Below are 60,948 nucleotides of genomic sequence, written 5' to 3'. Positions count from 1 at the left end.
TGACCTATTGATGGAGAATCTGTGAAGGGGGTGTGGACGAAGAATGGTGCCTGCCATAGGAGTAAACAAAGGATGTTTTGGCTATCAAGCCATCAGCCACTGTAGCTGACCTGATTTCAATGAGCCCAGATTCTTGCATCTTCCCATATATAAAAAAGCGCTAAATTCATTAACTTGAGATGTCTGGTTTTCTTTAATTAACAGGGATCATTTGGGACTTCCCTGGTGGTCCAGTGTGTAAGATTCCATGCTCCCAGTGCAGGGGGCCCGGGTTTGATCCCTGGTCAGGGAACCAGATCCTGCATGCATGCCGCAACTAAGTGTTCACATGACGCAACTTAAGAGTCCGTATGCCACAACTATGAAGGTCAGTCTCAGGCCGCAACTAAAGGTGCCGCATGCCGCAACTAAGACCTGGCACAGCCAAAATAAATAATAAGTAAATAAATGTTTTAAAAAAGACAACGATCATTTGATGTTCCAACTACCTGCTTTTGTTGTTGTTGCTGATCTGTCTGTTTTTCCAATATCTCCTATGCATCCTGGCTCCTTCCTTACCTCTTTGGAGCAGTCCCTCCCAACTATCTGACAGGCTGCCTCCTGGGCTGAAGTCCCCAACGAGTCCACCACATAAAACATAATTCTCAACTTTTAAGTCGTGCATTGTTTTTTCAGTCCACAGTGGGACTCAGAAATCTGTGTCCCATCCAGCTCCCAGGTGACTCTCAGGCACGCTAAATTTGAGGGGTTGTAGCCACAGAAACATAGAGAGAGGAGGCCGGAGAAAGCAGGACTGCACCCCAACTCCTCTATCTCTGAGTGGTGTATAGGTGGCATATTCTCTTTCGTAACCATTGCCAAGGTCTCCGTGAGGGGCTGGTAATGTAGTTCGGTGGGACTAACTTTTTCAAAGACGCTTCCCCTCCTATGTAAGAGCCTGAACTCTCTCCCCAAGCAGCCTAGCGAGCGGATCTCGGGCAGCCTCAATTTCCCAAGGCTGGAAAGCGACTCCCCCGCCAGGCCCAGCTCCACCGCGAGCAAGCGCGCTCCCAGGCCATCTGCCGCCCCTCCTCCCTCACCCTGCGCCGCCCTGCGCCGCCCTGCCCCGCCTCACGCATGCGCAACGGCGTCTTTCCCGTGACCCTCCGCGGCGCAGGCAATTTGTCGCTAATGGCGGGTTCTTGGTCTCAGGCTTATTGCAAAAGATGCTCCTCTACTAGCTGTGCGTGTGGCGAGAAGGGCAAGTGGAGCAACTCCTCGCTCTTAGGCAAGCGGCTCTCAGAAGACTCGAGCCGCCACCAGCTGCTGCAGAAGTGGGCGAGCATGTGGAGCTGCGTGAGCGGGGACGCGTCGGTGGCCTGCACGGAAGGGACGCGGCGCGAGGAGGCTGCAGAGCCGGCGGAGGAGGAGGACAGGCCGCTGGTGTTTCTGTGCTCTGGTTGCCGGCGGCCGCTGGGCGACTCGCTGAGCTGGGTGACGAGCCAGGAAGACACCAACTGCATCCTGCTGCGCTGTCAGTTCGGGCGGGGGGCTTAGGACTTAAGACCGCCTTCTTCCTGGGTGTGCCGCACCTGGGCGGCCCCGGAGGAGGCGGAGGTGTTTTGGGGCCTCCCGGGGTCTTTATTTTTATTTATTTGTTTATTTATTTTTAATAAATTTATTTATTTATATATTTATTTTATTTTTGGCTGCGTTGGGTTTTTCGTTGCTGCACGTGGGCTTTCTCTAGTTGCGACGAGCGGGGGCTACTCTTTGTTGCGGTGCGCGGGCTTCTCATTGCGGTGGCTTTTCTTGTTGCGGAGCACGGGCTCTAGGCGCGCGGGCTTCAGTAGTTGTGGCATATGGGTTCAGTAGTTGTGGCTCGCGGGCTCCAGAGCGCAGGCTCAGTAGTTGTGGCACACAGGCTTAGTTGCTCCGCGGCAAGTGGGATCTTCCCGGACAAGGGCTCGAACCCGAGTCCCCTGCATTGGTAGGCAGGTTCTTAACCACTGTGCCACCAGGGAAAACCCTCCCAGGGTCTTTAAAAGCAGAAAAATCTGAGACGGTGAGCTGTCCCAGAAAAAGGGGAGGAGGAGAGTCATCCCGGCACCTTGGACTCACGAGTGACAGGTTCTTTTCTGAGATTCCCCCATCCCAGAAGAGCAGTGGACGAATCAGTGTCGTCGTGAGCATTACTTAGAAAAAAATGACCAACTAGGTTGTAAGCATTTAGGGTGTAGCTATTCTGTGTTACTCCTCATAGAAATTAGCGGGCTGTTCCTAGGTAGATAGTATTGTTAATGGTTTAGGACATTAAGCTTTTCAGCTGCCTGCTTCCTTCGGGGGATGTCAGGGTTGATTTCTCAAGTCTTCGTAGTTGTATCAGCGGACACCTTTACCGTCTGAAGTGGTAACAACCGTAGAGTTGACAGAACATAATGGTATCAAAAAAATTAAAGGAAACTTGCAATAAAAGCACCAACAGCCCTATCAAAATTGGAGAGGAAGGAGGATGTAGTAAACGTACAGGTAACTGGTAGCGCCAGTATCTTTTGAAACTGTATGTTTCCCCAACGTTTCCTGGTTTTGTTGTTTTCATAGTATTTGTATAGGGGAGTGGTTCACATATTTTTTCTGAGTTGGTGTAAAAATGGCTTTTCTTTTTGGACTTGTGGTTTTCAAGATGAAATTTATGCTCTGTTTGAATTCTGTAAATATTTTATGGCAGAAATTCACCACCGATTCGTTGACATTTGTGGAATGTTTTCCTTCCTGGGATATATTGGGAAGAAAGCAGGACAGCAGTGTCCACCTGTTAACCTGAAACTTTCTGGAACTTCTTTTCCTTAAGGATGCAATTAACAATAATTGCTGAGTCCCTTTCAGTTGTTAAACAAAAGCCTAAGAACATACATTTCCCATACAACTCATTGAGATTAACCCTTTGCAGCTATTAAAATCAATGCAAAAGGACTTATCCCCCAAAGCTGACACTCTCATGTCCCCAGAGTTCAACATGCTTTATTCTCATTTATACTTCCAGATACTCTCCGTGCATGTATGAGCATGTTTAAATATGTAAATTTTTTGGAATTCCCTAAACATGTAAATTTTTCAAAAGATACTTGAGATGATATTGTTTATACTGTCAAGCATCCTTACTTTTTTATTCTGCACATATATTCTGAGTATTTTTCCATATTAGTGCATATAGATATACTTCACGTTTTTAATAGCTGCTTGTTATACCCCCGCTGAGAGTCCGTATAGATGACGGCCCTCAACTGCATGGGTTTGAATCCTGGCCTGCCACTTACTAGCTGTGTCTTTTGGGGCAAGCTACTTAGTCTCTCTGTGCCTCAGTTTTCTCCTCTGTAAAAATGGGGATAATACTTAATGGGGTGATTAGGAGGATTAAGTGAGTTAATGTGTGCCATGTGCTCAGAAGACATAAGAAGTGCCAAGTAAGTGATATCTTTAATGGAGATGCCGTTCCTCCTCCCAGTCTGCCCCTGTTGGCAGAGGTCTGGGTTTTTTCCCAGTGTTGCCACCATTAAAACAACATGTATGTATTTGGGTTGATTTTGATACAGTAGGAGAAGCTCTTCCTTTTAGTAGGTGAGTTTATGTCATTTACATAAATGTCATTGACATTTGTGTCATTTATGTTATTTTTAAGAAATAATATATGTTTGGTGTTAAATCTTTACCATCCTTTCTGTTTTTACGTCTTTTCTCTCCTTTATCATGTGGGCGCTTTTGTTTTATCTATGAAAACACTATTCTGTTATTTAGTTTGTACCAGTAGTTTTTAAAATTTAAAAAGTGTATATAAATATCCTTTTTTATCAGCTTTAGACAAATTGATTAAACCCCCTCCCCACCTTCCTCCCAGTGAAAGATTAGAAAATGAACATTGGATTAATTTCCATTCCCCTCCCCGCTCCAATTGGAGTTAGTTTAATTATTTTTACTTTGTCAAGGTTTATAACGTTTACATACTGTTCCGTAGCCATAGCATCGTCATTTAGCTTTAATGTAATGTTTCTATGAACTTATTTCTCTAGTCCAGGACTCTTATTAATAATGAGAAAGCTTATTAATAGCTTTCTCATTCCTGAGTTGTTTATTTGATTAATCTTCACCATGGTTTCCCCATCCCCAAGAAAACTTCAAGTTTGAGTGCTTGAAAATGTCTTTCTGTTGTCTTTATACAGGCCTGTCAACTTGGCTGCATGTTCAGTTCTGGTGTCATGCTCTTTGCTTTTTCCAGGCACAGGGAGCAGCTAGTGCAAAGGCCTTGAGGCTAGCAAGGCTAGCGAGGAATAGTAGATTAAAGATAAGATTTAGGGAGGAAGGAAGGGGCCAGAAAATTTAGGGCCTTGTAGGCTGTTCTATGGAATGAGAATCTATTCTAGTGAGTGAGTTGTTGTTTAAGCAGGATATGACCCAGTTTTTTCTTTGGAGGATGCACTGAAGAGAAGAATAAGCACGGAAGTGGGCAGGAGCTAGTGCAGCCGTCCAGGCAGAGGAGGTGGTGGTGGTGGTTTGGGGGCTGGAGTGAGGGTTGTGAGGTAGAATTGACAGGACTTATCTGTGGAGTGTCTGTGCGGGGAGAAGGGTAGGGAGACAATGAATTGGGTGATACCGGTTTCTGATTTGAGCGATGGGTAGATGGAAGTGGAATTTACTGAGTTAAGGTAGACTATAGAGGAGGTGAAATCAAGAGTCTGTTCTGGCCATTGTAGGTCTGATGTCCTTTCTTCATGTCTCTCTGCTCCGGATTCCCCGCCTTTAGTGTGTTCTGAACTTGGGAAACGGGAATGTTTCCTGCTGCTTCTAGGGTTCAGCTGTGATCCCTGTCCAGCTTGTGGTCTAAAAGGTTTTTGGCTGAGCTCCTGAGGACCCTCTCAATTACTTCTAGAGAAACGAGCTCTGTGTGTGAGATCTGGAGATGTACGCACAGGCTTTTATCCTCTTCCTTGGGTTGATCCTAGTTTTACTGTGTCTGGCAGGTATTCTTTTTTTTTTTTTTTTTTTTTTTTTTTTGTGGTACGCGGGCCTCTCACTGTTGCGGCCTCTCCTGTTGCGGAGCACAGGCTCCAGACGCGCAGGCTCAGCGGCCATGGCTCACGGGCCCAGCTGCTCCGCGGCATGTGGGATCTTCCCGGACCAGGGCACGAACCCGTGTCCCCTGCATCGGCAGGCGGACTCTCAACCACTGCGCCACCAGGGAAGCCCCTATGGCGGGTATTCTTGATAATCTGTGATTTGAGGTTCTAATTGTCCCAAATTTTACTGTCAGTTGAATTTTTTCTTCCTAATTTTATTCACTTTGTTAATTTCAGTGTTTTCTGGGAATGGAAGGAAATAACTCTTATTCTGCTATCTTCTTCCAGAAGACCCTGTACATTTAGTTTTAAACTACCCTGTGTGTGTGACTTTTGAGCCTTTATTTTTTTTCTGGCCTTCTGGGTTCTAAAATAAAAGTTGAATTAGAAGTTCTCTCAATGTCTGCGTGTGTATTGTAACAAGCTGCATTAATAAATTATTGTTACTTTCTTCTTTCTAGGTGTTTCCTGTAATGTTTCTGTGGATAAGGAACAGATACTATCCAAACGTAAAAATGAAAATGGTTGGTGAGTAAGGCTATATCTATGTGAATATGTCCATTAGAGAAAATGTTTATTTTTCAAATAAAAGTCTTTAAGGAGATCATCAGCAGTAAGATTTGGGATAAAACTTTTTTCATGGTAATCAGTATAAAATCAGTCATTCTAATATACCAATTCTTGAGTGCTGGTGGTCTCCTTTAGATATGAGATGGAAGAGTTTCTAAACCTCTCAGGGCACATTCTGACACTCCCTTTTTGGGTGTTTGTGCTTGTTGTGAAGAAAATCGAAAATAAAAATAGGAAAGGAAAATATCTGTATCATGGAATCTCCAAGCCAAAGGATGCTTTAGATTAATACTCCCTACCTTTTTCATGTCATGGCAGCCATAGAAAATGCTAAGGTCATGCATACACACATATACAGTCTATTGAGGTAAACAGACAGGGCTGCAGAAACAACAGCATGGGGCCTCCACTCACAGGCCCTGTGCTGCCACTCCAATGGTTGAAGTGGTCAATATCTTGCTAAACCTGCCACGCATCTGCTGCAAGTGGCATACTCAGCAAACTGAAGGGGAAGTTCTGCCTCCTAGTATTGTTGCCCAAAACATGTCATACTGATGTATATGAATAAGTGGTACACAAGCAGTTAAACAGAAATTAATAATAATGTATTTTTTATTTTAAAATGTTGGTTTTTAATTTTAGTAACATTAGATTGTCCCATTCAAATAAAGTATTTTAATTTAAAAAATTACTCTATTTAAGGAGAATTAAATTCATAATAGGACCGGTAGTATGTGGATATAACAAAAATTGTACTGTTGGCATGCTGGTGATTAAAATTTGGAAAACCCAGCCTTAGATCATTTCTCATTTTGTAGATAAAGAAAGCAAGGCCTGAGGAGGTTACAACTTCACTAAGGACACAGGACTAATTAGTAAGAGCTAGGATGATGCTTTGTTATTTCTCTTTGTTTCCTGCAGAGTGTTCTCTACTTCCCAACTCTAGTCATTTTGATGTCAGCTTTACCATTTTTGCCATATCCATGTAACAGCTGTGCTATCATGTACTTAATATTTTTCATTAAATTGACTCCTCATTTTTATTTAAATTTATTTAAAAAGGAATCTTTATATTACTGCCATGAATGTGTCATTTGCTGTAACTGGAAAGTCACTGTGAAGATAATTACACTGAAAACACATGTTATTAAATTCTAGCTGAGATCGTATTGCCTGGCTGGTTCTGAGCCTGAGGTCTGTTCTCTTACTGTTAAAAGATTTGCAACTGTGAGATACAGGTTAAAGACATTCTAGCACCAGACTGAGACTTTCTTCTCTTTATATATAATCAGGATTGTTAGAGAATTGAAAAGGGAATTGACTCTCACTCTGAACCAGTGTTGCTAAGTCCTGTTCACTTGTATCACCTGAACCCATCCATTATGCCAAACTATGGCCCATGGGCCAAGCACCGGTTTGTTTGTTTTTTTCTTTAAGATTTTTTTTTTTTGATGTGGACCATTTTTAAAGTCTTTATTGAATTTGTTACAATATTGCTTCTGTTTTATGTTTTGGTTTTCTGGCCCCGAGGCATGTGGGATCTTAGTTCCCCCACCAGGGATCAAACCCGCACCCCCTGCACTGGAAGGCGAAGTCTCAACCGCTGGACCGCCAGGGAAGTCCCAAGCATCTGTTTTTGTAAATACATTGTTATTGGAACACAGATCAGTTATGTATTATCTGTGACAGCGTCTGTGCTGACAGTGGTAGAGGCAAGGAGTTGCAACAGACACCATATGGCCTGAGAGCCTAAAATATTTGTTCTCTGGATCATTACAGAAAAAAATTCGCCTCTCCCTTCCTCAGAATGTTAATGATCCTTGGTGGACAATATAACATTAAAAGGACACGTAGAATCTTTTTGTCTTATTTCAAAATTTTAGTTAATTTTTCTTAATACTGAATTGAGGCATTTGCATTCTAGGAAAACACCACCTTAGTACACTCTCTTCTTGTCACTTTTGTACATGCCCTTTGTCACTGGATACTTAAGGCAGTGCCGCCTGGAGGTGACTGTCTACATTTCTGATGTGAGCATCTTACTATCACTTTATTCCTTTTTTTGCATATGACTTAGTAGGGTCAGAATAACGTACTTTAGCAACTTAATCGTTTAGGTTTTTATGGATCTCAACAATGGGATTTTTGTTATAACCAGTTGCTAAAGCAGTGGCATTTCTTGTTGCAGCATCCTGGAGACTTTGTACTGCACAGGATGTTCACTCAACCTCGGCTACGTATACAGATGCACACCCAAGAATCTAGACTACAAGAGGGACTTGTTCTGCCTCAGTGTTGAAGCCATTGAAAGGTAAGTTTGATGTATAAATGAATAGCTCATAACTGAATTCTCAGAAACTTGCTTGCAGAGAAATTGGTATGAAAACATTGAAACTAAATCAACACTGGTTAAAATATATTTTTAAATAACTTCTGACAATAAAGCTAGTGATTTTTTGTTTGGACCCGATTTATTTGGTATTGGAAAAGTCTGTCTTTCTAAATTGTAGGAGAAAACACTGAGAACATTTTTCAGAGTAAAAATACGTTGTTTTTCTTAACAATCGAATTTAGTTTAATAGGATTTTTTTTAAAAGCCATTGTGTGGATCAATATATTTTGTCCATTTTATTTTTCCCTCTAGTTTTTAGTCTCCTAGAATATCATAAAGAAATAGGAATTTCAGAAATGGTCAGGAAAGAAGTCTCTCTGGTGTTCTGGAAAAGTAGAAATACAAAGTCCAACTATTTCCTTGAGGGTGGTGAATAATTGTCTGCTTTTTTTTGAGAGATGCAAGGAAGTACCTTTATTTTTCAAGACTTCTAAAAAGCATTAGGAGACAAGGTGAATTAGGGTCTGATGACAGATATCTTAATGGCCCTCTAATTCACTAGCCTTTTTAAAATAGGAAACAATTAATCAGTTGACCCCAGTGTATTTTCACTTATCCTGGAAAAGATGTAACCCTCAAGATTTTTAAAGATGCCTAGGAAACCTTAAGTATCAGGAAAGAAGAACAATTTAAGAAATAAAAAAATAAATGCTTACACTTTCATTACTCAAGGTATTTCGTCACTCCAGTTGAATTTCTTAGAGTTTCTCTTTAAAGAATTTAAAATAGTATTCTTCTTATTATAATTTTTCATTTAATTATTCTTTGATAACTGCAGTTTTGCCACCTTCTTTGAAACTAGACAGGTTTAGGTCAAAATTATAAAATCTGTAAACTTGTTATATTCCTTACACAAGAGAATAATATAGCAAGCACTGCTCATTGATGTAAAACATGCAGGCCTGCCTAGAGAGAGAGCAGATCTGTTTTGGTTTTAATAGAAGACCCAGGCCCAAACAACTGCTCCCTTAATCTCCATGAGAATTTTACTAAGATTTGTGAAAATTATGTGGGGGAGAATACATGTATAAACGACGTGAACTCTTCAGTACGGTTGGTACAAAACTTTAAAAGTGATGCATATCTGTATAAAAGAAAATGTGTGGAAGATTTCTCCATAGAGGGTCATAGTATTGAAGCTATTTTTTCCTGAACAGTTGAATACCTCTTGGGACAGAATTTTAATGACAAGGAGCCTGGTTTGTTTTAGAAATGGATGCCCTCTGTAATGTTTATTTACAGTGTTATAAATTACTCAATACCGTTTAATTTCCCCCCCATCTCATTTTTCTTTTCTAAACAGGATATTAATTGCCTTCTGCAATTTTGCCTCCCATGACATTTTTCAGAAATTTAATCAATTTAATCTTGGGTTTCCAAGAGAAGACTGTTCTTATTTGACGAAAGAAGCGACATATTGAAGTTGTTAACATGTAATGAAAGACTTCTACTAAAGAAATGCAAAAGAATCAAGTTTCTTTTTTGAGAAATACCAGCACCTTCTTCCCTACTGTTTAGATTTATTTGGTTACCAAAGCTGGGCCTCTTTTCCTTCCATTACCAGGCCAATTTTTCTGTTCTTTGTATTTTCTAAACCACAGCATCTTATCGCCCCAGAGAGTGGAGCAAAACATAAGTTATAGGATAACTGTTGAAGTTGCCCAAACCTAGGTAATCAAGAGTTGACTACACAAATTATATACTAAAAGTCAAACTTGAAAATGCACACGTTCCTGAGAAGTTACATTTAAAAAAAATAAAGTGATATAAAGCAGTGGCTTCTTGAGGATCTTCTAAAACTTTAAAATAGAATTTTGAACCATGAGTGGTAATGTTTTGCCACCCAACTTACTACAGAGCAAGTTTATTTCCAATAACAAAATACTTATAATATTGGGAAATATGTAGGGCTCTCGGACAAAGCTGTTATGAAGAAAAACATGATTTCATGTAGTTCAGCTTCCTATGTAGGTTGCTATTAGCAAAAGTAGTTGTTTTATGTGTTTACTTGGTACTAATTTATAGTTTGATATACATATTCAAGTTTTAGTATCATTATTTTTTGTATTTATTTATTTATTTATTTATGGCTGTGCTGCGCTGCATGTGGGATCATAGTTACCCGACCAGGGATCGAACCTGTGTCCCCTACAGTGGATGCGCAGAGCCCTAACCACTGGACCACCAGGGAATTCCCTTAATATTATTCATGTAAATTTTATATTTACTCCCTCTTCATGTTTTAACTTTGTACTGTTATTATACTTCAGTTATGTTTTAGGGTCCTCTGAAAAGCAAATTGTGTCAGAAGATAAAGAGCTTTTTAATCTTGAAAGCCGAGTTGAAATAGAAAAATCTCTAAAGCAGGTAATCTTGTTCTGCACTTTTTGTATCTTTGTATGAACAACTTCCAGTCAGTGAACAAGTGCTCCTCCACGAATAATCCTTTATGTGTTTTCTGTTTTGACCTTAGCACTTTCATGGTAAGAGAGTGCGTGCTTATTTTATTCTTATTTATTTATTTCAGTTGTTAGTAAAGTTGAGTTTTTGGGGAGCCAAACTACAAATTAAGCTAAAGCTTTATCAAAAAAATAATAAAGAAGACATTTCATACTAAAATCAAAGTACTATATATTCTAAAACTATTAAAATAGAAATATATCTTCTTAATCAAATCAATATTTCACAGTAAAAATAGCCTTGTTTTTGAATGTTAACATCCTCTCACAGATAGGCAAGATGGTGATGAATGTATAAAAAAGCTACAGATTAGAGGTTGAGAACTACTGTTAATAAACTTATGTCTTATTTAAATGGAATTCTGTTAAATACTTAATATCTATGTGTAATGCATAACGTTCAGAAATTGTATTAATGATGAATATTTTAATCATATTTAACCATGTATGATTTTAATCATGTATTTTTTTTAATATTCTTAATTCAATAGATGGAAGATGTTTTGAAAGCATTGCAAACAAAGCTTTGGGAGGTTGAATCAAAGTTGCCCTTTACCAGCTGCAAAAGCTGAAATCTGTTCCAAGTCTCCCATTCTGGAGTTCTTCGCTGATGGACACTTGTTTCATATGTAGCAATTCTTGTTATAATTTACTTCACTTAGAACTGAAAGAATTCAAAATGATCATGTACTTTACATTCTCTTGAACTGATCAAATGAGAAGAATTGTAGAATTACTTTTCCAGCTGTATTTGATGGTAAAAAGATGATTGTTTCCTAAATTCCAATTTTAAAGTCATGATACTTCCTAGAAGTGAAATTTCGTAGTTTTTATTTTGATAAACTGCCATAATTTTCTGAACGGTTTTCTCCTCAGTACCAAATTCGTTATTCTATATTTTTTTTTAACTTTTTTCACCTTTAATACTTTGAACAATATTGAATATTGAGCGGTAAGAAAATCTTAGAAGTTTTCCCACCCACTGTGTGGTTGAACCTCCTCTGAAGACTATTGCGTACAACTCTGTGGAGAAACTGGTCAGTTATCTGTCAGAACTATTCAAAATCTTGCACAAGAGCAGAATAGCATGTATTCTAGTGGCGGTAGAATTCCACTTGATCCTGTTTATTTACTACCATGTGCCAAAAAAACCTGGCAGAATATTTACCAAAAAGAGTAGTAATCATTTCTGAGGGTGGGATTCTGGGGAAGTTTTCAGTTTTCCAGTTTTCTATAATGTAAGACTTAGAGTAAGCACATGTTATTTTTATAATGAGGGAGAAAATAAAGATTAAAACAAAGTGCTTTACAGTTGATTTTTCCAAAACAGTTATTTACCTGAGCTCAGAAATCCTGGTGTCATGAATTCTACACATTTACTGGGCATGGCAGTGTGAGGGTCCACCTTAGGACCGTCAAGGTAACCCCACGTTTCTCCAGGCCATCTCTGCTTTTGAGTGGACATGAGGCCACGTAATGTTGGTACTCAGCATGTTTGAGAACTTCCCTCATTATGTCTGAGGAGACTTAAAGTTGTCGTATAAAAGTTCCCAAGTCAAATTGACTTGATCATTGATCATTCACAATTATTGAGTTCTTTTTTGATGTATCTGTCAGCAGCCTCTAATAATTTGAAATTAGGGAAGCCGTCCAGGTCTCTTCTCAACACCTGCTGGCAGCAAAACAGTCATCCTGCCTCAGGATGCTTGAGGAAGTCCCAAGGGTCTGCCCTTTTAGATGCTTCAGTGGTACTTGCATGAAAGTTCATTTAGAACAGATGGGAGAGTATTTTAACAGCAAGATTCAGCTAAGTTTCTGGTTGCACGGGTAACAGAATTCTCCAACAGTCACTTTCAGGGCCATTTCAGGTAGGCAGTTTGGCTCCCTGATTCCTTTTACCCTGTTCATTCTGGGGCAGAATTTCTAGCTAACCCATACATCTTGAAAACTACTCATTTCACCAATGAAGAGTAATTTCTAATATCCACAGTGCTAACCAAGCCTCTGTTGTGGTTTGGGTAATAAACAACCCAAGTGCCTTTGTGGCTTCTCCAAGTGTGGGCCTTTGATCAGTGTTGCCCTGCAAATTCGCCCCCCCTGGAATTTTATCTCCAGTTAGGGTCCTTCAGATGAAGTTAACTAACCGCCCCTGGGGTGTAGGTGGAGAGCTCACACACATTTGTATCACATGGTCTTTGCTGAAGCATCTAAAAGCAAATCCCAGGAAATATATATATTTATATATAATATATATATTTATAAAATAGATATCTCTGTGTAAGGCACAGTCCGTATCTTTGGCTTCTGCCTGTGATGTCACTGAAGGGATGCCCTTGGCATCCCCATGGGGGAGAGGGCTCTGAGGCTCCCACACTGCTTACTCGAGGGGTCCACGTGGGACTGCTTCCTCCTCCCTGTGTGCTTCTCTGTGGCGGTTAGGAGGAGGGGGGCCTTGCTCACACTCCGGGCCAGCCTCTCCTGAGGCCACCTGTTCCCTGAAGGCTGGTGGCCTGGCTTTTCTGGCTTTGCATGATGTCTCATCAGAATGTTATTTTTTTTTTTTTAAACTTGCCTTATGTAGCCACGTACTAAAACCTATGACTTGAGGAATGAGTTCTTGTTCCTATTCCTTATCGCTGAATAATGCTGTGCGCTGTTGTTTCTGGTTCCTAAGCCCTGGCAAAGCACTGCCCATGAGCAGGAGTAAGGGTCCTGAAGCAAGAAATGGACATTCCAGTGCACATTGCACAGGACTCAACAAAGAGGCTTCAGATAGGATCTAACCAGAATATGTTTCTTCAGCCATCTCTGTGAAGGGAGAGTCCTTTAGGGCGAAGCTGTGGAGGCTAGTATCAGGATCTGTTACATGACATTTACAGATCATTGTAAATGCATGTGTGTAGACCATTGTACATGGTTTTCATCCCAGAGTGTGGGTTCTGCTGTTCTCAGCAAGCTATCCTGTTATGTTCATAAACTTCCAAGCTGAAGCGCTTGCTCTGGGGGTTGCTTGTGTAGGATTGATGCCTGGATGGAGCGCGTCCTCCCTGGTGATTCTAGCCAGGCTTCTGGCATTTAAAATGGGCAAAACCAGGAGAGTGCCTCCTTGCAGAGGTGGGTCTGGGTGTTCAGTAGGAACTTCTTGAGAGAAGGGCCCCTGATGAGCAACATGATGAGATTTTGAGGGAAATCTCAGGGGTAGCAGAAATCCTGGGCTAGAGTCCCCCCTTTAATTGCTTTATTAGCCATGTGACCTTGGGCAAATCATTTAGTCATTTTGAGCCTGTTTCCTCTTCTGTAAAATGAAGTATAATAACCTGCTTCCCTTGCATCAGATAAATTAGACAGTGCTTATGATGGTACTTTGAAAGCTGTAAAGCATCAAAAAACAAGTGACAAAGATTTAACCTTGTTTAAATAGGGTTGACCTGGTTTAGTCTTCTAGCCAGTCTACCCATAAGATTGTATGGATGTAAAAGAAAAAAATATGAAACACCATATTAAAAAAATATATACACTGGATTTAGTTGTTTCTCTAATTACAAATACATGAACATTGTAGAAAATTTGAAAAGTAGATCAATAGTACAAAGAACAAAATAAAACCCACACACAATCTCACAACTAGAATAATTATTCACTTTTTGGAGTATATCCTTGTTTTATATGCAAATTTGGAATTGTTCTTGTCATATTGTTTTTAATAAAAATATTTTATAAACATTTGTGCATCATTAAACATTCCTTTATCACCTGATTTTAATGACTACCTAGGATGAAATATCTACTTTAAAACCTGTTTAAAAGTGATGCTATGGTATGAAATTCACACTGTTTAGTGGCTTAACAATTTTTACTTGTCAAATAAGACAGGAGGCATGAAAGAAATCTTCATCCAGTCACCTCTTTGTCTAATGCCAGGGTGTGCAAGAGCTGAGAGCCAATGGTTAAAATTTCAGGAATTTGTGAGCCAGTTGTTCAATCCTTGGTAGCTTCAAATTGGCCATGATGAGGAATATTTACACCAGAGAACTTTGCAAGTCCTAAAAAACTCAGGATTTCTTCCCCCCAAAGAGCTGGTTTCCCAGCACATTACTGTGTGTTTTGAACCTCCCTCTGTACTGTTTGACTTGACGTTTGAGAAGAGAAAATGACTTCTCTATTCAACACCCAGAAGACCAAGTCCTAAGATCTTTTCATTAAATAAATCTAAAATGAAATGCTGTATCTTTAGACCTTAGTGATACAGTAGTCACAGTCTTCACCTCTTCTGAGGAAAAAATAAAATACCTGAAAGCAAATGACTTAAGATTTTATATAGTCAATGTTGCACACGTCTTTTTTGTTCTTCCTGAATAAGATAAATGACTGGGCAGTTGCTTGCCTGGGAACATGCAGAGAAAGTTCATTTGCCATCACTTTTGAACTGAGGGAAGATAATTACTCTTCAACCCAGACATGTTCTGGGTACTGATGGTAAATTTTGTTGAATGAGAGCAGGGTTCCATCTGTAGGGTGTTTTGTTATCCAGTCCTCTGATCACGATGGTCCAAGTGCAGTCAAGGCCAGTCTATATAATTGTAGTCTCTTTGGAGTGTTTACACTTGGCTAAAATCTTGTGATGATAATCTGAGAGGCACAGAGTGTGAAGTGAGGGGATGTGAGGAAGGGATGTGCTGGAGTCTGGAGTTTTATTGGCCCAAATGTGATTTCAAAGAGAACTGGCCTCGTTTCATTCAAATCAGCCCCCTCTTGACTTCTGGGAGCTTGACAAAATTTAATTCACTCGATAACTTTTCTCCCCTAAATGACCAGCGTGGTTTTTAGATCCTCTATTTAGTTTTAAGGAGGAGAGAGGGACAAGGTAATTTCTCGAGGGCGCTTTCAACCTTACAACTCATGTAAGCTGAAAGGAAACCAGAAATAACTCAAAGGAAGGAAATGAGAATCCAGGAGCTGACTTTGAAGACTTGAGGATAATTTAGTTCTCTTAAAGCCGTCCCCTTTGTGTCTCTTTCAGCTGCAGGCTTGTAATTTTGGAGGCTTCTTGAGAATCATAGAAGTTTTGCAAAAGTAGGGTGTATGTTCCATTGAGTAACACTTTCCAAAGCAAATACAAGAGTGACCGTTTTGAAGAGAAATCTTATGAAGCCATCAAGGAATTTTCCCTGAAGGGGACAGATAGCTGCTTTTGACTGTCACAGTTGCCTCCCCAGGGGTGACCTTTCTGTTCTTAGGCAGCATTTAGTGATCATTTACTGTGTACCAAGGGCTGTGCTCGGAGCTCCACCTAGCTTGTCTCACCCCATTCTCAAAAAACCCGTCTTTCATAGAAATCCTTATTCCCATTTTATAGATGCAGAAACTGAGGCTCAGAGAAGTTTAAGTGCCTGAAGTCCTGCTCAGCTGGTGAACGGAGCCTGGGCTTTCCTCCTGTGCAATGCTCCTTGTTCTTTACACTGGGTGCATTTGTGGTGCTTCCTTGCTTCCTAGCAGTAAAACACATAAAGGGAAGCTATATCCGTTACTGTAGTATTAGCAATTTAGTGTCCAGAGGGTTTAGAAGTCATGAGCTTCTCCCTTGTTTTTTTCCTATAATTGAAGCTGATTGAGCCCCCTTGATGTGAGTTGCCTTCCCTTCCTTTGTCCCTACCTTGAGATTCTCTGGCTGTCGTATCTCCCGGCCTCTCCCCTGCTCTGCCCAGAGGTGCTGGCTGGCCTGTTTCAGGCTCTCACCTTTCCATGTATCTTACGTCTCCCTTGCAGCCACCTTCCCTGTGTCATTGATTTCACTGCACTTATCACAATGAACATCATATTTTATGTTTGTGTGTTTAATGTCTGTCTCTATTGGAGTGTTATCTCCACGAGGGCAGTGATTTTATCTGTCTTTTGTGCTGCAAGGAATGCAGCCACGTGGTAAATGCTCATTTATTGTTCAATGGACTGAATGAAGATTGCTGCATCACGTACCTATTTTCTCACACTGTCAGCCTGTGTCTGCTCTGGTTTCTCGAATCTCACCCTGCAAGCATGCCCAGGTCCCTTCTTGGGGACAGACCTCCTCCGTGTGACCCTGCTGTCCTACTTGTAACTGTACCCACTCCACCCTCTGTGGTATTCCACCCTGGGCATTACTGAATACACTCTTTTGAAAGCCACCAAGGAGCTCCTTCAAAGTGCTACCGTCTCTGAAAGCCCTAAAACTTCCAACAATTTAAAATTGTCCTCCCCTTTAAGATTCTCTTCTCAGTTGTCCGTATTTGTCAGTGACACATGATGAAATATGCAGGCGCAAGATGCCATGAGGCCTGGGATTTGCTGTAAAACGTTTCAGTAAAGTAAGTATACAGCAAGAGGGAGGGATCGCATGGGCATGGCTTGATCACTGGTCATGGTTGCATGGGTATTGGGCTTCATTATATCTTTATTGTTGTGTGTGTGAAAGTTTTTTTTGGTTTGTTTGTTTGTTTTTTGTGGTACGCGGGCCTCTCACCATTGGGGCCTCTCCCGTTGCGGAGCACAGGCTCCGGACTCGCAGGCTCAGCGGCCATGGCTCACGGGCCCAGCCACTCCATGGCATGTGGGATATTCCCGGACCGGGGCACGAACCCGTGTCCCCTGCATCGGCAGGCGGACTCTCAACCACTGTGCCACCAGGGAAGCCCCGAAAGTTTTTTTAATAAATTTATTTATTTATTTATTTTTAGCTGCGTTGGATCTTCATTGCTGCATGCGGGCTTTCTCTAGTTGCATCGAGCAGGGGCTACTCTTCGTTGTGGTGCGCAGGCCTCTCATTGCGGTGGCTTCTCTTGTTGCAGAGCACGGGCTCTAGGCACACGGGCTTCAGTAGTTGTGGTGTGTGGGCTCAGTGGTTGTGGCTCACGGGCTCTAGAGCGCAGGCTCAGTAGTTGTGGCGCACAGGCTTAGTTGCAGCATGTGGGATCTTCCCGGACCAGGGCTCGAACCCTTGTCCCCTGCATTGGCAGGTGGATTCTTAACTACTGAGCCCCCAGGGAAGTCCCTGTGTGAAAGTGTTTGTCGGACCAAAAAACAAACGCTCTCGTGCTCCGTCCTTAATGGCATCTGAGCTGCCCTCCTCCTTGCTGCCCTTGCCGGCCGCTCTCCTTCCTGTTGCCTCCCTTTGCTTCTCCCCTTGCCTCTGCCCTTGCCTTTGTTTTTCTCTCTCTAGGCTCTCTTGGATACTTCCCACCCTGCCATGACCTCAGTGGCCAGTGCTGTGTCTCTAACTCCTACAGCCCTGAACTGTCTCCCCAGGCCCTGCTCTGAATTCCCAACGACCTGAATCCCTCCACCACCGTAGCCCCATGCCCTCCAGATGCACGCAGCATGTTTGCTCTGATGGGAACGGACCGTTTCTTCTCAAGGCCCTGCACACCCCTGTCCCCTTCCCATGCCTCCCGAGTTCTCAGTGACATTGTCCTCCTTCCTGTGCCCTGGTCGAAAAACCCTAGAGTCACACAGCCTCTTCGCCATTCCTTGCCTCACCGCCAGTCAACTGTCAGGTGCCCTCTCTTCTTTCCCAAAGCCTCTCCTTCCCCTCCCTGCCCATTTCTCCGTTACCATTTATCCTTATTCAGGCTTCATTTCTTGCCTGAATTATTGCTTAGTTGGTCTTCATGCTTTAATTCCTACCCCCTGATCCAATGAACTCAACATTGTCAAATGAATCTTCTCACGTTCGGCATTACATCACAGCACACGGAATACAGTCCTCTTAATCTGAGACTCCAGTTCTCCTGATCTGGCCCCAGATGGCTTCCCAGCTATATTGCCCACTTTTCCTATCTGGCACTCTGAGCTTTTGTCAACCAGAACACGCTTGTGTCTCACCCCTGCCCTTTTTCTACATATATAGTTCTTACTGTCCTTCGGGGTCCTGCTTGAATGCCACTTCTTCCAGGAAGCCCTTGCTGATTTCTCAGTCAGAAGTAACTTCTTCCACCTCACCATTCCTGAATTACTTCAGGATGTTCTTCTTGCCTCATATGATTTCATACAATAATTTTGTGGGAAACTTTCCTGCAAGACTAGGATTTTTTTTCCCCCATGGCCCAATATGTTACGAGACTTTGTATGCTGGAGATAATTAATACTTGTTAAATAAGAGGAGAATTTTAATCCCTTGTCTACTTTGTACAGTTATGATGATAAACGGAAAAATGTGAAAAACGTCTAAGCTGAGAAAAAATTTTATACCCAAGCATTCTGAATTGCTTTTAATATTTCAGAACTGACATATAAGACTAAAAAGAAACTGCCCCAAAATGCAGTGGTGGTGTGGGGTTAGAATTCGTTGTTAACCAATGTAAATAGGAATTCAAAGGAAAAATACCAAATTGAACTCATTTACATGTGTAATTACCCACCTGTGATCACTCCACTGTCTTATGTATTCCATCTTTCTCCTCCCACATCCAGTTAAAAATACTTTGTATCATTTTTTTTCCTAACCAAATACAATGAATTCTTGGAATTGGGGGGTGGTGGGGTGTGGATGCAACTCTGCCACTTGAAGCAAGATGCAAACGGGCCTCACGTGTGCGGTCAGTGTGGGACGGAAGCTAAGCAGATAAACATTTAAGCCACATTCAAATAGGCAAGAGGAGGTTTGGAAGTAAAGGGCATTGGAAATATCTTGCTGCTTTCAGCCATCAGGAGAGCCATGAAAGAAAACCACGGCTCTTAATAACGTGGAAACCCACCCTATGGTAACCTGAAATCGTTGCTTCCTCTCATGAGAAGATACTTGATAGGGTAGGAAGGTGTCAGGGGCTTTGTCTTCTCAAAACACTCTTTTTGGGGGTAGTAAAGGATATCTCAGAGCTTGGGGAGAGAGGCCCTTGAGCTTGAAGAGGCAAAAGAAAAGTGGTTATTTGGGTTCCTTAGTGTCTGGGTGCGGGAAGGAATTGTAATGCCTGGGGATGCTCTCCAGGGCGCCTGTGGTCCACAGTGCAGGGCTCTGATGGAGCAGCCCTGGCTCACCTAGAGGGCAGGGGCCTTCCCGCGAGCCCCTGGCCACTCACAGCAGGGGCATCGCCTCCCAGACCCCACCAGGCCCGCCGTGAACCAGAACCCGAATTCAACAAGACTCCCGGTAATCCACACGCACGTTTACATTTGAGATGCGCTGCTTAGAGGACAGGGAATAAACGCCCCTTTCGTAGGCTCATCTGTTTGGTCACGATTATTAATGCCTCTGAACACCATAGTCATTTTTTCAGCGCCTCATTTGACACTTGTAAAGTAGGTTAGTATTACTCTCCGGCCTTTGAGGTGGTTTTTTTTTTTTTCTTAATCAGACCACAAGGGGCCGCATTTCACCGCATAAATACTCATCGCATCCAGCCTGATCACAACCACAGTGGCAAACGGAGTTGCTGCAGAAGCCGCTTCCCAGAAGTAGGCTCCTGAGCCTCAACCTGGAGTTTATCCCTCTCAGCTCTTGTAACCAAGCTCCTTAATTAAAGTAACGGGCAAGGCTTCTCCCCGCCAGCCCCCCGCCAGTGCCAAGGGCTTGGGTTACTCAGCATTCGTTCTGAAATTGTCTACACCTATACTCCCACAAGCTTTCCCCCAAGAGATTTACATTTTACACTGGGAAGTTAATTATGTTTTCTCTTTCAGTCATTTCTTATGTTTCCATGACTCAGGTTCATTACTAAGTCCCCTCCCTCAGTGCTTTTGAGACCTTAATGCTGCGTTTGCCAGCTCCCTGTGGAATTGCCAAGAGGGGTGTCAGCCTTCCCAAGGAAGCACATTTCTGATCACCTGGCTCATGTGTCTGACACACAAGACTTCCCAGGAATCCTCTCCTGTATCTGTACCATTTATTCCTTTGGAAACATTAACGGACACTTATTTCTTTATAGGATGAGGCATCAAAAGCATTTTATTCATATTAAAACATTTTCCAACATCTTAAATAAATTCAGACAATTCCGTTTCGAATCAGACGTCTATTCTCTGAAACAGAAGATTGTTTTTTTATACTCGTGCATTAAATTATTTTGCTCAACAGAATATAGCTGAGGCAAACAAATAATGCTGTGAGGTCGGACCAGACTAGGAAGCCTGGCGCCTTAGGGTCTGGGTCCCGCTGTGCTCTAACTAGCAGAGCAATTCGCGTCCTCAGTTTCCTATCTCCCAGCCTCAGTTTCTTCAACTGTATAATGAGGAGGCTGAACTAGAATGGTCTATATGTCTCCTCCTTTAATTAATCCAGTAAAAGCAATCAGAAGTTTTGTTGTTTTAATTAAGCATTGATTTGAAATCGAAAACTTGATCAATAGCTGATAGGGAATCATACCAAGCATCTGTAATCTGATGGGCATTGACAGTATTCTGTCCTTTAGAGAATCAGGACCACAAAAGAGACTTCACATGGAAGCACAGCTCACATTTGCTGCTGCTGCTTAATTAACAGTCGTAGGTGGCTGGCAGGTGGCGCGTCTTGAAGATATTCTTGAATCAGCTCACGGAATCCTGAGTAGGATTAACACATGGATGTGTGAACATTTAACAGCATCTCTGGTCACCAATGTTTGATTGAGAATCTTAATTATTAAAATACATTAGTGATTTCTTTTGTCACTACTTGAATTGCTTTCAGTGAAAAAAAATACCTCCTTCTGTAGTCATTTCACTTTTGCTTGTCCTCCTGTTCTCTCCCCCGGCCCCATCACTGTGTCCCCTTAGCAAAGACATAACCAACCAGAACTTAAATTAGTCAGGGTTGGATGTCAGCCACAGGGTAGGGCGAGTGAAATCCCATGATACCAGCTCACCAGGCAGAGTTTCCAAGGCAACCGCTGTTGTCTGTGTCTTCACTCTGAAGGGAAGCCTAGGAGAATCTGGTCCTGACGTGGCTCCGAAGAGAACCAGCGTGGGGTGAAATGATCTGTGAATGAGGAGACTTTGATTCCAGCCCTGTGTTTGTTTTGCCTCTGTAAGGATAGATCTTATTCACATTTATTTTCCCTAGCTCTGAAATGAGGATTTGAATTGAACTATTTGGGGATGGGCAGTTAAAAACATATTTAAAATATACACACACTACGGGTCTGAGAATCACTAGATGATCTTCCAATGATGAAGAAGTGACAGAGACAGAAATCTCACAGGAAAAAGACACGATTTTTGTCATTAAATGAAGGAAGGATTAGCATGGGCCAAGATGCAGAAAAAAGGGCAGAGAACAGTCCCCAACCAGAACAGCTTCCGTCTTCAAGATTTTCTCATTGTTAGTGAAACTATAGCATTTATTGTCCAAACCAAGACACATTAGAGGGTAAAAGGGGGAGATATAATAATTAAAGGTCAGGCCAGGATGACAGATGTAAACCTTCCCAGGCTAGCCATTGTGTACATCACCCACCCGTCTTTTGCACTGCATGGTAAGAAGGCTTTGGAACAAAGATCCCCTAGGCTAAAAGAGTTTGAAAACCGCTAGGCTCAAGGGATGAAGATTCTGGGTCATCTGTTGAGACTTAATCAGGTGGGAGTGGAATAGAAAAATGGAGAAACATGGGAGGGTTTGAACAGTCATTCGGGGAGACTTGACAGGGAATCAAACAGAAATGAATGGAAAAGGCTTGGAGGTCTTGGTTGTCGCTGAGGGAGCACAGTTTTCATTGGCCCCAGTCAGCAGATTTGTGACTTTATCCAGTAAAGACTAGAGTAATGATGATTTACTTTTGAGTAGGTTTCTGGGGATAAAAGAATCCCAACACAATAAACATGAAAACAGTTTGTGGTTATGATTAATCCTGTTTTCTGTAAAGAAATTCACTCGAAGTGGACATCAGTAAGCTTATGAAATATACTTATTGTTATCCTCAAAGAAATAAACTGAGTTTGCCATATATTGCAAGTTAATGATAAGATAAAATAAGTGGAAAAGGCTGCAGTCCTTTTATAGTGTTAAATATACTTACCTCAGGTGTAAGCACATGTTTGTCTTTTAGCCAGATGAGGTTTCCTGACGCAATAATCTTAAAAGTTTAAAATTATGTCTTACTTCAGGCTGCTATAACAAAATACCACAGACTGAGTGGCTTATAAACAACAGAAATTTATTTCTCAACAGTTCTGGAGACTGGAAGTCTAAGATCCAGGGGGCAGTACCACTGGGTTCTGGGAAGAACCCTCTTCCAGGTTGCAGACAGCTGTTTTCTTGTTGTTTCCTCCTGTGGTGGCAAGAGGGTCAGAGAACTCTCTGGGGTCTGTTTTATAAGGGCACTAATCTCATTTATGAGGGCTCCACCTTCATGACCTAATAGGCCTCACCTCCTAATAATATCACACAGGGAGTTAACATTTCAACATATGAATTTGGGGTGGGGGTCAAAACACAAACATTTTCAGATCATTGAAAAGTAATCCAGAAATGTACATTTATTGTAGAAAAATTAGAAAATACAGGTAACTGAAATAAAGACAATAAAACCATCTGTAAATCTAAACACTATTAATATTTTAGTATGGATCCTTCCACACTATTTCCTGTGCATTTATGTATATGTATAATTATGAAGATGACAGCTGCAGTAATTATTATTATTAATTATGAAGTTTTCCATGTTAACAAACATACTTTTACAACATTGTTTTAATGACTGTATAATAGTTCACAATATTAAATAGTTCATTTAACCAAACTCCTGGCATTGGGTAGAAGTTTGTTTCCAGACTTTTTGTATTATAAACAATGTGGTATTGAACATCTTCTAGTGAAATCTTTGTGCACATATAGTGAATGAACCTGGAGTGTGTGATGCAGCAGTAGGTCTGAGAGCTGATATCTGTTAGCTCTGGGCTCCATTTGTGATTCACCTGTGGTATGAACACATGATAAGAATGGAAGAGGAGATGTGGGTTTTGGTTCCCACCCAGATACACAATCCTGAGCATGTCACTTAACCATTTCATGGTTCAGTTTTCTTATTTGTAATGACTTTACAAAAAAATAGAGATGATGACTGAATCTGACTCTTGAACTGGACAAATGTGAGGATTAGATGGGGTAAGTTATAAAGCCATTTACGGTATAGGGGCATATTCTTTTCTTTTCAAAATGCTATTTAAATTTTTTCTATTAAGTCAACTAAAACTGTTTCTAATTTTTGACATTCTCCAGAAAATGGATTTTTCTGAGCCAATCAACAAGTGTTGGGTAATTTGGAAGTTGTGGTCCCTGAATGGGCACTTCCAGGCGGAAGCTAATAGAAAGCTTCAGGCGAATCAGGCAGCCTGGCCACTTCCTGGATGATCACACACCAAAGGCAGAGGGAGCATGCGGCTCGCAGAGGCAGCACCCCTTGCTGTGTGATCCTGGGGGGCGGGGAGTTCACTCCCTGGCCCCTTCGCCCTCCTTCCAGCTCCTGTCAGCCAGGAGGCTACTCTGAAGCTGGAGAGTGATTTGGGCCTGATCCTGTCCAGCCTGAGAGAGACAGAGGCCAGCCTGCTGTCAGAGATAACAACGGCTGTTACAAGGGAAATCTGGGGAAAATATTTTAAAAAAGAATCCTGGGAATTCCAGCTCCAGTTGGATGAGGGCCCTAAAGGGACACGTAGGGAGCATGAATGGAAATTTGCAGCCTGAGGACAAGGGACAAACCTACAGCTGGAAACTGCATGCCTCCCACGTACCTGTCACTCACCCATAGGCTGGAAAAGCAAAGGGCGAGATGCTATCCACCAAACATGAAGGGGTCTAGAGCCTTCCTTCCCTCTGTTCCTTGTCCCCAGGATGCCCCACGCTGGTGGGCGGGCACCATTCACACGGTGTTGTGTGAGATACTGCAACCCCTCGTGCTGGAGAGGCCCCATGGGCCGCACGCACCCTGTCTCTTTCCTCCTCCCCTGCCTCGGGGAGATGTTGAACACATAGTAGGTGCTCATTTTGTGCTCACCAAATGGAGGAGTAGACAGTACAGGACACAAAGAGGCGAAGCTGAGGACCTCCTACCCGCCCATGGGAGACCTTGGCACCCCTAGCCTGCCAACGATGAGGCCCGCAGGACCTGCACGGTAATTCTCGGCTTCCTAAAGAAAATAGCTTTATTCCCACCCACGTAGGAGGAAGATGTCTTGGGTTAGAAGGAAAGGGGTACATGCAAAATTGTGAAGACGACAATTCTGAGTTATCTGAAATGTGCATTGTAAAGCTAACATATTGTCCATCCACGGAGAGGTCCCCAAACTGGAACTCAGTGTGGTAGGAATCCATCTGAGTTAAGTAAGGGAGAAAGCAAAGGCTATTTCTGGCCACATGCTGGAGCTGACCACCAAGAGTCCACTCCTTTTACTAGAGCAGAGACGGACAAGTGCTAGGTTTTTAAAAGACCTTTGTTTGTTGTAGGTATCTCGGTTGCAATTTTTAAAAGTTCTCCCACAGCTAACTTAAGTATGATATATAATGCTGACCAATTAAACATCCCAGCACATTTCCCCAACTGTCTCTTTTTTTTTCTGCGGCACGCGGGCCTCTCACTGTTGTGGCCTCTCCCATTGCGGAGCACAGGCTCCGGACGCGCAGGCTCAGCGGCCATGGCTCACGGGCCCAGCCGCTCCGCGGCATGTGGGATCTTCCCGGACCGGGGCACGAACTCGTGTCCCCTGCATCGGCAGGCGGACTCTCAACCACTGCGCCACCAGGGAAGCCTCCCAATTCTCTTAAACTGTATGATGATGGTGTGTAAGACGGGGAGCCCTATTAGTAAAACTGACCTTTATTTTATTTGCTATTTATAGAGAAAGACTTAGAGTACCGGATAAATATGAGGCAGTGTCCTATTATAGGCCATAAACAATGAAACATGAATGCTTCCGAGGGTCATTAATCTCATGTGCACATGGAGACGGTCTCCTGCCTGCAGGAAATAGAGGCTGGAAAAAGGCGTTCGTTTGGAGTAAATAGCTAACTTTTGTGGTGGCCTTCAAATATCAAGTTTCTATTTTTGTTTGATGACTTCAGTTTTTCAATTGCTGGCAAATCATAACGGGCGGGACAGATTGATATGGGTTTATTCTCTTAAATGTTAAGTTCACAAAGAGATATTCAAAAGCTTCATTTGGGGGCTGAGAGGTTAAAGTTATGTCTCTGTTTTGAGCTTCCCAGACCCCAGCATAAAGTGCTTAAGGGGAAACTTTTTTTTTTAATTGAAGCATACTTAATTTACAATGCTGTGTTAGTTTCTGGTGTACAACAAAGTGGTTCAGATATATATACACATATATATACTTTAAACTATTTTTTCCATTATAATTTATTACAAGATATTGAATATAGTTCCCTGTGCTATGCAGTAAGACCTTGTTGTTTGTCTGTTTTATATGTAGTAGTTCATATCTGCCAATCCCAAACTCCTAATTTATCCCTCCCCACCCCTTCCCCTTTGGTAACCATAAGTGTGTTTTCTGTGTCTGTGTTTCTGTTTTGTAAATAAGTTCATTTGTATCATTTGTTTAGTTTCCACATATAAGTGATATCATACAATATTTGTCTTTGTCTGACTTACTTCACTTAGTGTGATAATCTCTAGGTCCATCTATGTTACTGCAAATGGTATTATTTCATTCTTTTTTATGGCTGAATAGTATTCCACTGTATGTATGTATATGTGTGTGTATGTATGTGTATATATATATATATACACATACATACACACACACACACACACACACCACATCTTCTTTATTCATTCATCTGTCAATGGACATTTAGGTTGTTTCCATGTTTTAGCTATTGTGAATAGTGCTACTACGAACGTTGTGGTGCATGTATCTTTTCCAATTCGTTTTCTCCGAATATATGCCCAGGAGCGAGATTACAGGATCACATGGCAACTTTATTTTTAGTGTTTTGAAGAACCTCTGTACTGTTCTCCATAGTGGCGGCACCAATTTACATAGAGAGAATCATTTCTTAAGGGGAAGTGATGGTTAGTGATCTACGAGTTTGGGGTTAGACAACTTGAAGAGAGGGAGTGTGGGAGAAAAGAAGAGATAGCAAGAGACAAAGACAGAGAGACAGACAGTCAGACATTGTGAGTTGAATTGGTACTTTTAGGAGCCGCAGAAATCATCCTGGAATATTGTTTCCTCAAGGCTGTTCACGCAGGTGAGAGGAAGACTCACTTATACCTCGTTACCTCTTAAGGGACAGCGTTGGAGGAAATCTGTTAGAAACCCTTCCTTCTCCTTCTTTGCCACCTCCAGGGCTCACAATTCTATCAGACTTTCTGGACTGAGAAAGGGGGGAGTCTGGGTGGTTAGAGAGAAATTAGATCTTATACCTGTGCAATCAACCTATGGGCAGCAAGGCTCCTTCCAGAAGCCCTGGGGGCTCTGCTGGACCCCAGCTGGGGGAGCCAAGTGCTGTAGAGGAAAGACTATGGGCGGGGAAGGGGTGGGTGGCTGCATGTGAGCCCCCCGGGGGACTGGAGAGACAGCATGTGGAGTCCTGGCAGTCTGGATGTCAGAGCAGGGTGACCTGGTCTGGCTCCCAGCCAGTCAACATGGGAAATGGTCAGCATGCTGGTTACACATATGTGTCTCTACAAAGATAACTGGCTGTCTTTACGGATTTGTTATGGGGAGAGGGAGGCTTGGCTGGTACAGAACATCTATATTGTTCAAAAAAAAATTTTTACAGTAGTGTGTTTTTTTTTGTTTTTTTTTTTTTGTGGTACGCAGGCCTCTCACTGTTGTGGCCTCTCCCGTTGCGGAGCACAGGCTCTGGACGCACAGGCTCAGCAGCTATGGCTCATGGGCCCAGCCGTTCCACGGCATGTGGGATCTTCCCGGACTGGGGCACGAACCCGCGTCCCCTGCATCGGCAGGCGGACTCTCAACCACTGCGCCACCAGGGAAGCCCATGTGTATTTTATAATTAGGAAAAAAAACCCAGTTTAGATATTTTCATTTTTGGGGGAAAAAAATTGGGTCATGAATCAAGGCTCAGTTAGGTTCAGTGTTAGGGGCTGGTGGGCCCCATGCTGTTGGTTGGCTCATGGGCTGGCCCTAATGTCAGGGAAAGAATGTTGAGTCTGAAGTCAGAAGGTGGCGCTTTTGTTTCTGCCCTGCTCTTTCCCATCAGGAAGCAGCCATCTTCTGAGCCTCAGTGTTTTCCTCTGTGAAATGGGGTGGTTGAAAGGCTTAAATGACACCCCACAGAGTGGTTGAGAGGCTTAGGTGAAAACTCCCCATAAACATTGTAAGGTCTCACCAGCAAGTTTGTGTGATTTTTTTCCCCCACTGAGGCTGGAAGATCCACGGGGCCTCCCCTTTGCCTTCACCTCCAAGACACAGTCAACTATCACTTATGTATGAGAGAAACACAAACATCAGCAATGAGTGTCTGCTCAGCATTTTGATTGCCTTTATGCTGTGTCTTTCTTCAGCTGGTAATCCTGTTTTGGGGAGACACGGAGATGCAGCGTCTCTGCAGGGCTCTGTACGTACAGAGTGTTGCGTGGAGGGGGAAAAAGACCCCCATCCTCAGCCTCTCACCTCAGGTCTGTAAATTGTCAGAGAATAATGCCCCCTCATTGCTCTGCGAGGCTGCGGTAGGAGGCCCGGGTCCCCGCCCAGACTTCAGGCCACCATGCTGAAATGCAAGATGGTGAGGACCTATCAACCAGCGTTCTCTCTGCCAGCAAACTCTTGAGTCTTGCTCAGCCTGGGAAGTTTAATGACAGCTAAGAAAGTGATCTTGGATTTATTTTGGGGGCTTTCCAAAGCTCGAGGGGAAAAGTAATTTTATTTATATAAAGAAGAAAAAAATATCCAGAAACCTTTTGCCAGCTGAGGCCTTTCTTCATCTTTTTTTTCTAGCTTCTTGACTCCTGTAACTTCCTAAGCCTGGAGTAAGGCAAGTTTACTGTCTCGAACAAAGGGTGGTTTATATTCTTTTTCTGTAAGACAGATGGGGGTGGGGAAGGAAGTAAGAGAGACTCCGGGTTCAGATCTTTCTTTCTAGAGAATATGAAGTTCTTCTGGTGAAGTAGCGCCCCTGGTCCATAGGTCAAATAAACATCACACATATGGGAAAAGTTAGAGAGGACTCATGAAGTCCACGGGGCCACAACGATGCCTTGTTGGTATGGAGTGAACCAAAGAATTCCACTGAGGGCCTATGTTAAGATCTCTGGGGCTTCCCTGGTGGCGCAGTGGTTGGGAGTCCGCCTGCCAATGCAGGGGACACGGGTTCGTGCCCTGGTCCGGGAGGATCCCACATGCCGCGGAGCGGCTAGGCCCGTGAGCCATGGCTGCTGAGCCTGCGCGTCCGGAGCCTGTGCTCCGCAACGGGAGAGGCCACAACAGTGAGAGGCCCGCGTACCGCAAAAAAAAAAAAAAAAAAAGATCTCTGACCCCATTAGGTCTGTCTGAATGAAGAAGGGAAGGAAGATGAGTTAGTTTCTGACACTAGTTTTATTTCCCTTTGGCTCCAATGGTTTGAACGTGCTGTGTATTCGTCTATGTTCTGATCTACAAATGGGACCCAGTCCATGTGTTCGATTTGACTTAACATGCTTTTATTGAGCACCTACTCTATACCTGGCTTCTAGCTGAGTATTGTAGGGGGACCACCGAAGAGATATACCAACAAGGGCCATGTGGAGAATGGAAAGGGCATGAGTACAAATCCAGCACCTGGGACCTTTGGCTAGCTACTAATGTCATTAAATCTCAGCTCCCTTGTCTGTAAGATGGGGAGAGATCACCTAGAGGAGAAATTAAACTGCATGAGATAACATATATAAATGTCATGAAGTTCTTTGGGTTGCAAGGAACAAAACCCACGTCAGACAAATTTAACCAAGAAAGGGAGTTGGGTGTTGGAAGGGCATTGGGGTCTCCCCTGGAATTCACTGAAAGGATAAGTGTAGGGGCCAGAGGGAGGGCCGGACCGGGGCTATTCTGGGGTCTCAGCAGGGGGAGTGTCTTCCCCACAAAGTCTCCAGGACAAGGTTCCGCTCCAGTGCTGCTGCCTGTGCCTTGCTTCCGTCTGCCTCTCATCAGGAGGCATCTGTGTGGCTGAGTTAGCTCCGGCCAGGGAGGCAGGGCCTGGCCTAGACGCCTGGGGAGGATGGGGAATGGCTGCCATAACAAAGTGCCACAGACCAGGAAGGGTGGGCCAGGAAGCTTAAACCACAGAAGTTGATTTCCTCACAGTCCTGGAGGCTGGAAGTCTGAGATCAAGGTGTTGGCAGGTGTGGTTTCTTCTGAGGCCTCTCTCCTTGGCTTTCAAATGGGGGTCTTCTCACCGTGTCCTCAAGTGGTCTTTCCCCTGTGGAGGATCTGTGTCCTAATCTCCTCTTCTTATAATGGCACCAGTCACATTGGATTAGGGCCCACCCTAATGGCCTCATTTTTACTTGATTACCTCTTTAAAGACTCTATGTCTGGACACAGTCACACTGTGAGGTGCTGGGGTTTACTATATCAAATATGAATTTTTGTGGCACACAGTTCAACCCAGACCAATGCCCTCCAGCAAAGAGGGTTGTCATGGGCTGGGAAGACAAGCCCGCAGTTGTCTGCTCTGGAACAGCCTGAGATCAGGGCTGGGAACATAGGAGTCTCTCTCTTTTTTTTTTTTTTTTTTGCGGTACATGGGCCTCTCACTGTTGTGGCCTCTCCCGTTGCGGAGCACAGGCTCCGGACGCGCAGGCTCAGCGGCCATGGCTCACAGGCCCAGCCGCTCCGCGGCATGTGGGATCTTCCCGGACTGGGGCACGAACCCGTGTCCCCTGCATCGGCATGTGGACTCTCAACCACTGCGCCACCAGGGAAGCCCAGGAGTCTCTTTTGAAACGTGGATCCTTTCCTCTTCTCCCTGCAAAACACTAGGTCTCTGTCATCAAGGAGCTCATCCTCCTCCAAGGAAGATTGTGCCTGGGGCCGTGAAACAAATCTCAAGCCCTGGGGAGGATAAATACTTGGGACTTGGGAGTTCGGGTCTGGGTTGTACCACTGCTCACCAAGTGGGTCAGAGATGTCACCTTTCAAGTCTGTTTCTTGTGTGTAAGACGGGGAGGGCAGGTAGAGGTGAGTGGGCGCAATGACCTGAGGATTCCATGATTCCAAGCCGTGCATTAGTTAAGGGCAGAGTGCCAGAGTGAGGGGTAAGTAATTGGTGTTGGCTCAAGTCACTGGGAAAGGTTTTGTGCTTGCTTAGAATGGAGTGTTTCCCATAATTTTTGCTTGGGCTGGAGCCAGCCATCCTCCATGACTGACTGACTTTCTTGGTCAAAAGTAACTCATCTCTTTTTCTTCTGGCCAAAAAAACAAAAACAAAAAACCCAAAAATAACAAACCCCCTCAAACCAGCCCCCCCCAAACAAACAAACAAACAAACAAACAAAACAGAAACAAAGAAACTTCTGCTCTTCAGAGCCAAAGCAGCACAGGTTTTGGGGGGGGGAGTCTCAGAGAAAGGCACTTTCTGCTGGCTTCCCTCAGCCGTCACCCTGTCTGCCGGGCTCCAGCTTTGGCCGACTCTGCTGGAATCTCTTTGCGCAGCTCCAGATGCTGCCCTGGAAATTCCGAAGTCCAGTTACTGAGAGAGAAGCCTCTGAAATGGGTCTACCTGGACCTTGGTGACAAAGTGAAGGAGTTAGAACAAGAGTCAGACAATCAGAGAGTAGGAAGATTTCCTCGGCTCTGGTTCTGGAATGTTCCCACCAGGAGCATGCCGTCGGTTGACTGTTCATTTGAATGACTCTTGGGGCTTTTACTTTACTCTTGTAAAGTAAAAAAAAAAAAACCCTTGCTGGGGTTAAGGGGCTCCATAAACCGCACTCTCCCTTCCTTGCTTGAATCCTGCAATAACTGATGATCAGTAAAAAGGGACTGAGGATGAGCCCCCAGGGCACAGTCATGTTTCCTAATTGAAGCCATAGAGTCAGACACAGGCCTGTAAAACCGGTGGTTAAGAAGGAACAGACCAAGCGGTGTGTCCCAGATCTAAACGCCAGGGGCTGAGTGATGCTGGTTTGGTGACTCTCCAACAAATGACGGAAGAGTCACTGAGGGTCTTTCCAGTGAGAGGTTGAGTGTTATGCTAGTAAAGGACCTGCCTGAGGAGAGGAAATATAAGAATAGGGAAGAAAACTTCTCCTCCATGCTGCTGTCTCCCCAAGACACGCACCCAAGACATTCAGGCATGAGAAGTTTGACAGGACACCAGCAGGACACCAGCAGCTTAACACGGAGTACGCACGGCTGGCCCTCCTTGCCTTTGGAAGCGCTATGGCTAGACCACCACCAGCAACTCCTCCCTGGCTTCCTCCTTCCCAAGTCCTCCTCTTGTGTTGCAGGGACTTCTGCAAAATTCTCCTTCATTTTAGCAGTTCACCTCCTCCACATCCAAGGAACATTCAGGGCCTCTGCTATCATCTACTTTGGCATTCACCCTTTATCACCTCAGAAGAGCCAGCAGGGACTTTGCAGTTTCTCTCTCCTTTGTCTGTGTAGGTGGAAGGGAACAATTTAGATATTTACTTTTCCACTGATGATGAAAGATGCCACCTTCCATTAGAAGGCAGAAGTGACTACAACCAGTTTGGGTGTTCGGGAGAATTCATTTACAGTTTATGACCCTGTCATAATGGGCTAAATGATCCCCTGAGCATTTAAGAGGGTAATGAAGTCAATGATCAGTTAACCAATTAAGGCTGTAACTTTGAGAACGTGTGAATTACAGAGCTAATGGGATTTTCTGAACGGAATCCAGATTTCAGCTCCACTTCTGCAATAGTCCATTTTTTCCCCTCTAATTTAAATTGCTGCCTAAATTATTTACTGAATATGTACGTTGATCTGGTTTGGGACTCTCTTTTATGTCAACTGATCTATTTGTTGCTGTGCCCACAGCACACTTTGAAAATTATGATAACTTTATGGTATATTTTGATATTTCCCAGAGCAAATCCTCCCACTGTTATGCTTCTTCCGAAGTTTCTTGGCTTCATGTATGGATTTTTACCTCCCATTGATTTTTTAAAAATCAGCTTTATTGAGGTATAATTTACATATAATAACATTAGTGGAAGATAAAGTTAGTGTACAATTTGCTGAGTTTTGACAAATGGATACAGTCCTGTGACCACCATTACAATGATGATATAGAGCATTTCCTCACCCAACAAAATTCTTTCGTTCCCTTCTGCAATCTCCTTCTTACCTCTGGCCCCTGGCAACTGCGGTTCTTTCTTTTGTCACTAGGGTTTTCCCTTTTCTAGAACTTTATATGAAGGGAATCAGACAGTGCACAGTCTTCAGTATCTGACTTTTCTCACTTAACATACTGCTTTTGAGATCCTCCATGTTATTGCAGGAATGAGGAGTTTGTTCCTTTTTATTGCTGGGGGTGACCCATTGTATGGATATACTTGCAATTGGTTTATCTAGTCATCTGATGATGGGCATTTGGCTTGTTTCCAATTTTTGATTATTATGAATAAAACTTGGAATGAATATTTGCATAAAAATCTTTGAGTGGTCATATGGTAAGTTTATGTTTACCTTTATAGGAAGAGTTTAGGTGTCCTTGTTTCTCTGCATCCTCACCAGCACTTGCTATTGTCAGATTTTTAATTTTAGCTATTCTAATAGGGGGGCAGTGGTACCTCATGGGCATTTTAATTTGCATTTGCCTAAGGACTAATGATGAACACCTGTTCATGTGCTTGTCTGTCACCTATACTACTTTTTGGTAAAGTGTGTCTGTTTAAGCTTTTGGACTTTAAAAAACATTGGGACGTTTGTTTTCTTACTGCTGATTTTGGGGAGTTCTTGATATATTCTAGATACAAGTCCCCTTTATCAGATACGTGATTTTGAAATATGTAGCTTGTCTTTTTATTCTCTTAACAGCGTTTTCACAGAGCAAAATTTCTAACTGCGATGAAGTCCAATTTAGCAATTTTATCTTCTCTGACATCCTGAAAACTCTTTGCCAAAATGAAGATCACAAAGATTTTCTCTTATGTTTTCTTCTAAAAAGTCTAAAGTTTTGTTTTTCGTTTTGGTTTATGGTCTATTTGAATTATTTTTTGTAGAAAGTGTGAAGTTTGTGCTAAAGGTCTAGGTTTTTTTGTTTTTGTTTTTTGCCTATGGATGTCTAGTCGACAGCACCATTTGTTGAAAACGTCATCCATCTTCCACTGAATCATTTCTCACCTTTGTGAAAAATCGGTCATATTTGTGCGAGTCTGACTCTAGGTTCACTATTCTGTTCCTCCAACACCACACTGTCCTGGGGAGATGGATGAACAAATGAACAGAGAGTTCACTCATTTGTTAGGACTCAGCTCACACGTTTATTGGAAGAATTATCTTAAAACATTACCAGGCAGGGCCTTCCTGGTGGCGCAGTGGTTGAGAGTCCGCCTGCCGATGCAGGGGACATGGGTTCGTGCCCCAGTCTGGGAAGATCCCACATGCCGTGGAGCGGCTGGGCCCGTGAGCCATGGCCGCTGAGCCTGCGCGTCCGGAGCCTGTGCTCCACAACGGGAGAGGCCACAACAGTGAGAGGCCCGTGTACCACAAAAAAAACACCAAGAACCAAAAAACAAAACATTACCAGGCAGAACTGGCCTCCACACCGCGAATCTTCACTGTCCCTTCCTTCGATCACAGCTCCACAGCCCTGTCAGCTTTTTGAGGGCAGGGATGGTGACATTCCTTTCTGTAAGCGCAGCACAGGGCCGTCACATAGGGGACGCTCAATAATATTTGTTGAAGAAAATGAGTAACCAGGGATCAGCTGAAAACTGTCTACATTTAAGAAGACACAGGAAGTCACATTTTGAGGCAGGCTTTTTGCTCACAGAGTAACTTTCACAAACGAGGAGCAGACAGACATTTTGCCATGCAGCAGCAGTGAGAAACATTTTTTTTAAGTATAATGTAATTCAGGTGAAGAAATATATTTATGTCCTATGTCTTTTTTCCCCAAAGTGAAATGGTTATATTAAATCCTGTGGAAAAAGATGACAGTGTGTTTTTATATCTAAGATTATCTATTTCTTGCCATAAAAGAATGTGAATGAGGAAACTGGCACTGCTTTTCAGCTTCTAAACTGTCCATATTCAGGTAGATTTGAGAAGTGACAGCCAGTAGAAGCTTTACCATCCTTCTTCCTGAAGTGACTTACAGCTCACATTGGGAAACCAGTCAGTCTCAGGCTGTTTCTTGCTGCCGTAAAGAGTTTTTTTTTTTGGAAGGAATTAACTGTCAAGTGATCGACAAAGCCAAGTTGCTTTGAGCCTTCAGTGAGGTATGGAAATAGCTTGATAAGGCAGTCTTTCAAAATGGTGCTGCTGATAATGAAATGTTACCTGTTGGGCATTGACATATGTTCTCTTCTGTGCATCAGGGGACGAAGGGGGTGTCAGAAACCCAGCCTGAGAATCCCCGGTCCCTTCTCTGATTCTGTTTTCCTTGCTTCAGACTGTCGGGTCTAGCAGACAAATAACGAGTCTGGGAAAGTAGGCTCTGAGTCTCTCTAAATTTTCAAAGACTTTACGTCTTTTCCTTCTCAAAAAGGGAAACACTCAGGATGTAACACATCATCCTAGCACCCCGTCTTCATTGATGGAGAAGTGTGGGCCAGTGACCATTTTCAAGTGACCACTTTGGTGTCAGATCTATGAACGTTGGCCCTCTTACTTTCTCGAGCATTTCTGATTGTTGATTTGACACTTCGCTTCTTCAAATAAAGCAGTTCTCCGCTGGAAGTTTGCTTGGATTTTAACTGTGTTTCCTTCAGTTGGTGAAGAATTTATTTGTTTTAATTTATTTTATTTAAGTATCGTTGATTTACAATGTTGTGTTCGTTGCTGCTGTATAGCAAAGTGACTCAGTTATACATATATACTTTTTCATATTCTTTTCCATTATGGTTTATTACAGGGTACTGAATATTGTTCCCTGTGCTATACAGTAGGACCTTGTGGTTTATCCATCCTATATGTAATAGTTTGCCTCAGCTAATGCCAAACTCTCAATCTAGCCCTCCCTCATCCCCCTCCCCCTTGGCAACCACAAGTCTGTTCTCTATGTCTGTGAGTCTGTTTCTATTTTGTAGATAAGTTCATTTGTGTTATATTTTAGATTCCACATGTAAGTGATATCATATAGTATTTGCCTTTCTCTTTCTGACTTACTTCACTTAGTATGATAATCTCTAGGTTATCCATGTTCCTGCAAATGACATTTTTTCATTCTTTTCATGGCTGAGTAGTATTCCATTGTACATATCTACCACATCTTCTTCATCCATTCATCTGTCGATGGACATTTCGGTTGTTTCCATGCCTTGGCTATTGTGAATAGTGCTGCTGTGAACATAAGGGTGCATGTATCTTTTTAAATTATAGTTTTTGTCCAGATATATGCCCAGGAGTGGGATTGCTGGATCATATGGTAATTCTATTTTCAGTTTTTTGAGGAACCTCCATACTGTTTTCCATAGTGGCTGCACCAATTTACATTCCCTGGTTGGTGAAGAATTTAAGTTCTACTTTCATAATAGTACACCAAATGATTTTACTTGAATCTGACAGTGAACGGTCAAAGCTGTGAAACTGTATATGAAAGTTATGAACTGGTAAGTACCCTCTCTACTGACTTTGAAAAAAACATAAGTATAAAATCACTATGGCCTTTCTAAAAACACTGAAAGCCAAATACAACCTTGACATTTAAATGTGACTTTGAGGGGTAGGACCACATTTCAGCAGCTTAAGAGGCCTCATTTTTTACTCCTTTATTTAAAGAGAAATATCTAAATATTTAACCAGCAACTGTCAATTCTCCCAGAAGTGAGCCACAAACAAGACTTCCTGTGTTATGGGGACTGTAGTGGCTGTTAGGAAAATAACTCACAAATAAATGAAACCAGGGAGGAGGCATGTAAATGGCCTCTGCTGTAATTGTTCACTGAGAAGTGAGCTCTAGATACATTTTCTTGAGTAATTAAAAAAGAAAACAAAAACCAAGCCAACCAACGCTCAAAAATAACAATGAAATTGTGACTTACATAAACCTTTCTGACATGGATGCTTGTGGCAGCTCATGTGTATAGAGTGTGCGTATGAAGATAGCTATGTAGATGTGATCAAGGAGTCGACTTTTACTGTGTACCTGAGTCTTATTTAATCTTGACAACAATGTCGTGGGCTCCTATTATTCCCATCTTACAGACGGAGAAACTGAGGCTGGCTATAGCTCTTGATTTTGCCCAGGGTCACATAACTGGTCGTTGTTGGTTCTCTTCATCTCCAGACCCTTCCAGCACTGATGTTCCTGAGTGTCCCCTACAGACATGGGCCTGTGATTCCCGCAAGGTTTCCGGCAATTAAGATCCAATTCTAACATCGAAGTTTCCTCTCTCTTTCCTCAGAACTTCTTTCATTTTTGCAGTACTGAGAAGAAACAGAAGTCTGTGTTTCAGGAAACGTGATCGGGAATAACCCAGGAGCCCCTTGCTATCAAATCACACTGTCTTTTTTTCTTTTAACCCACGAAAGACTTTCTCCTTAGGAAATGCCCTGGGCATGTAATTAATGTGCCGATCCTGTAGCACTCTTTTTCCACGAAGGGCTAGATAGAGTTGGAGGTTTCTTTATTTAAGAAACAGCAAACACCAAACCTGAGGGCAGAACGCAGCTGAGCCATTCCCTTTTCTTCCTTGTGGCTTCTCCGTGGCCAGAATACTATCAAAGTTTCCCATGGACACTGTCCGTCAAGAACCTCAGACGCATACCTGGTGCCTCCGCTGGGACCTTTCTCTGCTTAGAGTCATGAATAACAGAATAACAGAGAATAACAGAGACGGCCGCTCAAGAAAGGATGATGATGGGGATTCTCCCTCTTCGGGCTTCTTCTCAACATTTCTGGGTGAAAGTGATTGGAATTTTAGTTTCTGTCAAAACTTATCAGTATCAGCTAGGCTCTGAAGATTTTTTTTAGGTGGGCTGGAAGACTGTTTCTGGGAACCAAACGTTGCACAGATGGCTTCAACTTCAAGCTCGGGTGAAATAACCTTCCCCCTGTCCCTTGCTCCTGACTCCCCACGGGAAAATGAATCCCTGATAGTTATAATAATTGATATTTGTGCTGGGAATCAACTTCTCCTGGTCATCCTGAAAGCAAGGGTAGAAAAGATATACCTTGGAATTATATGAAAGCTTTTTCTTTTAAAAAGCCCCTCCCTCATCCTTATTAAAAGGGTTACATTTGTATGTTAAGAAGAAAGTAAAAATTACTTATAGTCCCACTGCACAGATATAAACACTGTTAATATTTTGCTAAGATTTTTTTCCCAGTGTGCATATATGATTTTTTTAAAAGACAACTGAAATTAAAAAGTCAATGTTATGTCAACAAGAGGAATCTGCATCTCTCTCTCTTTTTTTTTTTTTTTTTTTTTGTGGTACGCGGGCCTCTCACTGTTGTGGCCTCTCCCGTTGCGGAGCACAGGCTCCGGACGCGCAGGCTCAGCGGCCATGGCTCACGGGCCCAGGCGCTCCGCGGCATGTGGGATCTTCCCGGACCGGGGCACGAACCCGTGTCCCCTGCATCGGCAGGCGGACTCTCAACCACTGCGCCACCAGGGAAGCCCGGAATCTGCATCTCTTATGCAGAGCTAAGAAAGGTTTTGTTTGTTTGTTTGTTTTAGGAAACTAATCCTCACAGTGTGAGGTTGGAATGATTATTTAGATGTTTTGGGAAAAAGCAAACTGCCTTGACCTGGAGGACTCCTAATGTCCTTCTCCCTCTATCCATGGCCCCCAAACTCCCCCCCCCCTTCTTCTTGACAGCAACAGCAGGCAGAGGCACGAGTGCTTTTGACTTAATGGAGGTCACTGGAAGCAGTGCATTCTTTAAGATGCAGGAGGTGTTACCCGAAAACTGCGTTCACTTCTTGGTGGGTGTTGAGGCAAAAAACACAATGAAGCCAAAGATCAGGAGAGAGAAGGATGTATTATTACTTGTAGCCAGTAAGGAGCACACAGGGGATCTTCCCCAAAGCAGTGTCTCCCTAAACAGCAAAACTGGGGAAGTTTGTTTGTTGTTGTTTTTATTTTATTTATTTATTTTTGGCTGCGTTGGGTCTTCGTTGCTGTGCACGTGGACTTTCTCTAGTTGCGGCGAGCAGGGACTACTCTTCGCTGCGGTGCGCGGGCTTCTCATTGCAGTGGCTTCTCTTGTTGCGGAGCACGGGCTCTAGGTGTGCGGGCTTCAGTAGTTGTGGCTCGTGGGCTTAGTTGCTCCGCAGCACGTGGGACCTTCCTGGACCAGGGCTCGAACCCGTGTCCCCTGCATTGGCAGGTGGATTCTTAACCACTGCACCACCAGGGAAGCCCAAAACTGGGGAAGTTTTAAGCTAAGGGTACATATATTTTCATGAAGGGGCTGGGGCAGTCCACAGAGTCCAAGCTTTAGTTGACTGACGTCACGAGGGTCAGAAAAGGTCAACATCGTCCTCCCTCAGGTTCTAGTTCATGTGGTGGTTGAGCTTCAGCCTAATCTTTACCATTGAAACAGAAGTAGGAGTCTTTACAACTGATATTATCAATATTATCTTTGCTATTGGTACTTCTCTTGCCTGATAACATCATTTGTTTCTGCATTCCTTTGTTCCCTTAAGATCATTAGTTACTGAGACCTGTCCAAGGGCAAGCATTGTGGCCAGGCTTAGATCACAAAATGGCTTAGGCCAAAAATGGCTTCCCTTCTGTCAAGAAAGCGGTGCCTGCTTCTCTTTCTCTGGGGACCCCCTACCCTTTCTGGTTACAGAGGGACTTGGCACCTGTGGCTCTCTGGGGAAGGGAGGGGTGGCAGGGGCTAGAAAAACTAGGGCACAGTGAGGATGTTACTGGGGTTGACTGAGGAGGGGGCAAGGTGATAACGGAGAGGGAGTGGTGATGAAGGAGTGTTAAAGAGGAAACCACAGGCCCAAAATGGCATCACTTGTGCTAAAGCCCAAGATACCAAACCTAGATTTAATCCCTGCCCTAATTGCCGTTTCGAACTTCCCCAGGAGAGTATTCCTTATAGGCCAGTCTGGAATTTTCTGGTCAGAACCAATGAGGTGATCTGTCACGTGGGTCCCCTCCACCCCCACCCCCCGTACCCTCCCCCCAAGGGAGCAGAGGTAACCTGCATGATGGGCCCTCCCCCTCCCCCCAAAAGAAGGTGACCTGGCTTGAAAACAATCCTTTTTTTTTCCCTTTTGCTGTTAGCTCCCTTACTCCACCCTCCTTCTACCTGTAAAAACCTTTCATTTTTGTACAACCCCTTGAAATGCTATTCTAGTTACTGGATGAGATTCTGCCCAATTCACGAAGCCTTGAATAAAGCCAATGGGATCTTCAAATGTACTCGGTTGAATTCTGTTTTTTAAAGGGGAAAAGCCAGCATGACTGAGACCAGGGTTTCATCTGTCCCTACATCCCTTGCAGCGTGCTCACAGCGAGGCAGGGTCATGGGACAAGTCGTGATTAAAGTAGGTGGAAGTAACGTAAATTACTTCCAGGTTGAAGTAAAGAGGAGAAGGTGTGTGAGCCCCCAGCTGCCTCTTCTCCCTCTGCAGGGACCAAGGCAGCCTTACTTTACAGATGGTGCACTCTAGACCCCTGACAGACTCCACGGACTTTTGGCAGGTGAGTGTGTTAAGCCACTGAGATTTGGGGGTGTTTGTTACCACAGCAGAACCTATTCTCTCCTGACTAATTTAGCCGTGCGCATTCCCACAGTGGAGGCTGAAAGTGACAGAGCCTTACAGTTTTTGTCTTGCGTGTGGCTAGGTGTGGGCGGTTGCCCATCGGCACAGGTGGGGACCTACCGTGAGGCTTCAGAAAATGACTTTCTTGCCTCAGGAAAAGAGATGAGTGAGCAGAAACTGCTTTTTTCCCTTCTTAAATTTTTTTAAAATTAAAATATAATTGACATATACATTGGTTTCAGCTGTATAACATAATGATTTGATATAAGTTCATATTGCAAAATGATTACTGCAATAAGTCTAATTAGCATCCATCATCACACAGTCACACATTTTTTTTTCTTGTGATGAGAACTTTTAAGATCTACTCTCCTAGCAACTTTTCAAATATACAATACAGTATTATTAACTGTGGTCACCATGTTGTACGTTACATCCTTATGACTTATTTTATAAATGGAAGTTGTACCATTCTCTTCTTTTGGCAAATGTGGATGTGGTGCTTGGGGCTGTAGCAGCCTCGTTGTGATCATGAGGGGAGACATCACTGACATTCTAAGGATGGAAGAGCAGAAATATGGAAAGCATGGGTCCTTAATGACATCATAAAGCCAAGGAACAACCCTAGGTCTCCCTGTCTCTTTGCTTTTAGTTGAGTCAGTTTAGAACGCCCTTATCATTTTAATCACTTTTAGTTGGTTCTTCACCTATTTGCAGTCAAAGTATTCTAGCTGTCTGTTTAATGTTAAGTAGTACACTAACAATAAAACCATTAATATTATCATTTTTCTAATTATTAACAATATAATTTTATAGTTTTGCATTTGTGAGATGCTAAACTTAGAAAATACGTTTAAGGGCAGGACTTATTCCCCAAAGATTCTTATTTTATAAAAGGATTTATCAGATAGAATTGTTTCAACTAGCAGTAACCTGTATGCACTTCAGTGATGAATTTTATAATTACCATATGGTGAAAGAATTAGGAGCCATCTGTAAATTGATTATCAAACCCAAGTAAACTTTAATGATAACACTGAATAAAATTATTAGGGCTTAACCCGTTGCAAGTGTTCAGTAAAAGGCAACCATTAGTACTATTATGCTTATGGCAATGGAGCTATACTTTTTGAACAAAGATTCCACTGGCAGGAGGACAGGAATGCTGAATCTGTCTCTATATAGCAACAACCTGGCAACCTCGGTGGCTTGTAACATCAAGGTTTATTTCTCACTAGTGCTGCAAGCTTATCTCAGGTCAGCTGGGGCTGTGCTCTCATCATCTGCAGTTCAAAGGCTGATAGAGCAGCCTCTGTCTAGAACATCACAGGTCTCATGGTAGAGGGAGGAGAGAGGCCATGAACCATGTGCTGGCCTTTAAACTTCTACCTGTAAGTGACACACATCACTTCTGCCCACATTTCATTGGCCAAAGCAAGTGGATGGTGGGGGGAGAGAAACCACAAGAGGAAGACAGAATTTGGTGAACAGTAATACAATGTACCAGAGGCACTGAATGGGAGTGTCTGAGACCTTTAAGTCAGCCCACTGTCCCTAAAAAGGACAGTGTCCTTCTCAGGTCATTACCTGCATTCCTGGCATCTTCTCTCTCTAATAGCTGTCCCCCAAATCCATTCTCTTTTCTCTCTCAGAAATAGAAGGCTTAATTTTTAGCTGGGCTCAAGCCTGTTAGATTAAATCTTCCCTTTCCCAGTCTCCTTGGCAGTTAAGTGTGGCTGTGTATCTAACTCTTGGTCAATGGAAAGTGAGCCAAAGTGATACAGGATCCAGATCATCCTCTTGAAAGGGCAGATCCCCCCTCCTCTACCCTTTCCCACCTCCAGGCAGCTGAAATTTAACACTGTGCTGGACCATCAGTGGACAAAGGTGACACTCTAAGGATGACAAATCAACAAGGTACTAGGAATTTGTACCCCTTCGAGATCTATGCCATACCAGCCTGTACTTTTGCATGAGAGATAAATAGATTTTGATTTAGTTTTTGCCATTATTATTTTGAGTTTTAGTTCAGCAGTCTTACCCATTTCCTACCCAATACACTCCTTTTTTGTTTCTTTGGTAAAACTCAGCTGGCATTAAACAATAGGGTGAAAAAAAGCAAGGTTATATTTAGTAGAAAAGATGTCCAATTGCAGATAGTTTCCTGATGCTCTTAAGACAGTGTACCTGCTCCTCAACTAGCTCACCCAGCCAAGGAGAGTGATAAATACCTTCAGCTATTAGACATGACAGCTTCTTGGAGTAAAGATGTACTTCTTTAACTTCAGCTTTTCCCACTTTGTTCTGCGGGCATCCTTCCTGTAGAAACACTTGTCCTAAATGGTAGACTGAGGAAGAAGAAATATGGACAGGCAGGTCTCCAAATCATACCTAAACCCTGTGTCACAACAAAGAAGTCACAAGGCTGCTTACTGTCCTTTGCCTTTGCAGAGGCCAATAGTTAAATTGGTGAGTCATCTAGGCTTCTAGCTTCTTTGTTGATGTTTCTTTTTTTGCTGGTGTAATTTTGCCCATTTGTTAGTATTATTCCAAGTAGAGATGTCAAAGAGGTTTCACCTCATGTATCAACGCATATATTGGCAGTGGCTGCGCAGCCACAACGTTGAGAAGGATTCTGTGTCGCATGTCTTAGGTCGGGTTCCCTGAAGCAGAACCTGAATCAGGGATTCTGATGCTCTGGGTTTATTGAGGGAGGACGCTTTGGAGAAAGGGAGTGAAGGAAGCCATACAGGGCAGGGGAAGGAGCTATAGAAGGATGTGGTCACAGTGCAGCCTAGCTTCAGCCTGATCCCAGTCGGGTCCCTGGAGCATGAATCACATCACGGAGTTGGTCTCACCCTGAGGCAAGAGCACCGTTCTTTTGTGGCCCCTGATTAGCCAGTTACGGGTTGTAGGCTGCCTTGGGGGAGGCACCTCCCACTTCATTGATGGCACTTCTCTGGAGATGAGAGCAGCTGTGAGCCTCTAGCAGCTGACCTTCATAACAGCTGGGAGATGGATGGGCATAGTTTCCAATAAAGGGGATCTGGGTGGGACACCAACAGCACCTATTACTCTGCAGTCATGCTCAGGGTACAGGTATTGTGATCAGTTAGTAATGTCTTCCATGGGCATGGGCCCCATCTCTGTAGAGACTCATGCTATGAGAAGAGGAAGGGCTAAAATTGGGTCTGCTCTGTCAACATCTCTACTAAGAGGTTTGGTTACCAAGGGTATGAAAATTATAGAACAAGACTTGTGTTATGGCCCAACCATTGCCTTATAAATTGAAGGCTGGCATGACCTATTTCCTGAGGACTCAGAAGCAGAACGTGACGGTAAGGTCCTTTGGCTGCAAGCAACAGAATTTATCCCTGGTTAACTTCAGTGCATTTTGGGACTATGGAAAGGAGACTGGGAGAGCTTGCAGAATCAAAGAAAGGTCATAAGGCTGAACAGGAATTAGGGCTACCCCAGGGACCGAAGCAGCAGAATCTCATGGACTGCTTCCTAGGGTGGTGACATAACACTCAGCTTCAATCACTTTTGGTCTCTATGTTTCTGTGTCTCTCACTCTTTTAAATCAGCTTTTAATTCAGAATAGTTTCAGATTTACTGAAAAGTTGCAGAAATGTTAGAAAGATTTGCTACACCCAGTTTCGCAATTGTTAACACTGCTATGGTGCACCTGTCACAGCGAATGACCTGATATCCATACCTTACTGCTAACTAAACGCCATGGTTTATTCAGATTTCCTGAGTTTTTACCCAATGTCCTTTTCTGTGCCAGGATCCCATCCAGGGCACCATATTCCATTTAGTAGTCATGACTCCTCAGGCTCCTCTAGACTGTGAGTTTCCAGACTTCCCTTGTTTTTGACGACATGGACAGCTTTGAAGAGTGCTGTTCAGGTATTTTGTAGAATATCCTTAACTTTGTGTCTCTTTTAAACGTTGGCCCAGTTTGAGTCTAGCACCTTCCTCCTTGGATCAAATGACCATGGCCAGGGGCAAGGTGAAGCAGAGCAGGGCCATGGGGGGATCTTTGTGAATCCCAGCCACCTCGGTGTATGCCTACAACCCCAGGGATCAAACCAGGGGCTCCTCCCTGCAAGATCAGATGACCTGGGTCACAACTCACAGCAAGATGAGTCCATGTGCCCAAAACAGTAAAATAAGAATTGGCACAGAACCGATGGCTAAGGTCAAGCAATTATAGAGAAGAAACCTAAGTGATTCTGACCAGAACCAAATATGTGACTGTTACCTACTTTATTCTCTGTGCCTAAGCTTAAAATAAGCCAGTAAGCCTGAAATTCCTTCTCCATTTCTAGTCATTTTGATTATAGTGTTGCGGGAAGGGGGACCCCTTCCAGGGCCCGAGAGTGGGCTCTTGTCTAACGCTTGGAAATGAATTGTCCGAGGAGACACACGTGCTGAGAAAGCAAAAGACTTTATTGAGAAGGGGCACCGGGCAGAGAGCAGCAGGGTAAGGGAACCCAGGAGAACTGCTCTTATTTGTTTGCTAGGATGTAAATGTTAAGGAAGCTTAGACAATTGCCCCTTTGTGGCTACATTTTGTTTTCGAATAGAAACAACCTTGCTGTGTATGTCAAAGCTGGACAAGATAAAATGATAATTTCCAGGTTCCTGATGATTCTTCTAACCTCTGTTCACTGTCTAGTAAATACCCTGTAGAGAAGGAGGGAGGAAAGGCAACATTTTAAGGCCACCATTTTTTTTTTTGGTAACAGCTTTATTGAGATATAATTCACATACCATACAATTTACCTATTTAAAGTATATAATTCAATGGTTTTGACTACATTCACAGAGTTGTGAAACCATCACCGCAACCAATTTAATTTTAAAAAATTTTAAAACTTTTGGCCATGCCACGCACTCTGCAGTATCTTAGTTCCCCAACCAGGGCTTGAACCCAGGCCACCACAGTGAAAGCACTGAGTCCTAACCACTGGACCGCCAGGGAATTCCCAGTCAATTTTAGAACATTCTTGTCACTTGTGCAAAAAGAAACCCCAGCCAGAGGCAACCACAAACCTACTTTCTGTCTCTATGGATTTGCCTATTCTGGACATTTCATATAAATAGAATTGTATAATATGTGGTCTTTTGTGACTGGCTTCTTTCACTTAGCATGTTTTCAAGGTTAACCCATGTTGTAGCATATTTCAGTACTCCATTCTTTTTTATTGCCAAATAATAATATTTCATAGTATTTATATACCACATTTTATTTATCCATTCATCTATTGATGGAAGGCTCCTAGGCTCCTAGGATTATTTGTGTATATGTTTCTGAGTGAACATATGTTTTTATTTCCCTGAGATGTATACCTAGGGGTTGAATTGCTAGGTCATAGGTTAAACTGGATCTTTTAAATAATATAATGTGCCAACTCTGGGAAGCAGATTCTTTCCCCTCTCCAGGGCTTGTTGTTTGTTTAGTGACTTTTCTGAATTAATTCTGTAAAGCCTGTATTCTTTGTCATGGGTGGCCATGAAGCCTCTGCTCATTTAGCTTAGTGGTATCCTAATGATTGAACAGAGATTTCTTAAATGCCCAGAACCAATAAGTCTCTAAATCTTCGGGAGGGCTCTGTGTGTGTGTGTTGGGGGTTTACCTTTAACACTCAGACAAGTAGTTTACAACTTTGCCTTAGCCTTTACTTCCTGCTTGCACAGAGCCACAGGGTCAGTCAGAGTTGAGAGCTTAAGACCTTCTCAGGTCTTGCCTGAGCATGACACAACTGTGGTCATGCCCACAGTCCTATGCATGTGTGTGGCCTTCTAGATTCCCAGGAATATGTCAGAGCTTTGAAAAGCGCCCTCTGAATAACTCATTCCCCAGACTTTCCTTTTAAGCTTTTTGGTTGGCTTATTGTTTGCCTTGGCTGTTATGTACTGTCTCAGGCAGCCATGATGTTAAACAACTGTCTCTGATTGTTTTTGACAAATGTCTTGAGGAAAAGGCTGTTTGTACTTGGAGAGCTCTGAGTCAAGTAAAGACAGTCTTGCTAGTGAGTTTGAAACCGCTAGGTGGCGTTTTGGGGGTTCTGAGGAGCTCCGGTTCTTTATGTCTCTGCAGAAAGAATTCAGGGAGAGGCAAATGATAGATAAGAAGTGTTTTATTAGAATAGGACTCTTGTGAGGCCGGCAAGAGGGTGCCACACCCCAAGAACTTAGTGGGCTACAGTTTTATAATCAAAGGAAAAGTGGGGAGGGGAAAAGACCACCTTCTTCCTCATTCTTGAGTAGGGGTCAAGCTTCCATCATCAGTTCCTCCTTCATGTCAGGTGGGGGAGTTTTCTTGTCCCTACATGGTCAAGTCGGGACTGTCATGGCACAATGGAAATGAACAAAAAGGTGGTAACATATGCTAAAAATGGTAAATCATCTCAGGTTTTAGTATAATGTCACCTTTTCCTTATATTTTCATTTTTAGTGCGTGCAGAGGAGTGTGTCCTAGGAATCATCAACTTACTGAGCTCACTGGGCAGGATATGTGTCTCATGCCACCATTGTTTTATTGTTTTGAGACGTCTCATGCTTCTGTTGTATGGTTTTGTTGCTAAGCAAGCCTGCTTGGTTTTGCGGTTAAGCAAACCTGCTTTCTTGAGTGATCATTAACTTACAGGGGTCTCCCACACATTTTTCTTTACTTACCGTCCTCTAGTGGGGTTAACTATTTAACTACCTACTTTGTCTCGTTACTCTGTATCTATCAAGTTCTTCCAGGAACCACCAGACTGGTCAGATAATGATAGTTGTCTGGAAATGAGGCTTTGAAGGAGCTCCAACCCTGTTCTGCCCTACTCAATGGCTGCCAGTGTGCTGGTTTTCACTGATTGTGAGCTACTGGTTTTCATGAGTACTACAGATCTGAGAGTGAGTGGATGGGACTAGAGCAAGTTAAAATGCTACAGAGTTCTCTGTTCTTACAAAGATTCAGCCATTTTTCTTTAATAAGTGCACCTAGATTGCTGCTAGCCTTTGGCTAATTTCTACATTTTTGAAAAATTTGATTTTGACAATTTTTGCCAGTGTTTTTATTGAGGGGTGGCGTCTCAGAGATTCTTGGTCCACTATTATTATTATTATTATTTGCCATGCAGTGTGGCTTACAGGATCTTAGTTTCCCAACCAGGGATCAAACCTGAGCCCCAGCAGTGAAAGTGCCAAGTCCTAACCACTGGACAGCCAGGTAATTCCCATTGGTCCACCATTTTTGCTGACATCCCACACAATGCATTTTATGATGATGGCACCACAAAGTTTTGGAACTTCCTTAGAATCTTAGATTTCTCATCATGGTCTAAACTTTGATATTCTATCTTGCTATCTTTTATAGTTACAAATAATGGGAAAACCTACCATCAGACAGCTTATACTAAACTGTGTCTTTCCATTTTTGGTTCAGATGTCTAGGTTACACTAACCATGAAACAAAATCATCACATGCCAGAGAAATAGGTGACTAATGGCTCATCAGAATAATCCAGGAACCTCCTTCTAATCCTCTATAGGACAAAGGGCAAAGAAGAAAGGCAGCAGTTTATGTCCAAACGAAAAGAAGATGCCTAAATTCAGCCAGCCTCTGCCTTCCCTCTAGAGCTAGGGTAATATCCTGACCTCTTTTAATACCTGGACTATTCCCTAGTAGACATTATTAGCACATGGCCCAACCCCACACGCACCTCACACCTCTATCCCTTGCTTCTTGGCCTATCTGGGTCCCATTTTCTGGGAAATCAGCCTTGTGGGGAAGCCACCATCTTTCCTGTTTAGGAAAAGCTAGTGGAAAAGCTTTTAACAGTCAGGCCAGGACCAGAAATATCTCCCAAATGTTGCCCCACAATCCTGCCTCGGTAAGTTTTGGTGGAAAAGTGATTTAGACCAGACAGTGTGAGGGCAGGGGGAAGATGCCCCCTGGGACAGGGCAGGAGAGACAGCAAGCAAGCCTGGGCAGCAGACTGCTGACTGGCCCTGGCTCTGACCCTGATTTGCAATGTCTCAGAGGCTTTCAAATCACATTAGGCTCTGGCTGTCACTGATTTGATAAGCAATGTCAGAATTGCCAATAGCTCTTCTGCTTGGCCTCATCAGGTGGCCCAAGCCCCTTGGGAGTCAATGTTTGCTGTCTCCAGGCATTGCATGGCCTACTTCCCTCCCCCCGACTGCCCTACCTGCCTCCCAGATGCCTTTCTTCTCACAGAGTCCCAGGTGTTCCCCTTTGGCATCCTGGACTCAGCTACCAGACACAGGCCCGGGGTGTGCTCTGGCATGGCTAGATTTTGTCCAACCAGTGGTCTCAACCCTGGCTTCACATCAGAATCATTTGGGGAACTTTTAAAAATGCTGAGGGACGTCCCTGGTGGTCCAGGGGTTAAGCGCTTCCACTGCAGGGGGCGCGGCTTCGATCCCTGGTGGGGGAACTAAGATCCCACATGCCACGTTGCACAGCCAAAAACACAAAAACAACAGCAACAAAAAACTACTGAAACCTGAATCCCACTTTAGGCCAATTAAATCAGAGGCTCTGGGAGGGGCCTGTGATTTTCAAATGAGGAGACTGAGGCCATGAGCAGGTGACTTCCCAATTCTGCACAGCTAGCGAGTGGACTGGACTCCAGCATTCTGACGCTCAGCCCAGTGCTCACTGTACTATTATTAATATTGTGGTTGTCTCTACTCATATATATATATATATATATTTTTTTTTTTTTTGCGGTACGCGGGCCTCTCACTGTTGTGGCCTCTCCTGTTGTGGAGCACAGGCTCCAGACGCGCAGGCTCAGTAATCACATGGGGCCTTACCAGAGGGAGTCAGGAGGGTCAGGGTCAGAGAGGAGATGTGACCATAGCTGCAGAGGTCAGAGTGACACGGCCACATGACAACAAATACAGGCAACTTCTTAAAGCTGGAAAAAGCAAGGAACTGGATCTTCCCCTAGAGATTTCAGAGAGAACCGGTCCTGCCAACACCTTGACTTTAGCCCACTGAGACTGATTTTGGACGTCTGACCTCAAGAACATTAGAAGAGTTTCTGCGAATAATACTAATAGTCATATAGCTAAGGTTTTTCAGTTAGAAAAATTAATACTTGAATACAATCCATACTTGAAAGATAGAAAAGGGCATATAATGCAAAGAGACTCTCTCTCCTCTCCTATCTCCCAGCCACCTGTTTCTTCTCTTCTCTGGAAGGAACTGCAGTCAACCACTTTCTTGTGGATACTTCCAGGGCAATTCTGCATATACAGAAGCATATATGTACATAAACATACACGTTGTGCAAATAGTAGCATATTATACACAGTACTGTGTACTTTCTCTTTTCACTTCATATTATCATGGAGCTCATTCTGTTTCAGAATGTACAGTGTTGATTCTTGTTTTCAACGGCAGTGTTGATTTCCTTTGTACGTATGTGTCTTCATTTTTACAACCAGTCATTTACTGATAGACATTTGGGTTGTTTCCAATCTCTTTCCAGTTCAAACAATACTGCTGTGAATACCCTAGGAATACTGCATTTTGTGTATGTGTAAGATACCCATGGGATAAAATCCTAGAAGAAGGATGACTCTGCTAAGGGAAGGATGCACTTTTTTATCTGGATAGAGATTTTATTTGCCAAGGTGCCCACATCAGAGATTGTACCAATTCACACTCCCAGCAGCAATGTTTGAACTTGTCTGTTCCCCAGCCCCTGGCAATGCAATGTGTCATCTGACTTGATCGTCTCCAGCAACTTGCCAGGTAAAAACTTGAAGACTTTGATCAGCTCTGCAAATGGAGTCTTGAGAAGTACTGGGTCTCAAGATGAGTCACTAGTGTCCAAGCCTGGAAAGTCTCCTGCCTTGTGTCCTCAGCAGCTGCCCCCCTACCTTGGCCAGGGGTCTTCTGAACCGAGACCAGCACCTCCTCTTCCTCACATGGCCCTCGGCTCTCCTGGAGGTGCTGGTGTGAGAGTGTGACTCCTCCAGCTCCTTCTTGAACAGCATCCTTTATGGCTGGATAACAGTTAGGGCCCTGCAGCTGAGAAAGCCAAGTCTAGGGCATCCAGGGACAGGATGGCAGCAGTGAGATGCTTCATGTTCCTGCGACCCTGGGAAGTTGAAGGGTGAAGGCATGACTGAATTTTCAGGACACATTAAAGTCACGCCTTGTGATTGCTCTGCATTTGACACATATCAGGCCTCTCTGAGTAATCTGAATAACAACTTTATATAAGGGGAAGTCATCCAGCCCCTCAAACAAAAAACACACAGGTCGCCTTGATGTTCGTCTTTCCTCTCCCACTTGACCTGCCTCTGTCCTATCTCCCTGCAGCAGGTTGATTTCATGAATAGCATAATCAGCCCATACTCACCCTCTGGTTAAAAAGCATTATTAATTTTAGATTTTCTCTCTTCCAAAAACTTCTTATTCACCAGATAGTTCCCCACAGGTATCTAAAACTAAAATCAGAGAGTGTGGGGAGGAATGGAGTGCAGACCAGGGAGTGTCTTTGTGGGTATCGAGATAGAGGACTGGGAGAGGAAAAAATGGAGTTTGGGGTCTTATCAGATATTGAGTCTCTGAAAAACTTAAAGTGACTCTCTCAGTGCAGCTGGGGATTAAATCATGTAGTGTGGGCTATGCTCTTTGTACATAGGATCCTGGTCATCTTTCTTTTCCTTCTACTTTCTGCTGTTGCAGTTTGTGTTATTATGAAGTCCATTTGGGGAAATGTCTGGCCTGGCCAAATGGTCAGCAACAGGGACAGGAAGCTCATTAGTTTTCTAATCCCCCGTCCAGCCTAGATCCTTCCCTACAGCTTCCATCATGGTTGCCCGCCTAGGATTGCCCTCAGGGTACAGCTGAAAGTTGGTGGGGAGAGGGCTGAATTTGCCTATCTCTAGGGCACCTTGCAAAAAGGATTGTAGGGAGATGGTAGCCATCTCCCAAAACAGACCCTCTCATTAGAAGATGGTGTCTGAGGTGTCAGTTAAAAACTACAGTTGGCAGGGGGTGCAGATAATTTCCCGATTGAAAAAGAGAGAAGAGATAGGTGTGATTTGGTGGAGCAGTTGCAATTTCTTCCTCCTTCATTTCTCCAGTTGAAAATCCTGCCCATTGGTTGACTTGTGTGGGCTGTTGACTGGTTGGACAAAGAAGGAGCTTACATGTTAATTTAAAAGTCATCTTAAAGAAATAAGGGTCGCTCTACTTTTAGTGCCTCCATTAAGAATGAGTGGGTCATATTGTTCGTCTTTTCCTCAACAACCATGAAATTGCTCTGATTTATCAGAGAAAACATCTCTGCTTCCCAAACTTTGTTCCAAGTGAGCAATGAAATTAATTTTCAAGGACTGTCTGTGCTCATGACATCATAGTGTTCCCTGAGTTGACGTGGGAGTGGGGCACAAGGCACATTAAAATACATCAGTTCTAGTCAATGGGCAGTGTCAGCCCAAAGCCCTTCTTGATGCTGTGTCAGAAATGCAGAAGGACATGGAATCGAAAAAACAGTGCAAAGTAACTTATTTACGAAACAGAAACAGACTCACAGACATGGAAAACAAACTTACGGTTACCAGAAGGGAGGGGGGAAGGGTAACTTATGAGTATGGGATGAGCAGATACACACTATCACACATAAAATAGATAAACAACAAGGGTTTACTGTGTAGCACAAGGGAACTATATTCAATATCTTGTAATTTGGAAAAGAATCAAAAAATATTATATATATATATATACACACACACATATATATGTATAACCAAATCACTTTGCTGTATACCTGAAACTAACACAACATTATAAATCAACTATACTTCACTAAAAAAATGCATAAGGAAATGGTGGGGCAATGCACAAAATAAATACAAATGGCTAATAAAGAAGAGAGGTCACCCTCTCCAGGTATCCAAGTGTGCAAATCAAAACGACACCAAAGGACTTCCCTGGTGGCGCAGTGGTTAAGAATCAGCCTGCCATTGCAGGAGACACAGGTTCGAGTCCTGGTCTGGGAAGATCCCACATGCCATGGAGCAACCAAGCCCGCGAGCCACAACTACTGAGCCCGCACGTCTAGAGCCCATGCTCCGCAACAAGAGAAGCCACCGCAATGAGAAGTTCACGCCCCACAATGAAGAGTAGCCCCCCGCTGGCTGCAACTAGAGAAAGCCCATGCATAGCAATGAAGACCCAACACAGCCAAAAATAAATAAATAAATACATTTCTAAAAACAAAGAAAAAAACACCACCAAGATACTTTTTTGTCTCCTAATTGTTTTTTTAATTTTTTTTTTTTTTTTTTGCGGTACGCGGGCCTCTCACTGTTGTGGCCTCTCCCGTTGCGGAGCACAGGCTCCGGACGCGCAGGCTCAGCGGCCATGGCTCACGGGCCCAGCCACTCTGCGGCACGTGGGATCTTCCCGGACCGGGGCACGAACCCGTGTCCCCTGCGTCAGCAGGCGGACTCTCAACCACTGTGCCACTAGGGAAGCCCCTAACTGTTTTTGTCTTCAAATTATTGAAGCTACTTGAAAAATAATTCTCAATATGGGTGAGGGGTTAGGATAATTATAATAATATTATTAATAATCATAATAGAATAAGCACCAGGGTTTTTACTATGAGCTAGTGCTAAAAATTCTTTTTTTACAAATAACAATTCATTTCGTTCTCACTGCAGTTCTATGGGGTGGATGGTATTTTTATTGCCATAGTCAGCTTGAAGAAACAGTATAGAGAGTTTACGTGAAATGCCTAAGCTCACACAGCTAAGAAGTGGGTGCCAGCACCTCCCAGTAGAGCTGCTGGAGTCTTCAAGAGGAGAAACTGTCTGGGGAAGTGTTTCCTTCCCAAGGCTGGAGAGGCAGTCAAAGGAAGAGCTGGATTAAGAGATCAACTCGGTGCTTTGTGACCACCTAGAGGGGTGGGATAGGGAGGGTGGGAGGGAGGGAGATGCAAGAGGGAAGAGATATGGGAACATATGTATATGTATAACTGATTCACTTTGTTATAAAGCAGAAACTAACACAACATTGTAAACCAATTATACTCCAATAAAGATGTAAAAAAAAAAAAAAAAGTCAAACAGCACCAGTCCTTATTCTATGGCCTTGGGCACATTATGCAACTTCTCTGAGTTTTGATTTCTTTACCAGAACAACTGGGTTGATGTTACTCCAAAGAGAAGTGAGATCAAATGTAATAATTTGGGCATGTGGAAGCCCTTTGCTAACCTGGAGTCCTGGGCAAGATGCTAAAGCAAAGACTCAGCCCCCTGCTCTTCCGGGACTCTGTTAATTAAGCAAGCGAGCCTGTGTGAGGAAGAAAGATCTCAAAGGGTCCATTTAACCTGTCAAAAGCACAAGACTAAATAAACTTTGGCAAACTATCCCTAAAATGCTTTAACATACGCTAAGCTTTTTGTGAGAGCAGTTCTCATCCATCTCTAGGAACCCATCCAGGTTTAACATGCTTCGATTCTATTTTTTCAGAGTTTATTATTATCTAGAGGATTCCATGAAAGGCAAAGTAACTCTTAAAGCCACACTGTATCAAATGAATTTTCCTTTAGGTGAGCTGCCTTACATCAATAGAATGGCTCCTTCAAGGACAAGAGCCACAGCGAGTACTTGGCCTATAAGCACCTGCGGTTTTGCCTAAGAAGAGAATCTGACAACCAGCTGTGCCATTTCCAACCATTTCAAACAAAGGGAGTTTGCCCATTGCTTGGCTCTGTTTCCCCCATTAGAAGGGAGGCCTGGTGACAAGAAGTTCAAGCACATGGATCAGCCTCTACAGAACGAACACATGATGTAGTTATACTTTACGTACCACCTATGACCAGAATTTAGACGGAAGTACACGTTTATGCTGGGTTGTTCAAAAGGACCTAGAAGGTCAAAGCTCATATAAATTGGTGGCTCCTAGACTTTGGAGGAAGGGTCACAAAACTTTTGAGAACTTGATAAAACAAGAGGAAATCTCTAGAAAAACACATGTCCACACATCCACAGAAAATTTTGGGTGCAGTTTCAGGAGCCTTCAGATTAAGAATCTCTGATGGAGAGAGAGAGAGAGAGAGAGAGAGAGAGAGGAAGATGGAGAAGAAAAGAAATACACTAAAACCTCAACTAAAGTTTTCTCTTGAGTCTTGCATTTAGTCCAGGACTTTAAGGCACATGTAGGATGGGTTACAGAGTTTGCAGGACCCCATGCCAAATGAAAATGCAGGGGCCCCTCACTCAAAAATTATGAGGAACTGTAAGGCAGCAATAGCAGAGCTGTAAACGAAGCATGGGGACCTTCTGCATGGGGCACACGCCTGGGAGTTGGCTCTGGGTACAGGAGGCAAAGAGGCACAGTGGGCTCTTCGGTCTGGTTTTGAAACCATAGCCTTGTATTGCAATAGCCTGCACTGAGAAATGGTTGGTGAACTTAGCATTATAATTTTCTTTTAAACTTCAACACGATCTTCATATTTATGGTGGATAAACCAAAAAGATTAAAAACAAAACAAAAAAATCCCACAAAAGCCAGTCACTTTCCCTCCTTAGGCCAATGTTGCACTGTTAGCAAGAGACACATCAACTCTATCCACAGCAGACAGCTGTGTACAGACCGGCAGAAAACACACTATCTGGCAGCATGCCAAATACCCCGGCCAGTGGGTCTAGCAGGCCAGCTGCCCTGGGATAGCTGAGAGGCGTCACCTTTAAAGTTTGATGATTCTGAAATGTGACCCCTTTAACAGGTTTATATTTATCAGAGTATCACATACGCATGGTGTAAAAAAAAAAAAGAACATTTCCCAATGACTTCTGTGAAAAAACAGCTGTCCCTTAACCTACTACCCTCTACCTTCCATCCGTCTTTCCAGGCCTTTCAACTCTGGAGCCGTTTCTTGGGGTATTTACCAACACTTTTCCAGTTAAGATGCCCATCTGCAATTTTTGGATTCATCGCTTTTCATCATTATCTGCTGACTTCTGGAAATAGACATTTGTTATTTGTAGAGTTTTGATATTTTTTGAACACTCCTCGTATTCTGGCCATTTCCTGTGTTCTGAAGATAGAAGCCATAAAAATTGCATTCTCAGCCTCCCTTACAGCTGGGGTGTAGAGATGTAATTGAGACTTCATCAGTCAGATGCACCTGCTAGAGTTTTGATTCTGAAGTGAGCACGTGAGGAAAGGGGCCTCTAGGGGAAGGAGTCTTCTGGCACCCATGGTAGTGTAGGGTCTGGCTTTTGTGAGTCTCTGATGCACGGTCCTGGGTGTCAGCGGTATGATGTGCTGGCTGCAGCATAGGTGCTGGGCACTGGAGACAGTGAGGCGTCCAACAGTGCAGCCCATAGTGAGTTAGGTACTGTTCCTGGAGCTTCTAGAAGGCTATCTGTTTTGATAGCCCATCCCCTACTTTAACAAGCCAGAGTGGAGTCTGTTGTTTGCAACTAAGAGCCTTGACTTACACTCTGGGTGGACGAAGCTGTGGCTCTCCCACCCTGCTCCTCATCTCCCATTATGGTCCCATCACCATTTTGGTTACATCAGTCTTCAGTGTTTATGTGGTTAGGACAGTATAAATGTTGCTTATTGCTGAGCCAAGTTGCATATTATGTGTAAAAGGATGTTAAAATGGGACCCCCCCTTTTTCTCTCAATTTAGACTGAATCTCCAAGACGACAGATGCTGCTGATTCTCACATTCCAAAGTGAGGCCTGAGGCTGCCTGAGCAGGACTTGCAATGGAGAATCCAATAACTGGATTCTGCTCTTAGCTGACCAGCCAGCTCCAGCCTATAAAGAAAGGCTGTAGAAGACTAGGGGATTGCAGATTAGGTGAATATTTTTGGAGAGAGCTGTCAGAGTGCCGGGGATCCTAACACCAACACCCTCCCACCCCGACGGCAACATACACGGGAGGAGAGGTGTGAGACACTTTTCTTTCACCTCCAGCCTAGGGAAAGAGGCTTCAGAGGGTCCCCTCAGAGCCTGATCTAAATCTCCAAGAGCTCAAAGGGACTTAGTAGGTGGTATCTGAATCATCTAAAAGTGAGACCTGTGACTCTGATGATGGAGACAAAAGAGGTGGTAGCACTGGGGATGCCCTGCACTCCCAGAGTTCATCAGAGCAAAGGTTGAAGGACAGTAAGCCCTGGGGCAGATGGCCCACATGAGAGAGGTCATCTCATGTCTAAGAGGCCAGCCTGGAGGGGCATGGTGTCCCAAAGAGAGGGGTAGACCACTGGATTCTCAGGAACCAAAGGGGGAACAATTGGTGGCCAGATGGGGAAAGGCATTTGCCTCTGCCAAGAGAATTACAGGTGAGAAATCCCCAAGAATTGTTGAGGTGAGGGTATCTCCAAAACCCGCACAAAAGTACACCGTAAGAGAAGGCATCATCTTTAAATACACGCCCAGCTCAGAAACAGCTTTGCCATTTCACGATACCACTCATCAAATAAAGCTTTTCTTGCCCCCCTTACCTCTGTTTTCTTCCCTCTGTTCCCACCCTAAAGGGGCCAGAACCCTTGCTTAGCAAGCTGAGACTAGAGAGAGGAAACACAAGGCTGAGCTGCCCACCCCCTGTGACAGCCAACCTGCCACAGACCTAAATAGTCAGAGGGCATTAGGTAGGTCTTGAGATTTTAATTACTGAAACAAGACATTTTTATGATTTCGGATGGCCAGGGAGCTTTTACATTATTTAATAAAGACCACTGTATACACATACAAATCAGAGAACTTGCTGTAGATTTCATTCAGAGAGTGGGGCAAAAACTAGCTTTGCAGAGTGGATTTAAGTAGGGCGTGGGGGAAGAAGAATAAAGTGGGGTTTGTTTTCAGTGCAGGTAGTTTATTGGAGATGCAATCCCAGAAACCAGGACTGATGGAGCTGGGAGCATGAGACAGAGAAGAAAGACAAAGCCATACAAAGGTGTATTAGTAAAGTCATGGAGGTAGGCAAGGGTGGCTCAATCCTGCCGGGACTTTTGAGGAGTATACAGACTGCCTCTCAGAACTGGCCATCCAGTGCATGGAAGGCTGTGACATTTATCTATCAATGCCACGTCTCCTTTGTTGAAAGTTATACTCTAGGGTTGCTGTGTTAAATTACCTCTAAGTTTTTATGACTCTTTCAGTGTCGTAATTATACACATTTCTATTTCTTGTATATTTTTTTGTTTATTTTTTCCCCAGAGTTAATGATTGCTTCATTTTTTCATTTGCTTCATATTCCATGAACCCCTCTAATTGCCCCATCAACAAGTTGTTTTACAAATGTGCAAACATGTCCTGTCATTCGTTTGTTTGATTTCCTCTTCCTGCTGACTTCCTCCCTACACCTTCAGCAGGATGGTTCTTGTCCTTCTCTTTACTTGCTTCCTGAGACTTTCTTGTGCCTCTCTCTGAATTGAATCCATGAGTTCAGTGAATTGGATCCATGCCTTTCTAGTTCTTAGTTTGCTCCTTGGTTTAGCAGAAAAAAAATTCCCCAGTATCTTCAAAGCACGTGTTGCAAGGTAAAATTTCCAGGGCTTGTACTTGTCAAATGTTTTTATTCCACCTTCACACTTGATTGATTTTTAGTTGGGTACAGATTGCTAGGTTGAAACACATTTTCAGGTAGAATTTTAAAGGTATCACTATCTTGTTTTCTAGCTTCCAGGGATGATATTGAGAAGTAAGGAGCCATTCAAAATTCACCCCTTAGTATGTAGTCTGATTCCCCTCTCAGTCTCTAAAAACTTCAATATCTTTCTTTCTCTTTGGAAACTGAAATTTCATGATGACATGTACTAAGCACTCAGTGAGCCCTTTCAACTTGGAAACTAATTTCCTTATGTTCTGAGGAAAATATCCTGCTCTGTGTTTTTCTTTATTATTAAGACTTTATTCTTTTTTAAAAGAGCAGTTTAAGGTTCACAGCAAAATTGAGGTAAAGGTACAGAGATTTCCCATGTACACTTGGCTGCCATACATGCATAAACTCCCCCATTATTGACATTCCCCAGAGAGGTACATTTGTTACAATTGATGAACCTATATCATAATCACCTGAAGTTTAGAGCTTACGTTATGGCTCACTCTTGGTATTGAAATTCTGTGGGTTGGACAAATGTATAATGACATTTATTCATCATTATGGTATCACAGAGAGTATTTTCACTGCCCTAAAATTTCTCTGTGCTTCACCTATTAATCCTTCCCTTCCCAATCCCTGGCAACCACTGATCTTTTACTCTCTTCATAGTTTTGCCTTTTCCAGAATGTCACATAATTGGAGTTGTATAGTACGTAGCCTTTTCAGATTGGTTTCTTTCACTTAGTAATATGCACTTTTTAAAATAACATTGTTTTCCTCCTTATTTTCTCTATTCCTTCTTTCTGGAACTCCTCTTGGTAGGATTTTAGACCTCCTGAATTTATCCTCTGTCTTTTATTTTATGTTTTATATTTCTAGTCTTTTTGTTCTACTTTCTGAGAGAGTTTCTTAATGTTGTCTCCCACCTTTATTATGAGAGTATTTTTAAAACCTTCTATTACATAAAAAACTTTTCCAGGAAAACAGAGTAGAGGTTACTCAGAAAATTAAAAACAGAATTATCATATGTTCCAGAAATTTAACTTCTAGCTATATACTCAAAAGAATTGAAGCAGGGTCTTGAAAAATATTCGTATAGCCATGTTCATAGCAGCCTTATTCACAATAAACAAGAGATAGAAGAAACCCAAGAGTCCACTGATGAATGAATGGATAAGCAAATGGTGGTGTAGACATACAATGGAATATTATTCAGCCTTAAAAAGGAAGAAAATTCTTACACATGCTACAACATGGATGAGCCTTGTGAACATTACACTAAATGAAATTAGCTAGTCGCAAAAAGACAAATACTGTATGATTCTACTTATAGGAGGAATCCAGAGTAGTCAAATTCATAGAGATAGAAAGTAGAATGGTGGTTGTCAGGGACTGGGGAGAGAGGAGAACAGAGAGTCATTGTTTAATGGGAACAGTAAACAATACTACAAATACTTCAATTTTGCAAAATGGAAAGTGTTCTGGGATAGAGGGATGGGAGTGATGGTTGTCCAACAATGTGACTTAATGCCACTGAACTCTGCACTTAGAAATGGTTAAGATGGCAGATTTTGTGTTACGTGTGTTTCCACAATTAAAAAAATTTCCCAAGAGCTATTTTCTATCCTCTGTTTTACAAAGCGCCTTGTGCTTGTTTCGAGAATTCAAAATCTTCTCATCTTTCTGAGGAATGAATTTTCCTGTTGAAGTTGTTTTGTGTTTGTAAAAAACATATATTTTTCTGTTTCTAACAGTACCTCTAGAACTCAGGGTTTCTTTATTCCTAGTTTGTTTTGGTATTCGTCTTTAATGTTGAGGGCTTTCCTCAAACACCAGGCAAAACTCAGCTTTCTGTTCGTGTTTGAGTGAGGTAAGGAAGAGCTGAGTGGAAATCCTCTGTGTGGGGAGGGGCTTCTTGATGGGTAGGTTTCACTGTAGAGTCAGGGGAAAATGAGGCAGCCTTTTCAATTGGGAATCTGAAAGTGGCCACATCTCGAGGTCTTTATCCTGGGGCTCTTTCTTCAGAATCTCAAGAGGAAAGTTTAACTGCCTTCCAGGGTTCTGAGAAAGAGTGGAGGAAGTGTACAAGGATTCCACCCTTTTGTAAATAGACTTTTGCTTGGTTCCCATATTTTCAACCCAATTTCTCCATTTCCCTCTTGCTTGCTTAATTCCTTGAGTTGAGAACCTCTTTAGCTCAGTTTCTCTAGAGAACAAGTTTCCTATCTCAGGTCTAGGAGATGAGGATGGGAAGAATGGAGATTCACTTGTCTTGTGTACAGTTGAAACTGTCTTCTTTTTTCAGCCTTGAGACCTCCTCTCACTTCCTGTGTCCCTGTTGTCTCTGCTTCCTGGGCTTTCCCATGGTTCCCTGGGGTGGGGACTGGCTCACTTCTCTGATTTTTCCTCTGAGGTTTCTTTAGTTCTACTACTCATACCACCCCTTCACCTACTTTGTAATCTATCTGGGCTCCTGTGTCATTCTTTTCATCCTCATGGGCTTACCATTAAAAATTTTCCTCTACTGTCATTTTTATAGAGCTTGGGGAGGAAGAGCAGAAAAACAGGCAAGGTTAATCTGTTTAAGTAGGAGCCACAACTGTTGACTTAAAAAAAAATCCACACTATTAGAGAAATGTCATTCTTGCTTCTGATTCAGCAACTTGGGTTCATCACACCCCATTTCACAGAAACTGGCCACCTTTATTCAAATACTGGGCCAAACTTGCAAGATAAGCCATTCATTTGAGTGAACAACAAATCCTATGGCATCTGTAATGACAGAGCCTGCCAAGTTAGCTGTCTGCTCCGGAGAAGTTTCGTCCTGCTTAGATTAGTTTTCCTTCTCTTTATCCTCAGTCGAATACTCCTGTATGTAGTGAAATGTTTTGGTTAGCTACATATACATATGTTTTTTGCTCAGGTTGTTAATATGTCAACATCAAAGTGTATATATCGTAGGCAACCTTTTGTGGCAGAAACCATTAATTTCCTACCCAACAACTGTCCTCGACGCCTTTACCAACAGAGCCCCAATTTTGTTGAGGGCAGTAATAT

The 60,948-nt window shown here is 43.1% G+C and overlaps 1 protein-coding gene across 1 annotated transcript; it reads left to right on the top strand.

Moving 5' to 3' along the window:
- Positions 1-1,170: 1,170 nt before the first annotated feature.
- On the top strand, positions 1,171-11,249 carry MIS18A (MIS18 kinetochore protein A; the record flags this gene model as incomplete). The annotated part of the gene is made up of 5 exons (XM_079705482.1): positions 1,171-1,513; positions 5,552-5,618; positions 7,849-7,971; positions 10,323-10,419; positions 11,003-11,249. 5 exons carry the CDS (start codon positions 1,171-1,173, stop codon positions 11,081-11,083), a joined length of 711 nt encoding a protein of 236 aa, XP_079561608.1. The 3' UTR covers positions 11,084-11,249.
- Between the last annotated feature and the right edge of the window lie 49,699 nt (positions 11,250-60,948).

The sequence above is a fragment of the Hyperoodon ampullatus genome (assembly GCF_949752795.1).
Source record: "Hyperoodon ampullatus genome assembly, chromosome: 5".
Lineage (NCBI taxonomy): Eukaryota > Metazoa > Chordata > Mammalia > Artiodactyla > Ziphiidae > Hyperoodon > Hyperoodon ampullatus.
This window is presented reverse-complemented; position numbering and strand designations above follow the sequence as displayed.